The sequence below is a fragment of the Typopeltis vanoorti genome, chromosome 9 (assembly GCF_054136105.1).
Source record: "Typopeltis vanoorti isolate ZY-2024b chromosome 9, IOZ_Tvanoo_1.0, whole genome shotgun sequence".
Taxonomy (NCBI): domain Eukaryota; kingdom Metazoa; phylum Arthropoda; class Arachnida; order Uropygi; family Thelyphonidae; genus Typopeltis; species Typopeltis vanoorti.
The window spans coordinates 26,791,666-26,863,754 of NC_143557.1; positions in this window are offsets into that span (position 1 = coordinate 26,791,666).

The following is a 72,089-nucleotide window of genomic DNA, read 5'->3' on the forward strand; positions in this document are numbered from 1 at the left end:
AACCGACTTGTAACCCACTGAATGTATTTTAATAATGCAATATTTTCGATTTTTATTTTGCAATTTGATATTATCATCAAAAGAAAGATTATTTTAATTAAATATAATCTCTGCTTATAGGGAAGTTAGCAGTTACAAACATTTTGAGAAATTTTTCATAAAGTATATAAGAATTACAAAACTTATTGTGTAACGATGAAACTAACCGCGAATAATTTTCGCAGTGTGAAGAGATAAGTTGTGAATACCAAAGAACATCCTCTTATTGTATATTGTAAACGGGAGTTAGCATCTATTCACATTTCAAAGAACAATGATTAAAGTGAATCCTTTCTAGTCTTATCGGGATCTCCCAGCAGCACGCAAGGCTCTTTTACAAGAGACTTTTCCGCGACTGAATTAATGGTCCGGTACCGCAATGAATAAGTCATTTACAGCCTAACTATTTGGTATTGCTATGTAATTAATAATTGCTTCATTAACCTCGTATCGCGGAAAGCATTTCTGAGATAAATGCATCACTCTTTTCATTAATTTTGATTGAGCTCATTGAAAGTAGATATCTGGAACTAAACGAAGATGAAAATATATAATGAGGTGTTATTTTAATTCCAGAGAGAGAGAGAGAGAGAGAGAGAGAGATTAGTTAATTTTAATATAGTTTGCATAAGACAGTTTCAAAAATGTATTTGAAAGAGTTTCAAATTTTTTCCAGTAATGAACTATCTTCAAGCTAAGAGCAATTTATTCTTGGGAAAATGCGTTTTTATTTTACAACTTTTGAAAGTTAAGCCAGGAAGAGCAGGAATTAATGTGTCTTAAATGTTTTGGTTATTAAGGAATCGCCAAGTGTCTTTCATTCACGTGTAATTTTTTCTATCTTTCTATTTTTTCTATCTTTATTGAATAGTAACATAGACCATAAAGTTAAAATCTTAGATATTTAAATTGTGCGTAACCGAGAAGCCACCATGACCGCTGCGTACTGCGAGGAAAGTTCGAGAAAACAGTAGCAGTGCAAACAAGTGTTTGCTTCCGGCTTTTGTGGTGAGTACTGAAACTCAGGGTTATTGTCCCCTTGCATATCATTACGTGTGAATACAGATATTTGTAAAACTCTTTCAAGAGCTCTGAAAACATTATATGATAGGAGAAGTTCATTTATTGTCCGCTGTAACATCACTAACATACTGGTGAGAGAGCTGAAGTAGAATAAAACCATGTCTGTTACCTGAAGCAGACCAGACTGTTATGTAAAAAAACTGCCTTCGAATTTTATCTAATAGATAACATTTAAAATCGATTAGACCATAAAGAAAAGAATCACATGGTTATCAATAATAATATTATTATTAATATTATTATTACTATTAATGAATGAAATGAATGAATAAAAATGAAACACAATATATTCGTTCAGTCTTCCAGTTCAGCGACGAATCAAGACATTCCAAGCTATCGTATGTGTGTGTGAGAGTGTGCTTGCGTGCGCGGATTTCTCAATCAACGGCTGCAGCGGAAATCAAACCTAGGTTTAATCAAACCTAGGTTTGATTAAACCTAGGTTTGATTAAACATAGGTTTGATTAAACATAGGTTTGATTTCGTAACTTCTCAACGCAGCAAACAAACAGTAAATAATAACTAACTGGTGCCATTCTCAGACAAGCTTACAAATAAGCTTCGAGGATGAAAGCTGAGAAATTACATCTCATCCAAGATTAAAAAAAAAAAAAAAAAATCCAAACCCATATATCACATTTCAATGCTATAGTTACAGCGCTTAAATATAATTTTGAAAAAATCAATATGGTAATTATATATAACTCATTGTTAAACGAATAAATGCTGTATTATTATTATTATTATTATTATTATTATTATTATTATTATTATTATTATTATTATTATTATTATTAATACATTATACAGGGAAAAAAAAGAAAAGAAATAAAAAAATCTGCATGAATTTAATTGTTAAAAAAAACATAATTAAACCTGTTATAAATAGGTAATCTTATGTGATGTAAATAAGCAATAATAATATTAATCATAATTTTAATAATAAAAGAGAATTGAATTTTTTTCAAAGAAAAATATTTAATCAAGTATGTATCATATGTAATCAAATACATGTAATGTTGTATCATAGGTAATCAAATGTATGTAATGTATTTATCATATGTAATAATAAAAAATATATTATTATTATTATGCGACACCTCCAGGGAGTACAAAGGCTTATCGAGGGAGGACACCTACTCTGCATGTCTCTATTCCCACCAACTACAACTAACCCCCACAAACACCAAATACGACTAAAATACAACTACTTCTGTTATCTGTATTATGTTAAAATGTCCTTAACAACAATAATAATAGTATTAAAGACATCATCATCATCATCATGATGCGTATCAAGCATTTAGGCATAGCATGGCCTGTTCCGGCCTTAGAAGTCATCGTTGAATCGTTTAAGAGGACGTCCTGGTTTTCTTTTTCCTAATGGCTTGTACTTTAAGGCTTGTTTTGGTAATCTTTTTTTTTTTCATTCTTTGAACGTGTTCCATCCATTTATGTTTATATTTTTTAATTTTTTCTATTACTGGTTCTTGGTTTAATTCTTTCATAATATCTTCGTTTCTTTTGTGATGAAATAGGGTATACTTTGCAGTTTTTCTCATGAGCTTCATTTCTGCTGTTGTTAATCTTTGTTTGTCTTTTTGTTTTATTGTCCAGATTTCGGTTCCATACATTAAGACCGGTAGGGCTAATGTATTGTATACTTTTAGCCTGGCTTGTTTTTGAACTAGGTTTGGTTTAAATATATAGTTAATTACCTGTTATTTTTAAATATTTTGCAATTTTTACGTTTATATCTTTTTCATTTTCATATGTGATCATACATCCAAGTTAGTTAAATGAATTCACCTGTTCTAAGATCTTGTTATTCATTACTATTTTAATTCTTGCTGGATCTTTTCCTTTAAAAGCCATAGTTTTTGATTTTTCTGTTGATATTATCATTATTAAAGACATTTTAAAATAATGCAGATAAGAGCAGTGTTATATTTTAGTTGTATTTGTGATAAATAAAAATATGCAAAGATTTTATAGAATTAAATTTCCTTTACCACAAAACAGTCTCTTCGAATTCCAGTAAAGCATTTAAAGTCACTCACTGGCCCAATAGAGGATCAATGTGAACTAAAAAGTAACTAAGACAAAGGTTTAACTTACATGTGCTTCAGTTTTTTCGTCCAGCGTTTGGAGAAGGTGACCATTCTGCTCCTACATTACTTGTTCATAAAAAGCAGTTAGCTAGTTAAAATATTTTATGCTGCCATATAATCTTAATGCAATTAAGATGAAATAAAATAAATAAAAATTGAAAAATACAGTCATTATTTTTTAAAGAAAATCGGAGGAGGAAAATTGCACAGAAAAATCTTGTCGTACTTTTGGCATTCTGATGAAATCTACGGATAAAACATTTAAAGACATATTATTAATATGTTTCGAATCTCCAGAAAAAAAATATATAAACTGATTTTTCAGAATTTCTCGTAATAATTACACAATAATCATTCTGAATAATCTTACCCTTCAAAGACTAGAAATAGTATTTTCGTACCTATAGCGATTGCTAAGCTATATTTTAGCTATATTCGGGATACTTGTTCTAGAAATCGAACGCCATACAATCACCAGTGTAATACAAATTACTCTAAAAGAGATGTTTCGAGACTAAAAGGTTTCCCAAATCACGAATCACATGTTAGATTATTTGTTAAGTTTTATGGCCTCTAATATTAAGTTTAATATTAAGATACAGTAAACAATCGCGAGATAATTTCTTAGACTATATTCATGGGCTCTGATCGTTCTAAACGAACTCAACAAGAAAGATTATAGATTATTCAAATAGGTTCTACCGTGAAGATGATTTCCGCTGTTCCCTTAGAAAGACTTTTCTGTCATTCTTCGATGACAGGAGATGGTTTCGCTGTAAACATCCTTAATACGTGGCAAACAATTCAAAGCCGAAGTTTTGGAACAGAGACGACATGCAAGTCGCTCAACTGAACTTTCATCAACAGCCTAATTAAAATATAATTACGAAGAATATCATTAAAGGTAGATGCAAATGAACGAAAGTAAAAGCCAACGGAGAACTCTCCCCCTAATGCAGCTACGGAATTTCTGAACTCTGCCTTTTCTAATTAGCATCGTGCACGGAGTCAGTTTCGAGATTGGGTTAATTATCTGCAAACGTAGTCCTTAACCAAGGTATTTAAATGAAATACATCCGGGATACAGTAAATTATTGTCCCTCACATCATTTTCATGTCAAAGAAAATTGCTTACCAAAATCAATAACAAGTTAACGAGTTCACAAGAATAAGCGCAACATAATATTTTTCCCTAAAAAACAATGGAAATTTAAAACAAATGGCGCAATTTATCTTCCCTTTCTCGCCAATCTTCAATATCGGATGCTATCTTGTTATGAAGATCAGTTTGTGTGCTCAAGAAGTAGTCTTCATGTTACTGATGGTATCGATTTTCACCTAGCCGGTGATTTCACAGTTCATTATTCAATTATCAGATGCTGCATTATAGTGCTGAGAAACCACTCATAGAAAAAGGGGCCAAATCTATTGGGGAAAAAATAAGAAGAAATTAAGATAAAATAATCGTACAAAGGAAATCGTACGCTTATGGGCCAATTAAATATTTAGCTGTTTAGCAAATAGAAGTTAACACTAAATATAAAATTTCCTTATTTCTTTATTCCTATCAATCAGGTAGGAATTTTATATGAATTAAATATAACTTCGAAAACTGAAACACTTGAAATAATTTCAATTTATCGAACTACAACCTAAAATCATGATAAAGTGTCTGCGGCAATAATCAGTATTGGTAATTTCTAAAAAAATAAAAACTGAATAAGCAAAATTTATTTCGCTTGTTTTATCATTTACAGCGTTGGTGCATACAAATCGTAAAATAATCAGTTATTTTTCAATCGATTATTATTATTATTATTATTGCATAAGTTCGCTCCGATATAAACAGATTTATGAGTTTTGTGCTCATTATTAATTTGTATTTCTAACATGGATAATGGTTATAAAATTTGTCAAAATTTGTTTATAGTAATAATTTTGGATATTGTTATATCCAAGTTAAGTTAAGCCGCGTCAGCTTTTTACAAAAACAAACAAACAAACAAACAAAAACTGACTAAGACGCAACTGACTTCAGGTACCATTTTCTTTCTATTACGGCACTTTCTATTAGGTTTCTTTTTCTCTAATATTACAAACTATCACTTTCAAAGTATAAGTATTCCTCTCAAATTTAAGGAAGTATTATACAGCAGCTGTGATAAGAACCTTCCTATTCGAGGCAATTATTCATGGGGCCATATCTCCTCCAGAGAACAAACAATAACAGTAAAGCAGAAGGTTCAAACTCCTGCCAATAAACAACAATAAAAGCTACTCCGCCGAAACACCTGATATAAGAGAAATATTTCATAAAGATTTAAGCATAATCACATCCCTCCTCTTAAAAACCATGCAATCAACAGCTAAAGAAACTGAAGTACTAAATGAAATGCTGAACACAGAAATAAGAAATAAAATAAAACTTATTCATGTACGATGATTAAATTATATTCAATAACAAATGCGTTCAAGAAGTAATAATCTCGATTTAAGAAATTACAGAAAACATAAGCAAGAAATAAATTTTGAAATAAGAAAATAACGAACTAAAAGCTGAAGTAGGCAAATTGACAAAAGTTGAAGAATATTGCCAAAATGAATTGCAACCAAAATTAGCAAATTGAAGGCATTCCGGAAGATACCACAGAGAACTTAACCACTATGGGACATAATTTAGCAAAATGTATGAACAGAACTTAGCAGTAAGGATATAAAAGCTAGTCCTCGAATAGAAATAGCAGAAAAGTTCGTCCCGCACATATAATTCTTCTCGCCTTCCAACAAGCTAAAAGAAAACTTAATCAAAGGTAGAAAAAATGAGACCAATGACATTAAATATAAATTATTCTGCGAAAGAAATTTCTTCAAATTTCACAAGCCGACAGCATCTACCTGAAGCTACAGAACTGTATCAGGAACAGAGATTAATTATAAACTCCATTTACAGCCACGAGATGCAAATCCTAAACTATTTCAAGAGGAAGTAGAAATCTGGCTAATAAAAATAAACGACAACCTTTTTATGAATGTATAATTAAAGCTGAAGCAATATTATTATTTCCGCTCTTTAATACTATCGAACTTTAGCTCAATATCAACCATTTTATCTTATGCAAGAACAGAGGAAATGATAAATGAAAATATTTGATAATCCTGTATTGACCACTTTAGTGTTAGTGTCAGATATTAGATTTTTATCAGCAACTATTTAAGCAAAATTAACAGACCACTACTTTAACATCTTATTCCTTGAGAAAAAACTCCAGTTCCTTACTTATATCAAACCATTTTAAAAAATAGAATATATGATAGAATTGTTGACGAAAAATTATAAAAACCTAAAGCCATTTTAGAATGAAATCCGATAATCAGCGAGAACTGTATGACTCTTTCTCGACATCCGTGCGTGGTTTATACAAGAAAGCTACCCGCAAAATAAAACTTACAACCAACAAGGGTACATGTCCACGGCTGAACGAAGAAATATCACTTGAAATTAACAAAACAAACCATTTATGGCATCAGCTCAAAAGAAGTTCATGTAATCAAAGCTTAGAAACCGAATATATACAGAATACAGAACAAACGCCAATCAGAAATACGCCGAATTAAAAGTAATTATTACAATACTAATGTGAAATTACACTAAGGGAAAATTAAAGGAATATGGACAATGATAAACGAAGCACTCAATGAAAGGAATACTATCTCCTCCTGCTACAACAACAACAACTATTATCCAGAATTTGACCACACAAGGTCTGAAAAACAAGCAAGAAGTTTAATGATCCTTTCAAAGACAATTAAACAAATTACAAAATTAAGCGAAATAAACTCGAGCATGGAACGACAATCGCCAACTTTATCCATACAAACTATGAATATTTAGTTTCAAATTATACATTTTTGGTCGTTTTATAATAGAAATACAATTTTATTAATACAAACCAGAATTTTACAATAAAAACATTTATTCAAACCTACCAGTTTCGCCAGCAAACTGTCTGACTTTTTAAAGGCATTACGGAGATATGAAAGTTAGTAAATGCAAATTAAAAGGAACATAAAAAACGTTGTAAACCAAACTAGTATCTATGGTTACACGTTTCGTGTGACAGAGATGACTTATTGTTCTTATTCATTATCACGCATGCGTGTTTGTTGTAGACTTGTAATGTGATTACTGGCTAGCTGTAGTTCAGATTGATTGAGAGAGAGGATCAAGTTTTTCCACGAACTGTTTAGAATTACACCCTGAGTTCTGTTGAGTTTTCCGCAGGTTATTAGTACTATTGTGGCTTCCTTAAATACACGATGTCTGTAGTCGTCATCGAGATATGGCATGGAGCTGTTTTTCCAATCTATCGTGTGGTTAGACATGCAGAAATGATGTTCTAAGCCGGAAGAGATGCTTTTGTTGTGGTTTACATCACCAACATGTTCTTTTTGTCTAATTTCTAAACTTCGTGAAGTTTGTCCGATGTAGGCAAGACCACAGGAGCAGGGAATGTAATATACTCCTGGATATTTGTAGAACGGAACTTTATATTTTGGAGATCCTAAAACTTGTCTGATGTTGGTGGTTGGTTTGAAGACCACTCTGATGTTGTGGGCTCTTAGTTTTCTTGCTATTTGATAAGAAATTGACTTGATGAAAGGTATCACTACAGTAGAAATGTGCTGACGATGGGATTCTTCTTGTCTGGGGTTGTCATTGTATAGATATTTTTGATGATGTTTTGAGGTTATCCATTTTGTGATAATGTGTTGGCTATTAGTGAGAGTTCATTCTGTGTATCCTCCTCTTCTGATATAAACTTTTTGGCTCTATGTTTCAACATGTGGATAATACTCAGTTTGTGTGACTCAGTTAGGATCTCCAAAAGATAAATTTCCGTTCTACAAATATCCAGGAGTATATTACATTCCCTGCTCCTGTGGTCTTGCCTACATCGGACAAACTTCACGAAGTTTAGAAATTAGACAAAAAGAACATGTTGGTGATGTAAACCACAACAAAAGCATCTCTTCTGGCTTAGCACATCATTTCTGCACGTCTAACCACACGATAGATTGGCAAAACAGCTCCATGCCATATCTCGATGATGACATCGTGTATTTAAGGAAGCCACAATAGTACTAATAACCGGCTGAAACCTCAACAGAAATCAGGGTGTAATTCTAAACAGTTCGTGGAAAAACTTGATCCTCTCTCTCTAAGTCAATCTGAACTACAGCTAGCCAGTAATCACATTACAAGTCTACAACAAACACGCATGCGTGATAATGAATAAGAACAATAAGTCATCTCTGTCACACGAAACGTGTAACCATAGATACTAGTTTGGTTTACAACGTTTTTTATGTTCCTTTTAATTTGCATTTACTAACTTTCATATCTCCGTAATGCCTTTAAAAAGTCAGACAGTTTGCTGGCGAAACTGGTAGGTTTGAATAAATGTTTTTATTGTAAAATTCTGGTCTGTATTAATAAAATTGTATTTCTAATATTTAGTTTCTTCATTTAGTAACGCAAAAAGATATGGATAGGGCTATCTCAAATATAAACATCAAAACATCACATAAGACACATAAAAATATGTCTGTTGTTTGACAAAGTTTAAAATTTTCAAACAGTACGAAAGTATGGAACTCGCGTAACTTTCATCACAAGTTGCCTTGTATTGAACTATTAAAAAGATGATTTCCAATGGCTATGTTTATTTTCTTGGCTTTTATTAGTTATTTCAATTCGAATAAAACTGATGTGACAGCACTGGTTCAAAGTTAATGTTTTAATAGGAGAATATGCCGAAATATAAAATATTTGGAAGTTCATGTGCGAACGAATAATTTGAAACCAGCAGACTCGCTACAGTGTAGCGGCTACATTGTCTTCTCTACATTGTGGAGACTGCAAACCCCAATAAGAAACAGAGAAAGAATTTATATCAGTTATTGAATTTCTTTAAATAATTTGTTATCACTTTTCATAGGCGACACAATCCACAAATATTAATGTTTTCTTAAAATATCACTTTCTTACTTGAATGTCATCAAGTCATTGTACCCTTCGATATACAAAAGGAGGAAAAAATTATAATATAACCTGAAAATAGAACATGTAACTTCAATTTCCTTCTTGGTATTATATGTATCTTATTCGACTACATACTAGACTTGTTAGCGAAAGGAAAGAAAGCCACTATGACAAGTGAAAAAAACCTTATTACACGGAAGAAGAGGAACGATGTCACTTTTATCTCCAGGAAAACATCAGGAAATATTTCCGACGAACAAAGATTCTTTTCCCGTGGTGACTCGAATGAAATTCATCCGGGGTGGAGGAGTGCAAAAGTACGGCGACATGAATAGCAACAGATGTGTCATCATTTTTCCAGTTGGAGGATTACACAAAACATTTCCAACTTTGTACGTTTTCGAAATGAAAAGTTCCCTCTGTGAATATTTCGGCGGATTTAAAAGTCATTCAAGAAATGTAGGATTCTCGAGGAAGAATTTCAAATCTGTGGCTGTTTGCGGACAATATCAACAAGTTGTGCAATAATTTTATTCAGCATCAGTGCATTTCAGAGATGTTGTAATAGCACAAGTGGTTTCTGATTCTATTCCTCAGAATGATTAGAATGTAAGTCGTCTTATCAGATTCCCGTTTTAGTCGCTGCTTTTCGGTTTTCTTATTCATGAAGGATTTCTCGTTCAATTTCTAAGGAATGAATAACGATTCTTTCGCTGCTGAATGAACTCCAGATATTTAAAACTATCTTATCTCAAAGTGAACCGTTTCCAAGTGTAATCCCAGTTAAGAACTTGCACATACAGAATTAAAAAAAAAGAAGTAATTAAACATCCCCCTTTAAGTCGACTATTCAATTAAAAGAAAATACTTGAAGGGACGATATCAAGCGTAGTCTGTTTTGATGAATAGTTTTCTAATGTTTACTTTTTTTTGGATACAAAGATTAAATGTTTTCGTCCTCCATTATATTTTTTCTCTTATAAATGAAATACCAAACTCTTCAGGCAGTTAATTAAACATCGACTTTTTTCTCTCCTAGCACTTCATTTCAGTCTTTCAGTATTTGAATGGATAGGTTTAAATGTGCAACATTACTAATTATCCTTTGGCAATGGTTTGTTTAAGAATCAACATGCTGTCGTTCATACTTAATGGTTCCTTGATAGAAAACAATATTTACAAAAACGATGAAGCAGAAAAAAGGGCAGATAAGATGGAAATTTTTTATAGCATGCAAGTTTCGTTATCCTTTCAGAGCCTTAAAAATATTAAAAAATAAATTGCGACTTATGTTTATTCTAAACTAATGAAATATTGAAACCTAGCTGATTCTAACTTATACTTAAAACAATTCAAATTATACGTTTGGTAGTACGAGAATTCTAAAATTTTAAAGCTAAACACATTACACATGCTGGAACATATCCCGTACTTTACACTAAAAATATTTCCTGCTTTTGGTTTCTGAGAACATTTATAATGCATTCATATGATACTGACAACATTTTAAAGCCCTGTTATCAAACGTGAGCTGCTAACGTAGTCTTAAAACAAATAATCACAAATAAGATGCAATTTACAATCGCAGTATCTTCGGTGCTAATATACAGCAGATATCCTGCCTTTCCAAAGAGATCGGAAGGCACTCTGATAAGAGAAATATAATTCTAGCCGTCGTCCGGTAGCATCCTTTAAAAAGAGGGTTGCAGCAGATGAGCAGCTCTTCTCCATTTCGCTCGGTCTGTTGCTTCCGTTATTCTTAAACCTGTCCATTCCACGATGTCATTAAACTACTCTTTGGTTGGCCTTCCACGTCTTCTCTTCCCTTCAGCTTTCCTTTGTAATATATAGTTCTTGTCAGATGTCCTAAGGAACCTCTCAGAAGATATCCTGCGAATCTGGTCTTTCTTTGCATAATGTTCTTAAGCAGTGTTCTTTCTAGTCCAACTCTTCTTAAAACTTTTTTAATATTCTCTTTGTATAAATAATCTTTTCCATCCTTCTATAACACCACATTTCCAATGCATTAATTCTTTCCATATCTCTCTTTCTGAGTGTTCATGACTCACTTCCATAACTTGCAATACTCCAAACTGTTGCTTTAACTGTTTCAATTCTCACACCTATTTTAATATTCTTATTTATTAAAATTTTCTTCATTTCCATAAATGCCGATTTAGCTTTCCCTATTCTATTTCTAATGTCCAGCTCTGAAGTTCCTTTCTCTGAGATCCAGCTACCTAAATATTGAAATCTTTCCACTTCTAAAATCTTTCCACTTCTAAAATCTTTTCTCCACATCTTATCTTTGCATTATCTCCTATTTTTCTGCCCATTATCATTATCTTACTCTTCTTTGTGTTAATACTTAGTTCATACTCTTTAGAAGGGTTTTCATTTCTTTGAACAATTTGTTGTAATCCATTTTTGTCTTTCTGCCATCATCGCTACATCATCCGCATAACTTAATTTACTGATGATTATTCCATTTATTTTTATTCTTTCTTCTACATCTGCAAGTGCTTCTCTAAGCATCTCTTCACTATAAAGGTTAAATAATAATGGTGATAACTTACATCCTTGTCTAATTCCTCTCTCCACGGGGAATTCCCCTATTTACTCTCCACTTACACATACTGAAGCTGTTTGTGTCCGATATATTCTCTTTAAGATTTCCAAATCATACGAGTCAATATCAACATTTTATAGAATATTAAAAATACTTTCATGTTTCACTGCATGAAATGCCTTTTCAAAATCTAGAAATCCCCAAAACACCTTTCCAACATGGTTTAGTGCTTTCCCTCCAATATTTCTTAGACAAGTTATAGCCTCCCTAGTTCCTCTGTTAGTTCGGAATCCAAACTGTTCTTCATTCATTTTTTTCTATTTTAAAATTATTTGTGCTAGAATTTTTGCTGCGTGAGTTATAAGGCTTATCATCTAAAATTATTATCTAAAACTCCCGTTTCTTATGAAATGGGGATAAACATTGATCGTCTCAACTCCTCTGGTAATTCTTGTCCCTCATCAGTTCCGTTAATAATTTTCCATAACTTTTCCATACCTTTTTCACTTATCTTTCTTATAAGTTCTATCTGTATACCATATATTTTCCTTCTTTCATCTTTTGAATTGCTAGATTCAATTCCTCCCTCATTATGTATAACCTCTGTCCACAGTACCCTTTCATTTGGTTTTCTCATCTTTCTCTGGCTTCATACAGTTTACCTACATATTCTTCCCATCTTTGCTATATCTTCTCTTTTTCTATCAAAATTTTCCCTCTTTCATTCTAGACTGCTTCAGTCTTTTGTATCTTTCTCCTTCCTGTCATCATATTAATGCTTTTATAAATGACATAAAACACCTTTAATGTCATTTCTTTCTTCCTTTGCTGTTGTGTCTTTACTCATTTCATCTAACCACTCTTCCTTTTTCTTTCTTATTTCTCTTTGTAACTCCTTATTCAAGTCTTTATATTACTTTTTTTCCTCCTCTGTTTTACTATTAACTTGCTTTCTTATTTTTTGTTATTTTTCTCAAAATATTTTCCGTCATCATTCTAGTATTAAGTATTATTTCAGAGTATAAGTATTAGTTATAATTTACAGTATAAGTATTAGATCAGATTTCTATCTTTGTGTTTCTTATTCGGCTTTGAAATAATGTGGGATTTAATATCCCTTAATTAAAATAAGTATTATTTCTTTATGAATATTCCACCAAATATGGTCAGGGCTAAACAGGTATTTGATGTTGCTTATTTCTGGACAGGAAGAGTGGGAAGAAGAGAAGAAACAATAAATCGCAGAGAGCAGAACACCGAGAAAGAAGTAGAAAAGTGGAAAGACGTTTTCACTTTTCAGGTTATTGATCACTTCGCTGAAAGACAGTCGGATTAGCGTGTTGAAATCGAAGTCAAAATGCTATGGAAGAATGGCGATATATGATTTTAAGGCTATTACGACAGAACCAGATGATAATTAGTTCATAGAGTAGTTAACTAGAAATTTGTTTTGTTTTTAGATGTGAGATCACAGCCATCGTATCGCTGATTCCAAAATTTAAGTTGACGTATAAAATGCAGAAAAAATTAAGAAAATCAGCAGTTCTCTAGGGTTTACGAGCACAAGATAAATGATCTATTAGTGACATTCTCCAAGTATATCAGAAGAATTATCTTAGATAAGAAATTTGTGTTCATTCGAAATGATAAAACGCATCATTCATAGAGAGAGAGAGAGAGAGAGAGAGAGAGAGAGGGGGTAGAGAAGAGGACGAAGAGTTTTTGAATGGCTTAAGTGATAAAAAGGCTTTGTGTGATTGAATCATTTTACGTAGGTAGTTCACCCAATAATTGCATGTTTATTTTTTTCGATTTTTTTATTATTACGCACGTTCTTCATTTCGAACATTCTCTAATATGTGAATTTAGGGATAGTAACATTTTTTTTTCCCGATGTGTCATATTCATTCTACCCACTTTAGTATCCACAAAATAGTAAGTAAGTCTTATAAACTAAGTAACACAAACATACTCGTTTGCATGTTCATATTTCTAGTTTTTCGGTTCAGTGATTTTCGTGTCCGAACATTACTTGTGGAATTTATTGTACTCTACGCTATTGTTGCTGTACACTAACAGTGTACAGCAACAATAGCGTAGAGTACAATAAATTCCACACTCATTTAACAGCAATGCTAAACGGCCATTGCTGTTAAATGAGTGTTTTCTTCGTTCGCTATATGTGATTGCCTATAAATATTGTTTTTGATTTTTTCTCGTATTTATATCTTCAATTGCTAATACATACTTCAAGCAGTGGTACTAATTCTGGATATTTTCATTTAACTTCAGAATGTGATGTAGAGTATATGTTATTTAAATGTCATCGTTGTATATTTTTAATAATATACTATCAACTTCAATTTCACAAGTAGTATGGCAGCAAAATCCATTTCTCATTATAGAGCGAGGATGTTTTATTGTAACAGCGCTAGAAAGATAAAGGAATACTCTTCTCTTTCTTCAGCAATAAATTCTTCGGGCTTTGGTCTCATGCACGCTGTAATATTCTTCAGTGTTATCAGAAACATTCTGCTATTAGCTATCAAACTTATTAATAACTGCTTAAAAATATATTCACGATTGGTATATCGCTTTAGTATTATTATTAGTTGCAATAACGGCCTTTTCAGAATATGAAATCGGTCTTTGAATTAAATAGAAATGCAAAAATCGACATTTTTATGCAGTTATGAAAAAAAATTTATGAAAATTCGTGCTACTAAATTTATCGACTGCTATAAATATACAGCAGCGTATAACATTACCATTCCTTTTGAATAATGAAACTGTATGTTTTTCTTCTTAATTGGAAACAATAATCGAAAACTTCTTTGGAGAGAAATAATAAGTTCAATTATTAGTTCAATAACAGCCGCATCTGAAATGGATTCTTATATTCATTCAGACCGTTTTCCCGCCTTTCCAGATCCACGCCCTTCAGCATCAGATCACGTTTCTTTGTTTTCCTAATGATTTTTCCTCCCTGCTCACGTTCATCCAAGTCTTAGCTGTCTTCCCAAAGCGGAACATGCCTCCTGATGGCTGTTCTATGTGCAGTCTGCTCACATTCGACTGTCACGAATGCGAACTGCAGCCCCAGTAGAAGTGATAGATTAGCCTGCATCGAAGTGCTCGCACAAACATAAAAAAGCTTCCCTATGAACTCATGAACTTCAATATGAAGAAGTGTTGGATGGTTTCGATTTGCAGTTACATAACTGATCAACTTTACAGGAAGAATTTCTGGTATTTTGTAATGCAATGGGGGTTACTCAATGCTTATGTTTATGTTGATGGATGGATTAATTATTATTTTTTAATAATCTCTCATCTCATATGAAATTGAAGGGAAGAGGAGGAAAGCGGGAGAAAGTAAAATGTTCATCCCTAAAACTCAGAATTTTCATCCCACAAGTTAGCAAAACCATCCAAAGAATATTGTCAATTCACGGACTCAAAAAACATTATGTACACAGGATTAGCTTCGTCCTGTGATAGCTTTAATTTAAATCCCTGTGGAGTCAGTTTTCTTGAAAATAATAAAATAAAAATTGCATTATAAGGAAATTCATTGTAAAGAAAATATCCATTGTGAAGAAAGAAGAAATAATAAAAAATATTAATTTATTCCCACCTAAAAAGTTATTTGAAAACATATAGTACATTTTATACTGTGGATGGATTAAGGTTTTCTCTATTGTTATCAATTTCAAGTCTCTTCATGCCTCTTATAACACGGTTGGTGGTTTCACATCGGGTGATGAAATTCATCTCACACTAAAGACAATCACAAGCATCCACGCCTACGGTTGGATTCGAACACGCAGCCTTTTGGGTGGAGTGCAGTTATGCTAACTACTTTGCCAACCGTTTACATACTACGGGAAAAACAGCATAAAAATAATAAAAGAGAAAAACTACGCTTAAAGAAAAAGGTTAACGTCTGATAAAACTGAAAGCAAAGTAAATTGGAAGAGAAAGAATGTCATAGCTTAAAGTGAAGTTAGAACCTGACATTGAGAAGATAAGCTAAGTAAAAAGAACTAAAACAGAGGTAAATAGAAGGCAATCATTATAAAATTCTGAAGTAGCTTGATACATATTTTAAAGAAAAAAAGTAAAATAGATATCGTGAGTTAAATATGATTGTAATGGAAATATGAATAAGAAAAACTTAAGGAAAGATAATGACTTTAGCCCTCAAAAAATAAAACCCTCTAACATAATACAGGGCGTTTAAAGAGTATAGATATATGAGTCTGTCAAGTTGAATTACCTAGCATCTCCTCCCTAATCCAACTCCCACATCTGCGTGATGAACCCTGAAACCTCAATACCCAAGTGAAAGATTTGGTACTAACCCCAGTGGAAATCTGGGGTTAGTAAAGGAGATTTAGGGTAAGTTTGGAGACCTAAGGTGGATGTCGCCACAACCAAATTAGGCTGCGGATGGCCATTAACAAACCAAGAGAATCTTTTTACTCCAAAGTCCCATGAAAACTGTAACTCGACTGTCACTCTGGAAAACGACTTGGAAAAGCTATCGGGTATGAGCAGGACACGGAAAGGAAAAAGAATTAAAATAAACAAGAATATGTGGATGGTTGTTACCTGTAATGCTAGGGGTATTGATCCTACGACATCTGGATAAAACTCTAATAGAAAGAAATATCAAATTAGCAGTAATAATAGAAACAGGAAAAAAAACAGAAAGTCAGATGAAACAGCTAATTAAATCTGTATCCAGAGTGGAGTCAAAAAGAAGAAAGAGAAAAAACAGGATAATGATTTTTATTCACAAATCAATTTTAAAAAATAGCACATATTACAAATATTGGAGCGAGAGAATTCTAGAACTAAGATTACAAATAAGGCGCGGCTTCCTGACTATTGTTGGTGTCTATGGCTCCAGAGGAAAGAGGAGAGGAAGATAGTAATGCCTTTTATTCATATTTACAAAAAGTAAAAGATAAAAAGAACAAAATGTTATCTATTAATAATGGAAGCTTTCAATGCCAGAGTAGGGAAAAAACATCTCATTAGGTAGAAATATAGGAACAAATGTTGAAACAACATGCAATAGAAATGGATTCAGACTTAGGGATTTTCCCACATATAATAACATAAAAATGACTAATACTTTCTTCAAGCATAAAGATTACTATAAATACACAAAATCGATGCGACGAGAAATCCCGGGGAATCTTTTAGAGTTCAACTGTTGGTTGAACTCTAAAAGATTCTCTCTTCTGATAGAAGTGTTAACTATCTTTATTTTCAAATAATAAATGAAAATTAGAGCAAATGAAAGAAAATTATGAGATAGTTATAGAATAGAATAATGAAACGAGAACGCCGTTATCTGAAAATGCTTGTACGGACAAACCGAATTTTCTCTGTGCAGCAATTGACTGAAGCATTTAATGAAAGCTGTTTCCCATATCTCACCGAACTATGCGCAGGGAACTAAAGAGGATCGGTATTGGCCGTCGCGTGCCTCTTTGTAAGCTACTGATTTCTGCGAAGTTCAGAGGACTGTGTGTGTGTGTGTGTGTATGTGTGTGTGTGTGTGTGTGTGTGTGTGTGTGTGTGTGTGTGTGTGTGTGTGTGTGTGTGTGTGTGTGTGTGTGTACAGAATATATAATGAGATATTAAAAGATAAAAGAATGAAAGTGCGTAAATCACACTGGAATACGGTTAGAACCAAATTACCGAGCTAAATGCATTAATTTGTGCAGATCATCAAACCCTAATTGCTGAATTATAAGGCGAATTGCAGTTACCTCGATACCAAATATGGCAGAATAATACTTTCTGTTAAAACAAATCTTACGCTATTGGGAAGGAAGGAGAATGATAAGAAACAAAATAATTCTAAATAACAAACCAATTGAACAGGTTAATAATTTTAATTATCTTGGATGCAAGATAAGCTACATTGAGGAAAAAAAATTCAAAACATACATTCGATAAATTTGCCAAAGTCAAGGCATGATTATTGATATCTTCAAACCAAAATTATTACAAAGAAATACAAGATTACGACTATTCAATGTTTCAGCTAATCCTATTATATTATATGGAAATGAAACATAAACAATAAAAAACCCTCACAAAATGACTCAAAAAGTTTACCTCAACAGAAACGATTTTTTTTTAGAAAAACAACTGGTCACATTATACTGGATATAAAAAAAATAATAAAATAAATTTTAAACCTATATCTAGCACTAACTTTACAACCAGTAGATAATTATAGAAACAAATCGATTCAACATTTGAATATAATGTAATCTGATAGCAAAGATAATAAATAAAAAATAATAAATGATAAATAAAGAAACCCTTAAACAGAAGATTGTTTACCACTAGAAAAGACCATCGGGCCTAATAAGGTGAATCGCAGACTATGTAAGCAGTGAATCAGAAGGAAAGTATGCACATGAAATCACCTCTGTGAAAAAGTAGGGAAATCAGGGGTCATTACTAAAATAAATTATGGATTCTATCTTTTTTCTCCCTTCTTCTGCACTACTGTTTACCAGTTTGAGTAATATTTAACAGGCGATGGATAAAAGTGCGCATTTCTCAGATGCAGTTCATAATGCGATTTTGATGATTTTCATACTGTAAAGAAAAATGTATAATCACACACACACACACTATTTTTTGCTTTGAAAATATGTTTTTAATCAAAATCTGCTGTTTCTGTTGGATTCAAAAATTATTTTAGTGTTTCTAAAGCAAATTTTCCAAAAGCGTCCCCCCTTCCCTCATCAACTATATTTGTTTCAGTCAGAACTATGCATTATTTGTGAATCACGAGCAATTATCAGAATCAGTGAGTGTAATCTGTCTCTAATTTCGTTTCGCTTATAAGAAAGTTAATGTTTGTTCTTTTAATGACTCTTAAAAAAAAGCGAAAGTTCAATTTTTCGTTTTTTAGCTGCCAGACACCGAATGCGATTTGTCTCTAATGTCACAGTCAGAATGCACAGTTTAACTCAAAGATGAAGCGATGATTCATAATTTGGAAGAATTCAATGATGCATCCAAATATCCAAATGGACCGTTTTGCAAGTAATCACTTCAAATGAAAAATGGGATTGGGCATTTATATTTTGTCGATATTGCACACCAAATCACTCCATTGACACTTTAGACGTTTCTTTTAATTGTAAAAAATAAGGAATATATTTTCTAACATATTCTTTTAAGAAACAGAATTTAGATATATTGCAGAAAAAGAAATATGTTTTATATTTAAATGTTTTTTTTTTCAGACGAATCAGATGCTGTTCTTTTCTTTTAAAATAGCAGAAGATTCTCCAGCAATATTCGAGGCTGTGAAACACAACAGAATTTTGACGAGAGAATCGTGTTGATTTGTCTTAAGAAACCATCACATATATTTTACACATTGGTGGAAAAATATCATCATGTTTAAAATAATTCATAATACTAAATACAGCAATCCCTCGATTAATGAGCCTAATGCGTGCTTTAAAACAGGCGCATTAATCGAAAACGCACAAATCGAATATAATAACCTATGGGAGGAAAATTATAATTCGTTCCTCAAATTTCCTTTTTTTTGACCCTTAATTATTTTATAAAAGAATTAAGATATATCACAGGGCATAGTTAAAGGAAAACCATGAAGCTGAAAGACAGTAAAACAATAAGACAGTAAATTCAGAATATAAATTTATAATTCTATTTCTTAACAAAGAATTGAGCTACCGTAGTTTGGCGGGCATTCTGTTTCTTATTTTCATACAATTGACGGTAGGGCCTATTGCCTTTTATACTACCTCTGCAAATTTTACTGTTTCTCTCTTCATCAGGGTCGGGCTCTAAGCATTGTTGTTTAAAAACTTCGATTGTACAAACATTTTCAAATTGTTTCTGTGAAATATCTTTGGGCTTGTCAGCGATTAAATTTTCTTCATATTCTTGAGGATCTTCCCTCAGTGCATCTAAATTTAGTAGGTTGGAATCACTCAATTTCTCAAAATGAGATTTAATTAATTTAGATTCATTTGAAAAGCCTCTAAAACCATTTGCACAATGTGGAAGAATGTGCTTCCAATCGCTCACATATTGCTAGCAGTTATTTTATTCGACTTTGCGACTTTATAACCAGGCTGAGACTTCTCTGATTTGGCCAGAAAAGTTTTGGAAGGCATTCATTTTCAAAAAAGGTCGGTTTCGACATTAAATATTTGTTGGTCACAATAACTCCCTTCTTCCACAATTTCCTTCAAAATATCTGGATAATTTGTGGCCACCTCCTTATCCTCACTGGCAGCTTCACATGTGATTATGTAGGCTATTTTTCTTTTTGAAACGTTCAAACCACCCAGCACTGGCGTGGAATTCTTCTTCTTCTCCATCACTGCTATCTCTTTCTTTCAAGGTTTTTGGTTACGATCTTCGATCCATGTAGAAAGAAGTCTCTCTAATTCATTCATTATAACAATTTGATTTCGAGTGCATGCAAACAGCCTTACCTTTCTCTTTGTATTCAGCAGCTTTGCTTAAAATTGCTCTTATAGTTCACCCATTTTTGTGTTCTTGTCCTATCTTTGCTCTGGATTCGCCTTGTTCATTTTTTTCCCTTGTTTTTTCTTCCCTTGTTTTTCTTCCAATGAGATTACTTTTCGAATAATTTTCACACTTTCACTTTTTTTTGCTCATTAATTCTTTTACTCACGATGAAAGGTTGGGAAAAAACTTTAAAGTGAAAAAAGTAAGGAAAACAATTGCAAAGGAGACACGAGATATGAACAGCAAAATGCTATGTAATTAGTAGACGACAAATTTTGGCGGTAAATTTGAAACATAGTGTACATGGAAATAGTATAGTATGCCATTAAAAATAACTTTGTAAAATGTTTTAAATCTGCAACTAAATTATTTCATTCTGGTGAGTGATTTTTTAAAATAGTTAGCCTTAAAAATGTATATAGAGAAATTTTTTTAAATCTGTGACATTTATTTTTAAAATGTATATAGGCGCACTAATCGAATTTGGTTATAGAAAAAAATGACGCACTAATCGAAAACTCCCTAATCTGAGGCGCATTAATCGAGGGATTGCTGTACTCGACGAGTTAATATAACTCGATTAGAGTTCCAGCGGCATATGATATTAGCGGAGTTATGCTACAAGAAACTGAAGAGGCAAGGGATCTTCGTGTATTGGCGGATAAGAATTTAAAGTTCAAAGGACACATAGCAACAGTTGCAAATACAACTCAGAGAATAATTGCTATGTTGAAGCGAACCTTGACATGTAAGGATAAGGAAGTAATTTTGTCTCTTTATAAGGCTTTGATAAGACCACATCTGGATTACTATGCGCAGATTTGGTCTCCCGGGTTACAAGGCGATAAAGAAGCTGTGGAAAGGGTGCAAAGAAGAGTTGCAAAGATTATATCCGGATTATGGGATTTAGGTTATGAGGACAGATTGCGAGTATGTGGATGGCAGACTCTGGTTATCAGGAGAAAGAAGGGTGATATGATAGAGGTCTATAAACTTTAGAATGGGTGTTATAGCATTTCAAATGATGAAATTTTTCGTTATATGGAAGGCGGGGAGAGAATACGGGGGCATCCACGGAAGATAAGGTTGTTCTCAGTCAAGAAAGGGGTAACAGCTAGGTTTTTCTCACAGAGAGCAGTGAGTGAATGGAATAATTTGCTCTTAGGAGTAACGAGTGGATCTAGTATAAATGAATTTAAGGAAAGGTATGATAGCTGGGTTAGGTAATTTACAACCTCCCTCGATGAGTTCTTTGCTCCCAGGAGGTCTCAGATAATAATAATAATAATAATAATAATAATAATAATAATAATAATAATAATAATAATAATAATAATAATAATAATAAATCCAAATGAGCAGGATTTAAAAAAATCAATGCAGCTTCGAACAGCATATGAATAAGATATGATAAAATACGATATCGTGTTTCTAAATTAAGTGGATTAACCTCCTTTAATAAATAAATGTTAGCACAGAAACGAGTGTCAATCTATAGTAACGAATTAGTAACGGGGAACATTCCCTGTTATCATTTTCCAGATAGAACGCATCCTCTACTTTTAAAGGGAGCGGTAAATTCTTGAGTGAAGCATTTAACCAATTCACTTGAGCTCTTCATTGTGTGCAAGTATCAGCAAATTGAGAACAAGCTCAGCGGGTGTTTCTTCGAAACGAGGTAAGCGACATTATATTTCCCGTAAATGAATTAAACCGGTTAATTATTATTCCTGCAAATTAAATTGGGGGAATTCGTGAAAGCTCCATGAATTCTTGGCGAAATAAAACTGCAAATAATATTTAGTTAATTATACTCGTTGAAAACAGTATTTTATTGAAACGAATGATGCACATCTACTGTGTGAGCATTTCAAAAGTGCATCTACCTAAATTTATTTCAGAACATCTTGCAAAATAAATAAATAAATAAATAAATATTAAAAGATTAGTCTTTTTTTGCGCTAATAGTATTTCTCAGCAACAACTCCTTGACTACTTGAATAAAATAAATTATATTCTGGTTGATTAATACAAGATCCGGCAATAAAATCACGGGACTCATTGTATTATGGAGCACTTGCAATACAGTAACGTAGGTAAGGTACATTTCGACATGTATCAGTTTTGTTCGGCAATAAAGTTGTTTTGATAAGAGTAGGTATGTCGAGATCTGACACATTTATTCTCTAATAAGGGACTCTGAACGATTTCTTCTATTCAGGTAGTATCTGTATCTTTCGCAGTAAAAATATGCTAAATTTCTGGAAAAAAAGAATGTATATCTACCAATTTCTAGTGAAATTCATGGTGACCTTTCCTGAATAATTAATTGCAAACTATCATTCGTCTCCCCCTCACACACACACACACACACACACACACACACACACACACACACACACACACACACACACACACACACACACACACACACACACACACACACACACACACACACACACACACACACACACACACACACACACACACACACACACACACACACACACACACACACACACGCACGCACACACACACACACACACACACACACACACACACACGCACGCACACACACACACACACACACACGCGTTTCTTGTCAACAGATAAGTATGGAAATTTTTAGTTTAGAGTGAATATTGAGATGGTGGCAGCATTTGACATTTCTGAATAATTAATTACAAACTATTGGTGCCCCCTCCTCAAACACACACACACACACACACACACAAACACGCATGCACATACGTTTTTCTTTTCAATAGAGGAGTATGGGAATTCTTAGTTAGTCAAGAATGGCGGCAGCCTTTAGAAAAAAAAAATGATTTTTTTTTAATGAAAACCAAACGGTATTTAAAAATAATAATAATAAATAGAGAATTTAATGGATTACAAGAACTTTTTTTTAGTACTCTAGAAAATTCTAATAATAATTTAGATTAACTTACATTCTCGTCATAATGGCTCTTTTGAATGCAAATAGATATTCCACAATACTTGAATTATAACCTTATATCCACAGCACAACACACACAAAAAACGCAAGAGTCGAAAGAACGAAAGTTTTGTAAATAACCTGAAAATCAAAATCTAGTTGACTACTTCTTCCTTTAGATTTCAGTCCATTTGTTACTCTTCGTTATTTTCTTTCGCACTAGGATCATGCTACATTTTCAAGTTATTTACAGAACTTTCATTCTTTCAACTCTTGTGTTTTGTGTGTGTTGTGCTGTGGATATATGGTTAAAATTTAAAATTTAACTATTTTGTAATATCTATTGGCATTCAGAAGAGCCATTGTGGAGAAATGTAAGTTAATCTGTTAATGTAAGTTAATGTAAGAGTTTCACCCCAAAATTGTTGGTATAAGTGAGACGTGGTTAGATGACGATGACATCTTGACAGGAATAGAGATGAACGGATATGATATTTTTCGTGAGAATAGAGAGGGAAGAAAGGGAAGAGGAGTACTGTTAATGGGAGCAGATGAGTTGTGCCCATCTAAGGTGGGATTGCAAGGTGCAAATAAGTGGTCACGGTTTTGAGGCGATATGGTGTGAGGTAGAAGTAAACAGGATGAAATATTTAGTTGGGTGTTGTTATAGACCTGGTAATATGGAGGGTAATGAGAAGGAAATGTATAGGTAAATTGGCCTAGCTACCAAGAAACGAGTTATGATTATGGGCGACTTTAATTATGATACTATAGACTGGAAGCAAGAGACTGCATCTCGGGGTAAAGAAAATGAATTTTTGGAGTTTTTGAAAGATAATTACTTTAGGCAGCATTTAACGAAGGGTACACGAGGATCAAGAGTATTGAATTTGATCATCTCATCAGATGATGTTATTATAAATGAGGTGTCAAATATTCCACCAGTTGGTGAGAGTGACCACGAGGTGATCACGTGCAGGGTGACCAGTCATTCAAGGACGTCTGTTAGAAAGGGATATATGTGGAATTATAAGACTGGTGATTACGAAACGCTCAGGAAACAGCTTGCGATAATAAATTGTAAAGAGGAACTGGATGGAAAGGATATTAGTGCTGCTTGGGCCATACTCAAGAACTATTTGGTGGAAGCAATATCAGAGGGTATTCCAAGGGTCAAGATGGTAAATAGTGTGGGTGTAAAATGGATGAATCAAGAGATAAGGTATGCAATCTGGAAGAAGAGGGTATTATGGAAGAAACACAAAATGAGTATTTGTAACAACCAGTTGCATGAGAAGTACGAAGAACAGGCTAGGAGGGTGACTAGCTTGATAAGGTTAGCAAAAATGCAGTATGTGCAGTAGTTAGCTAAAGCGGCCAAAAATAATCCTAAGGAGTTTTTTCGATATGTGGCCAGTAGAAGAAAGAGTGATTATGGAAGGATGGGATTGATTGGTGAAAACGGAGGAATGATAACCGCTGCGGAGGATATAGTTGAGATATTTAATGAGAAATTTCTAAAGGTATTTCATTCTTGTGAATGTGACATCATGCAGAACTTGAAAGCAGTGGGAAACGAGGAGGAGGAATAACTACTAGTAAGTGAACAGGAGGTATATGAGGAATTGAATAGACTTGATGTAAATAAGGCTGTGGGACTTGATGCTATTTCACCACGTGTCTTGAGGGAATGTGCCAGTGAGTTAACAACAGTTTTTGTATATCTTTTCAACATGAGTCTCTCACTAGGTCAAGTTCCAAAAGAGTGGAAAGAGGGTAGAATTGTTCCAATTCATAAGGGAGGTGATAAGAGTAAGGCTTTGAATTATAGACCAGTGTATGTGTCTGGAGTTGTGGTCAAGGGATTAGAGAAGTTAGCTAGGAATAAGATTCAGAATTGGGTTGACAACAGGAAAATACTCTTTGGCGGCCAGTATGGATTTACTAAAGGAAGATCGTGCTTTAGCAATCCGCTTACGTTTTATAATAAAGTGACAAATGCGTTGGATAAGGGTGTTGCATATACAGGGGTATATTTATATTTTGCAAACGTGTTTGATAAATTGCCACATGACAAACTGGTAATTAAATTGGAACGGATGGGGCTGAATAGTAGATTGGTTCGCTGGATTGGAGATCGGCTGTCTGATAGGTATCAGAGAGTTGTCTATGGAGGAGCGATATCCCAGAAGAGGAAAGTTACTAGTGGTGTACCCCAAGGGTCTGTTTTGGGTCCATTGCTATTTACTTTGTATGTAAATGACATCTGGAGAGGTCTGAATGGTGAGGTGCAGTTGTTTGCAGATGATGCAAACTTAGGGAGAGCTATCAGGAATAGTGTGGATGCTGTAGCTTTGCAAGAGGACTTGAATAAACTGGCTGAATGGGTAAAAAAAGGGGATGTCAATTCAATGTTTCAAAGTGTAAGATTTTGAAATTTGGGAAGTAGAGATGGGTTGTAAAATACACAATCAGCGCAAATATCTTGGAAGAGGTAGAGGAAATGAGAGATCTGGGAGTGATTGTAGACAAGGACCTAAAATTTCGGGGATATGTTATTAAAATAGTGAATACAACACAGCGGATAATGGGAATGATGCGGAGGACATTGACTTGTAGAAGTAAGAATGTTATGGTTCCTTTGTATAAGGCATTGATCAGGACACATATGGATTACTGTACACAGATCTGGTCACCTGGTTTTCAAAAAGATGAAATTGCGTTGGAAAAAGTTCAGAGGCGATTGACTAAGGTGGTTTCTGGTCTCTGGAATGTAGAGTATGAAGACAGATTGACAAAATGCAATTTGCAGAAATTGGCGGATAGAAGGAGGAGGGGGGGATATGATTGAGACATATAAGCTGTTAAGAGGTTATTACCAGATTAATGTCGGGGAGGTTTTGCACAGAATGGGTGAGGATAGCAGGAGAACAAGAGGTCATTCCTGAAAGCTGTATAAGGAGGGTGTGAGCAAGGGAGTGAGGAGCAGGTTTCTTGCATGTGTGTGTGTGTGTGTGTGCACGTGCTTGTGTGTGTTTGAGGGGGACACCAATGATAGTTTGCAATTAATTATTCAGAAAAGGTCTAAAATCTGCCGCCATCTCGATTAACTAAAAATAAACTAAAAATTCGAATAGCCAAACACTTTTGTAATAAAGATAACATTAATTAGAAAAAGTAACGCAGTTTAAGATCGTAAATTTTGGACATATCAAAATATTCGATGAATTATGTATATTATATAAAAAATGTGTATTTGAGAGGATAGCCAATAATTAATTATTCAGAAATGTCTAAATGCTGCCGCCATCGCTTCACTCTAAACTAAAATTCCCATATTCAGATATGAAATACTCCAAACCTATATTAGAAAATTCATGGTACCAGCTATAGACAAGCCAAAACATAATGTGACGTCAATGGCGGATGTGTGTTACCCTGAGAAATTCCCAAGATATCTTATCTCTAACCATCACCCACAAGTCCATTCGAGAACAAAAACACACTACGTGATGTCACTGAGACATATGTTTCACAGAAATTTCCACTCATAATGTCACGATTCCTTATCTCTAACCATCACACACAAGGCCTTTCGCGAACCAAACACACCACGTGATGTCCCTGACAGATGAGGGACCCCAGCGAAATTTCAAACATTCCCTACTCTGTCTTATCTCTACCATCACCCACAATGCCATACGCAAACCACTTACTTATCTACATCTCATAACCACACATTCATGACACTGACGTCGCTTCCCCATTAACCCTATCCCTGTTTTGTTCATAGTGTCCCACCAATCACAACACGAATCCTTATCCACTAATATATCTTGCTTTTCCATTCAAAACAATAACGTCACTTATTTACAACTAACAAATTACATCACTTATCTTCATCTGATAGCAACAGACATCCGGGACACTGAGATCGCTTTCCCATACACCCTACCCCAATTTGTTTTAAATTCCCCACCAATCACGCCACGATTCCTTATCTCTAATTATCACAATTCCATGCGTAAACAAAACAATGTCACGTCACTGACACATACTAGGTGGTATCAAAAAGTTTCAACAAGACTAGCTCTGTTTAAGAGAAATTAATTTATTTATCTACGTTGACACACAATCACCTTCAAAATAGTCCCCTTGCATATCTATACAGCACTCCCAGCGTTCTTGCCACTTCTGGAATGTGTCTTGGAAGTCTTCTTTTCGAAGCATGTCAAGCACCTTCTGTGATACACACTGGATCTCCACAATGATGTCAAAATGGTGACCTTTGAGCTGGATCTTCATCTTCAGGAAGAGGGCGAAGTCTGCAGGAGCCAAATCTGGTGAGTAGGGTGGGTGCAGTGTGAGATCATGTTGTTTCTGGTGATATACTCATATGTGAGCAGAGCTCGGTAACAGGGGTGCATTGTCACCATGGAGCATCCTGTTTTTCGCGTGGCACTTTTGCCGAATGTCCTCCCTCGGATGCAGTAGAACCTGGCAGTAGAACTCTCTATTGATGGTCTGTCCCCTGAGGACGAATTCTCCGTGCACAATGATGCGAATGTCGAAAAAGACAAAGAGTATGCACTTGGTTTATTGCAGACCTGTCTCACCATTTTCGGTGGGCTGTTCCACTGTGAAGACTGTTGCTTCGTCTCAGGGTTGTACACCCAACTTTCTTCACCAGTAATAATCCTTGACATGAAGTATGAGTCATCCACGGTAAGCTGACGGAGTTCTTGGCAGACTTCGAGTGGAGTTCCTTCTGCTCCTGGGTCAGCAGCCTGGGGATGAACTTGGCAGCAACACGGCACATGTTTAAATCACAAGGGAGGATTGCCTGGCCTGTTCTGTATGACACACCGACAATGGCAGCAATGTTGTGGAGTGTTCTCTGACAATCCTCATGCACAAGTTGCTGAATGGTTTCGACTTTTTTTAGGGTTGTCCAGTTTCATGAAAATGTCACGTTTGCTTTTGTTCTAACATGCTGCCCATTATGAAATCACAGATGTGGTAACGGAGGTGGTCAGTAGAGCATCAGTTGCACAGCTCCCGATGTACAGAGGATGATCTCTTTTGGCACACTTAAGAAGGTAGGTGCTCCCTCTGGCTGTGCATGCAACATTGTGCTGTCATCTGTTGGCGTGTGTTATAAACCTGGTCTCGAAAGTTTCGGATGTCACCTCGCATGTTCAGCAGAAAATTCCACACTCATGACATCACACACAATCATCTTATCAACCAATGACGTAACCATTCCTTATCTCTAACCATCACCCACAATTCCATACGTGAACAGAACAAACAACGTGACATCACTGACACATCTTCCCCCAGGTAAATTCCTAACATTTCAAACGGATGACGTCACACACACATACAATGACGTCACCATATTAACAACCAACACATCACGATTCCTTATCTCATCTTGTCAGAAGTGACCACACTACTACTGAGATCCTTTGCCTTAGGCATATTACTGGAACGTATAAGAATTTCGAGTCTCTATTGTGTTGTGTTTCATAGGCTCCATGGCTTTTGACTGCGTTCAGAATATCAAATTGTGGGAAGTAATGATATTAATGGAATTTAGTTTTTTTTTTAGTTTTTAAATTTTTAGGTTTTTAGATTTAGATTTTTAGATTTAAAGGGAGTGCGTTTTTGATCTGCTGTGAGCAAGTGCGGAATCCATCTTGCGCAAAGCTTTTTCATTTGCAAAGCTTCGTGCAAAATATATCCTACACGTTCTTTTGAAATGCCTATGGTCTCAGCAATTTCAGGCACTTTGACTCGCCGGTCATCCAATACCATATCGTGCACTTGATCAATGATTTCTGGTGTTGTTACACTTTTTGGACGTCCTTCATGTGGATCATCTTCATGGCTGGTGCGGCCACGTTTAAACTCGACAGCCCATTTCTTAAATGTCGAAAACAAAGGAGAAGGGTGCCCATAAACTTGTATGAACTTCGAATGAATTTCTTTTGGCGTTAAACCTTCTTTCACAAAGAATTGTATAACAGCACGATACTCAATTTTATCCATTTCAAGGGATATAGACAACACTTTTGCTTCAGACAGCTGTATAAAACAAACTACTTGATAGGATGACTTGCAATTTGATATTGTTTGCTTATGACAGATGTACCAACCTAGAAAAATAAAATCTTGCCAATAGTGTTGCCATCTATGGTCGACGCCGAGAAATTTTCAGACCACCCTCGTACATTGTTGCATCACTGTTAATTACGTAACCAAGATTGTAAAGTTCACGTGAACGCTCAAAATGAAACCAAATAGTCTCGTGATATTATTAAGAAAAATAATGGAAAAAATGGCTAATTTTTACATAACCACCTGGAATATTCTCTTGTCTCTCTCCATGTTTATAATGAATCTGACTGTTACATGAAGTAATTACGTAATTAAGCTGGTAAAAATTTGAGTCATTCCAAATGAAATTCATCAAGGAGGTGAAGCTGCATAATTCTGGATTTTGAGGAAAGCTGATAACTTTGTCACCCTTTAGAGATTTTTTTCCGGACATCATGTTAATTATGGCCATTTTTATTTGGTGATCCAAGATTTTCAAAATTTCGATGGTTTCCTAAAATTAATCAATTTATTTTCCGGGCGTCTTTTTTCTGACATTTACTGCTATTTTACCACTCACAATGCGCACTCTCATTTGTAGTTTCAGGCAAACTAATATATCATAGGATGGCTTTGACCTGATTTAAGGGTTCTGGGAGAGAGAGCTCATTATCCCCAATTTTGTGCTCTACGTTAATGTAGATCTTGTAAATGTTTAATTTTCAAGATTGTTTTTTGTGTATTTCATTCATACATGCGGTGGAATGCGTGTTTCTTCTGCTAAAAAAAATTGTCATAATTTCTGTAATTTTCATCTCTTCAGCACTAGACAAAATTTTTGTAGTGTCTTTCAGTGTACTTAGTACATATACCTATCAAGACATATGCAACCAACATTAATGTAAAAGTATAATAGAACATTTTTAAAAGTACATTTTTTTAAATTTAATATAATTAACTTAGCTATTTCATATCGTGTAATTTCATAACAGTGTAATTTCATATCGCTACAGTTTGCAAAGCGCTGGTGAACAGCAGTTTGAAGGGCTAATAAAATATTGTTCTAATTAACCAATTTTAAAAATTAACAAAAATAACTGATACCCTCACATAATAACAGTTCTGCAGGAAGTCAGTTTCAACTTTCATAGCATCACAGAAGATCTGTTGATATCCTACTCTTCCTATCATTAAATTATTGCCATATTTCATTTTAAAACCAGACAGAAGGCAAACAGCGAACAATGCGTACATTGGTTTATCACTTTAGTTATTAAAATGCAATTTTTTTTCCTTTAAAATGGAAATAAGAAGTAAGAAATAAGAAGTAAGTTGTAAAAAAATTGAAATTAGAAATTGAATTAGACAATTTATTATTAAGCATTCGACCCTTGATGTACCTGTATATACGAGTAATTGTACAGTATCAAAACTTTCTTTTTAAGCATTCATTCATTATTTTTCTCTTCAGTTTTTCATAAACATTTCAAAATTTTATTTGTCTTACATTAGTTTTCTGGAACTCAGAGTGAACTGTTTTTATTTATATTAACTTTTTTTTGAAATTTTGAGGCAGCTCATTTAACAGACGAAAGACTTGAATCAAGGTGATCTGGGGACACATACAGGGTGTTCGGGATAAATTTGACATATTTATAATTAATTATATTTTTCCGTAAGTTACATGTATTAACACACACTTCTCTTCATTTAAAAGTTTGGACCCTTCTTCATTCATATACAAGATGTCAGAAAGGATGGATAGCTGGAACCCACCTGAATCATGGAAGAGAATAACTTGTATCATGATGATTCGTGCCCGCCATCAAAATAAGGATATTACGACTGCTGCCCAATGCTCCCTGAATACAGTAAAAACAATCAGGCATGAACTAGAGACTTGCAATGGTGACTACGAGGATGTAGCAAGAAGAAAGATCCCTAGCAGACGATCTGATTGCGTTCGTACAGCAGAATTCCTCGCAAATCTGCAGGAACAGGTGTTGAAGAACCCTGGCATTGGAATTCGGGCTTTGTTCGTGGAGTTGCTAACTGTAGTCAAGCCCTGGATAACAAGGGTAGCCAATGGTAGGCCGTATGTATGGCAGCAGGATTCGGCCCCTTGCCACACCTCTGGGAAAAGTCAAAAATGGTTGTCTGAAAATTTCTACGACTTCACCAGTCCAAATGTTTGGCCTCCAAACTCCCCAGACCTTAACCCCATGGATTATTTTGTATGGGGCGCAGTTGAAAAAGACACCAATCGCACTTCCAGTAATACAAAAGCCCAGTTAATGGATAAAATTAAAACAGTTTTTGCGGCCCTTCCCAGAGAGACTGTAGCATCAGCTTGTTCGAGGTTCCGAAGCAGAATTGAAGCTGTGATCGATGCTAATGGTGGTTATTTTGAGTAAATCTTGTTGATAGTATTGTAATTAACTCTGCCTGTAATGTTTTTTTGTCAATTCATTAAATTTAATAGATACAAAGAAGATTTCCTTTTTCCTTACGAAACTGTCAAATTTATCCCGAACACCCTGTATTTCAATACATGAATAAAAAAAAAATACGCTTAAAAACAGAGAGCTGGATTATTTAACCTAGGTCCACCAGATAGTGTACAAATTGTGGAATATAGCACTCGGAGTACCATAAAGTAATTCGCATGTCTGAAAATGTAAATAAGAAATCAAAAATTACACACGTGGAGCACCGAAAAGTTCATAAATTGCGCAATCTGGAAACAAGCTGTGATTAATTTTAAAATTTTCCCGAAATTGTAAAACTTATGTGGTTCCGCAGAATAGATAGTATAAGGGAAAAATCTAAAAATAATCTTCCATCTAAACGATAACGTAACTAAATAACTCAATGTTCTAAATATACAGTAATTATGCAGCTTCAGTTCAATGTTTAATTTGATGATTTTCAATGGCCCATAGACCCATATGCAAAATAACTCTCGTGGTCATGAGTTCATTAACAAACCGATTATATTTTGATGAATGTGGTCCTCGTATTCATTTCATATCGCTCAACATACAGCTATGATTTTATGTAAAATTCAATACATAAAAATTATGACGTGAAAGCAGACAAACGGATATTGCATACTTCTTACTTAACGGAAATTTGACTTACACTTCGAGGTTAAGCGATATAAAGAAAAAAGAAAACAAAGAAAGATTTAGGTCACGTAATCAACTGGAACATGTGAAACTGAAAAGTTCATCGGATCAGCTAAAAAAATAACATGGATAGTGAAATCAAACACATCCTGAAAACAATCACGAAGCAATTACACGAAAATTGAATGGAAGGATTAGAACGAAATGTTAGCGAAGATGAAGACCTTCAGTGTGAAAGAAGTTAGAGCAAATTGCAACAAAAGTCAGCGGTCAAATTATCTTTTGGAAACAAAATGATTAGGCTCGTAAACAGATGTTAATAATAAAAGGGCGCAATGGGGAATTTGGTAGGATGCAGCAGGAATAAGGAGATATTCAGTGCGCACACATTTCAAACTTTGTTTTGTAGTTATATTAGGTTGCATTGCATCACGTGAAGTGCACAGCGTTGCAAAATCGAAATGATAATTTATATGATCTGAAAAACTTATTTTCAAAATATAAATGATGGAATTCGCGTGAGACAGTTCTAAGTGCAGCTTGGTTTTTCAACACATAATTAAATAAAACGCAGTAGAATAACTAATTCTTCAACATGTCATTCTCCGAATTGGTAAATATATGGTAAAAATTTGGAAAAAAGATTCGGAGAGTGACAAATTTTAAGCATCACGTGCTTAAAATTTGAGAGTGACAACAATTAAAATGTTTTGTTTATGTGAACCATTTTGAAAAAAAAATTATAAAAACTACTAATAAATAGTAATAAAATAGTTTAATGTGAAATAGAATTGAACTCGGGATTTCCTTTCAGTTATGAGATTAACGCTACAAAATTTACCTAAAGTGTATACGTCTTTTTCTATTAGAATGCTTGTCGCACAACAATTTTGCATAGCAGCTTCAGTTATCAGCACCAGTAGGCGGTTTGCTGCTTTCTTAGAGAAAGATGCGATTCAAATCCTACTTCAGATATTTATAAATGTCGAAAGGTAAAATTTCATTGTCCTTTTATGACAACCATTTGCTTAGTGAATGTTGAAAATTGCATGAAAAGGCAATGCAAGTATATATAGATCAAGGTTATTCAGGCGTTAGTCACTCACAGCCTTACTTTTCTAGTTTACAATCATTCTTTAGACACACACACACACACACACACACACACACACACACACACACACACACACACACACACACACACACACACACACACACACACACACACACACACACACACACACACACACACACACACACACACACACACACACACACACACACACACACACACACACACACACACACACACACACACACACACACACACACACACACACACACACAAAGTGTGTGTGTATATACAGCAGTTCAGAGGGTGCATCGCAGTAATATCCGCCGTAGAAAGGGATAAATGTCGATGAAGGTATTGATGTTTTCTTAAATATCCTGAAGGTCTATTGTTTGGGAAACAATTACAACTTAGTTATTTTGAGGAAGGCTTTTCAGAGAATAGAAAAAGCTTTCCAGAGAATAGAATGAAAGAGAAGTAGATTCCTGGGATTTGCACGCTAAAATGTATAAGGATATTGAGCAGACATTTATGCAAATTTTAGTAACCATACTGGAAAGTGAAGTAACGTCGGATGTCAGTTCTAGAACCGACTTTGAGAAGCTTCCAGAAGCTCCCTTAGAAAAAAAAAAATAAATTTTAATTAAAAACAGACCATCTGTGACACGAAGGGTGAAGTGTATGTGTCTATGAGAAAGGATCCTTTTCTGGACAGCAATGATATTATCCAGGAAGGAGTTTGATCACAACAACAAAAATAAGCACAGTAATATAAATTTCAGCTAACTGGGGATTTGTACGGAGGGCAAAGCTGGACAAGTGAAAAACTGCGTCTCGAGCGAAAAGGAGATCATGTTTCTCATAGAATGATGAAAATGTTAATGGAGCCTCTTTATATTACGAAAGACTAGATGCGAATGTTAGTAAAATAGAGACGGAGAGAGAGTTATATATCATCTGATCTGGGATTTCGAAACTTAGCGGAAAGGAAATGAGATTTTCTTACGAGTAAAAAACAGAACTTTATTTTTCATCTTTAAAAGTGACCAGCAAATCCTAATCTACTTAACACGTGAAAATCTGTGTTTATGGTGATGTTGAAGCAATCTGTTACCTTACATGAGCAGTTCTGGAAAGCCTTCCTCAAAATAACTAACTTGTATTTGTTTCCCAAACAATAGACCTTCAGGTTGTATTCATATAACAAACTATAAAGTTTGTTATATGAATAGAAGAAATGGAGGAAATCTACGAATATGAAAAAGTGTGAACCTGTCTGGATGAGAGAGAGAGAAAAAAATCAAAATAAGCGAGAAAATTGAGATCTGGGACACTTTTCCATTGATGGCAATGTCTGAAAAGAGGAAACCATCCACTATTGCTCTTATGGAATAATACAACAAAAACTTCCACTCAATCAGTTACCTAGGTGACCGTTAAGATGGCGCATCTGTTCTTCAGCCAACTGCTTGTTCGAATCAAGCTGTGGACATGATTATTTGTGAATGCCTCCAGCTGACGCATGAATTTTAATCGTAGTATGAAACAGACTATAAATATCGAAGACCTGAAGTGGTTTAAAATTTTCATATCTTCATCCAGGGCAGAGTCAGCATTATAGCCTTTTAGCTTATCCAAGGTACGGATGTATATGATACTATGTAATTGATGTAGTGATCTGTTCAGGAGATGGAGAGAAGAATGATTCTAAGATTTGTGTCATGATGAGCAACACTTTTTTAAGTGAGTAGGAATGTAGAATGGCGTGAGGTATGAAGGTCTAATTCCAGCGGTAAAAAAATAAGATAAAATTAACTCGTTCGGGGAAGATGTGTGGATCGTGAGATTGAAGACAGGAGTCTGACCATGGAAAGCAGCAGTGGAATTGCTGAAGGAAATCCCTCTTAAAATGCATCACTTGGGTGCTTGAACAGGTAACAAAATTCAATGTTTTCATTTACCTATTACTTGATAAGGGTAATAGGCTTTATTTACTTTTACCCGGAATTCTTCTTTATCTATTATCGTTATCTGTTAAACCAGGAACACTTTAACGGGTAAAGGCTGTCCTTACCTTTCCAATCGTATTATTTCCAAGTGAATGTTATGATACGATTATAATGACCTTGTTCAACAGGCGAAAAGCACGTTTTAGTTAAAAAAAATAGAAGAAAAAGAGAAAAGAAAGAAGAACGCTTACTTCTAAAATAATTATATAAAATTTGGCTACGTTATATTCGACTATTCAGAGGTATATTTTTCATCATTTCCTAGTTCTTTCTAATCGGAATACCAGTGCTTCTGGAAATGTCACATTAATAGCAGAACCTTTCAGTGCCTTTCGGTGTCTTCTTTTTCTTTAATTTGATTTTCTTTCGCAAGTCAGCATCGCTTAGATTTGATTTTTATTCGTGTATCAGGAAGGGGGATATAGAACGTGATAGTCTCTATCCCCTTTCAGTGCTTATAACAAGGCTACTTTTGAAGCGATTTGGTATTTCGGATCATTAATAAAAGACCAAGGCAAATTGTTTTGGCTTACTATTTTGAACCAAAATTTAAACTTGAGAAGAGATTGATTAATTGATGGTTCATTTCGTATGCAGCTTATGGTATGAAATAGCTGATTTCATAAGTAATTGAGGAATGTCACTATATTAGCCTAACATCGAATTATTCATTAAGTGCTATGCGTCTATTAAAAAAATGACTTTTTTCTCCTGAAACAATTTCTGCATGAATAAATGAATTTTACGTAAAGTTTTATATCCGAAGTCCATAAAGAATGTGAACAGAAAATATTATTATTAATATCTTAAACTTTGGAATACTGATTACGACGAGAAGCGTTAATTCATTTTTGATAAGGATTTTTTAAGTCTCTTCTATATCTTCTTTCATTACGCAGACTAGTAGGCAGTATGTTTTTTGCTCTAACATATTCTGAGTGGGTTTCGGTTTAACAGCATTTTCTATTTTGCAGCTCATAACTGCGGGGTTGATTATATTATCGCAAAATTCTATATGATAGGAGATGTTTCTTAATTCTGATTACTATTATGGGAGTGTGCATTCTATGCGATTTCGATCACTTCCTGATTAAAAGCTTGGACTGTTTTCTGGAGAGAAAACCTCACTTCCTGCTTCGAAGATCTACTAATTGTTAAATAGGCTGGAAAAAGCACTAGAAAGTAATTCTTAGTTAGTGACTACAATAGAACTAATATAGTCTTTTTTCTGTTAGGCTTAGTATCAGGGAAATTAACATGATGTTGAGCAAGCATCGTGTTCATCATCATCATCATCATCATCATCGTCATCATCACGCTTTTCAAGGATTTAGGCCTAGATTGGCCTATTCAGGCTTTAGAAGTCATCGTTGAATCTCTTTAGAGGACGTCTTGGTTTTCTTTTTCCTAATGGTTTATAATTTAAAACTTGTTTCGGCAATCTGTTTTCATTTTTTCAATGTGTTCTATCCATGTTCCATCGATACATGGATGGAACACTGAGTTCCATCACTGAGTTGTCTTTTAGTCTTCAGTGAATATGGCTCACATATACAGAATTTTAATTTGAAGTTTTGGTTTCATAACATTGAAAATAATAATAATAATAATTTTTTTATATGATAATAATTTTATTGATCTGCTAAAATATTTATACATATAATAAACATCTTGAGTGACATTTCAACTTATAGTTTTACAGAATTCAGCACAAAGTGCTACATTTTCTACATTGGATTTCAATTAAAATTTTAAAAATACTTTTTTTTCCTCTGTATTATGTATTAACGACACATATTCTTCTAATATTTGCAATAAAGATTATCCAGAATTTTTGAATATAGAATATACATAAAACTGATAATAATAATAATAATAATTTTTTATTTAATTTTATTTTTTATTTTTATTTTTTTATAGTTTATTATCTCTCAAATAATTACATGAATATACTAATATTTAGGCAACAATGCATCTTTTTCTTGCAAAATGGTTCAGTAAGAATTATAATTACTCTTAATATCATTATCGTTTGCAGAATTTTTCATTGACACAAGAGTAAAAAGTGTGTATTATTACCATTAATAATAATAATAGTAATCGTGTTTATTATTAATGACTCACAAGTTACACAATATTACTTATGTTGCAGTTTACATAATGCTTTTTTAAATTTAGAGTTAAATTTTTTTAACTCTAAATTGTAAATTAAATATATAATTTTAAACTTAAATATATAACTGAAGTATTACTATCACATTTTCTGTTTACTACTAGAATTCATTACAGAATGTTAAGTGAATAATGTTAGATAAATACTACTACTGGGATGTAACTCAAATGCACCCTCGAAGCTTTGTAATTAGCTTATCTGAGGGTGATACTGGTTATATATACATATATTTGTTATTGATTTGGTTGATGTGTTGGAAGTAGGCAGATCTTTGGGAGGTCAAATGACTGATCTGAAAGTTCGGATCAAAGTGAAATTGCCGATATATCCTGTGTTATTGCATCTGTCTTGATGGTTCACGTTCTTTTTTATTGTGGCTTCTTTTTTTAACTATTTAGGAGGCTTTTTTTCACAGTGGCAGCCTTTCTATGTCTTCTGTGCTTTTAATTTGTATCGGCTTTAAAGTTTGTGACTTCCTTATGAATATCTTGGCATCTCTGGTCCACAAAAATTGGTAATTTTTTTCCATTTTTGCTTTTCTTGTTTGGTACAACAGATTCTGATTGAATAGTGTTAAATATTCGGATAGGAAGATTGGTGTATTGTCTTGCTGTGGGTTCAATTCCTTGGCAACTGGTTTTTCTTCCTGCAGGCTTTTATGAGATTGTCTCTTGTGGACTTGCTCTTAAGACGAATTATGACTGGTGCAGGTCGTGGGAAGCCTTGGTTTTTGCTCTTCCTAGGAATCCGATTTACGGTCTGAATGTCGTTAAGCTGCAGGGGGATATCAATTACATGGCCTAATTTTAAAACCACGTCTCTGAGGTTTTCTGTAGGTGCAGTTTCAGGAAGACCGTTTATGACAAGATCTTTTTATGTTGTTGCTGATTTAAACGTTCGTATTGTAGTTTTAGAGAATGAAGTTCTTGACGGAGTTCGGATGTCTCTTTCATCAAATTGTGTTGCCTGTCTTTTAGTGCGTTAATGCTCATTTTAATGTCTTTTACCGTTTGCAATACTTTTATAACTGCTAAATTATTAGGTTTTACCAAATATTCATATTTGCTAGATTTTTTTGTTATTTGTTCGTTCTGTTTCTTAAAGAGTTCTTGCACAAGATCTACTAAGCTAGTTTTTATAATAGTCACTATTATAAAGTTTTTATAATAGTCACTAGACCGTTTTCTATTAGTATACTTAAAGAGTTTAAATTATAGGAATCACCTGCGTTTTTTTGTCTGTTCAGTTCGTCATCTGATTTTGCTTCCGGTATAATCGGCTGCATCTAGGTGGCTACCTTACGTGCGTTTCTTTGTTCCTCATGCAGATTACACACTTCCATTCCTCACGTGTTACATCGGGTTCATATTTATGTTGCCCGGTTGTTTCTGAAAAGCTGGCACATTTTAAGTGTAGAATCATACTGCATTTCGTACAAGTTATATTATTTTCGTTGGACGATAATTCCTCCAGGCATTTGATACACTTCATGACTCACCTTTCTTCCCTTAGGCAGTGAGGCATGATTATAAAGATGGCGACGTCCTTTGTTCTTCGCTGGTTGTTGACCACGGTCCTCTCTGTTCCCTTTTCAACACTTCAAAATTTGGTTTCATCTTAGCCGATCTCGTTGAATTTTATATCACTGTCTTCAGCGTGATAAGTAGGGTTACTTGGGAGCACTTTCAACTTAAAACAGGAGTTGGAACCACTTTAAAACTATAAAAAACTGGAGCAGCGATATCACCGTGCGACCGTTGGTATGCCTACATGTACCTCTTTGCTGTATGCTGATCCAATACATGTGATGTGCTTTCTGTTTTTCGTGTATGCTTTAAACCACTGGAGTAGACGACCTCCAATTCCGATATGCCTTAGTTTCGTTAAGAAGGTTTTGTGTGTTAGTGTGTCAAATGCTTTTAATAATAATAATAATAATAATAATAATAATAATAATAATTTTTTTTTAAAACATTTTATTATGTCTCAGAATAAATTACATACAATAATAATATTTACAATATTTACAATAAGGTTTATACAGAATTTTTGAATTTAGAATAAAATAACAATAACAATAATAATAATTATTACTATTATTATATTTTTTATTAATAATAAAATTAATAATAATTTACATAACAAAATAATAATATAATATTATATTATTATTATTATTATTATTATTATTATTATATATTTTTTTAAACATTTTATTATGTCTCAGTATAAATTACATACAATAATAATATTTACAATAAGGTTTATACAGAATTTTTGAATTTAGAATATAATAATAATAATAATAATAATAATAATTTTTTTTTTTTTATAAACGACTTGTTTGTTTTTGTTTTTACTATCACACAGAGTATCTGCACACACACAATGAAAAACATATTATCTTTTCTGTACAGTGCAAAAATTCGATATACAAAATGCAGAGTACATTTTATAAATATGAATATACATTTTTTTAAACTAGCTAAATATGGATTGGCACCAATGTGCACACAATTCACGATACAATGCAGTAATGCAGCATACACACACAATTCAATAATAATAATAATAATTTTTTTTTTTTACATTTTATTATGTCTCATTATAAGTTACATACAATAATAATATTTACAGTATTTACAATAAGGATTATACAGAATTTTTTTTAATGTCTCAGATGGATTGCATACATAGGTGCTGTAGTAATTATATGTATATAATATTTATAACGCATTACAAGTGTGTATAACAGATACTTGCATGTTAGTAATTTTCTTCCTCGAAGCTTAGCAGAGCTTATCTGAGGAAGATGATAGATGACAGAGGGTGGTGGTTTCATGGTTGTGTTCCTATAGTGGTCACAAGCCAGGTGTTGATTTTACTGTTTGTTGGTACGTGCTTGAAAGACTTCGACTGCTATTACAGTTTAACTTTTTTTTTTTTGTGCAAATAGGGTTGGATTTAGACATGGTGTGTTTGTTTCTTTGTGTTCTTGTATTGGTAGTTTTTTGAGAGGGGGGGTTGTCGTAGGTTTGTGTGCGTGTATGTGTGGTGGGGGAGAGAGATACAGGAATTGCTCTAATTTTCATTCTCGCTATAATATTTATATAGTGCCTGTTTCAGCTCTCTGTATGTTCCTAGGTTTCTGTGGTCGAATGGCAGTTTGTTTATCATGTCAGGTACGTAGAAGTTTCGGCTGGCTTTGCCGTTGTGATTGTTGTACTTATATGTTATGTAGTTTGTTGACTGTGGTCTTGTAATTTGATATCTTGTTCTGGTTACTCTATATGCTGGGCTGTAGTAGTGTTTTAACATGACTGTGTAGTGGCGTAAGTGTTTCACCTTAAATATTTTGTGTTTTGTCCATGCTTCCTGCAAAAGAGTGGGTTGTTCCCAGAATATCAGTTTTATCATTTTATCTTGCAACCATTGTAGCCTGTTAAGTCTGTAGTCTGCACAGAATGCGTATGATGTGATTGCATATCTTAAAATGTTTTCACATAATGCTTTATAGATTAGTATTTTTATGTGGGTTGGGGCAATGTCTTTTAATCTGTATAGTTTGCTTGCTATTATCCTAAGCTTGGTATGTAGGTAGTTTGTATGGATATTCCAACTTTGATCTGCATCGAAGTGAAGTCCAAGGCAGCGTGTTGTTTTCACCTGTGTGATGGTTGTGATTTTAGGTTCTGCACTTTGTGTTTAGGAGGATGAATGTTTGATAGTGAGATATTTAGTTTCTATGGGCAGGGTTTGGGGGTTTTTGAATATCATTAGCTTTGTTTTTCCAGGGTTTATATATATGCCGTTTTCGGTTAACCAGTTAGAGATTTGATTGATGTCGTGTTGCATATTTTTGTAAGCGATTTTTGCAGTGTTGTGAATGGATACTATGGCAGTGTCGTCTGCATACTGGAAGATTTTACTTTTTAGGGGGAGTTGGCTTATGTCGTGTGTGTATATGTTAAATAGAATGGGAGATAGGACAGCTCCTTGTGGTACTCCACAGGTTACATGTACCTCTTTGCTGTGTGCTGACCCTATACGTGTGATGTGCTTTCTGTTTTTCATGTATGCTTTAAACCACTGGAGTAGATGACCTCCAATTCCGATATGGGTTAGTTTCGTTAACAAGGTTTTATGTGTTAGTGTGTCAAATGCTTTTGTTAGGTCAATGAGTACCACTAATGTTATTCTGTTTTTATCCAATGCAGCGTTTATTAGATCTGTGAAGTCTTCCAGGAGTGTTGCTGTTCCTTTATTTTTTTGAATAATAATAATAATAATAATAATTAATAATAATAATAATAATATCTGGGAACACCCCACTCTTATGCTTCCTGTATAAGAGTGGGTTGTTCCCAGAATATCAGTTTTACCATTTTATCTTGCAACCCTTGTAGACTGTTAAGTCTGTAGTCTGCGCAGAATGAGTATGATGTGATTGCATATCTTAAAATATTTTCACATAATGCTTTATAGATTAGTATTTTTATGTGGGTCTGGGCATGTCTTTTAATCTGTATAGTTTGCTTGCTATTATCCTAAGCTTTGTATGTAGGTAATTTGTATGGCTAATTCAACTTTGATCAGCATCGAAGTGAAGTCCGAGATAGCGTGTTGTTTTCACCTGTGTGATGGTTGTGATTTTAGGTTCTGCGTTTTGTGTATAGGAAGATGAATGTTGGATAGTGAGATATTTAGTTTCCATGGGCAGGGTTTGGGGGTTTTTGAATACCATTAGCTTTGTTTTTCCAGGGTTTATATATATGCCGTTTTCGGTTAACCAGTTAGTGATTTGATTGATGTCGTATTGCATATTTGTGTAAGCGATATTTGCATTGTTGTGAATGGATACTACGGCCGTGTGTCGGCTGCGTACTGGAAGATTTTACTTTTTAGAGGGAGTTGGCTTATGTCGTGTGTGTATATGTTAAATAGAATAGGAGATAGGACAGCTCCTTCCGGTACTCCGCAGGTTACATGTACCTCTTTGCTTTATGCTGATCCAATACATGTGATGTGCTTTCTGTTTTTCGTGTATGCTTTAAACCACTGGAGTAGACGACCTCCAATTCCGATATGCGTTAGTTTCGTTAACAAGGTTTTGTGTGTTAGTGTGTCAAATGCTTTTGTTAGGTTAATGAAAATACTAATGTTATTCTGCTTTTATCCAATGGAGCGTTTATTAGATCTGTGAAATCTTCAAGAAGTGTTGTTGTTACTTTATTTTTTTGAAAGCTAAATTGTGTGTTGAGTACAATTTGAAAATTTTCAACGTATGTGGAGAGTTTCTGATGCACGATGCGCTCCATGATTTGGTTGATTGATGATAGCGTGGCGATGGGTCTGTAATTATTTATAATGTTTCTTTTTCCGTTTGTATATGGGCTTGATTAATGCAGTCTTCAGTGTTTCAAGTATGTGTCCCGTTTCGAAGATTTTATTTAACAGTTTTTGTATAACTGGAAGAAGGTTGGTTGAGTGTTTCTTGATGTCTTTTGGTCTGATTCCGTCTATCCCATCCTTTGTTAGGGTTAATTTGTTGAATTGCCAGTAATAGTTCTTCTTTTGTTACTGTGGGGAACCTCATCGACTGGGTTGCTCGTGGACCTAGTGGAGAATGTTCCTTTGTGTGAGGAAAGTTGTTTCTTATATCTTTTGGACAGAGTTCACGAAGTGCTGATTAAAGTTGTTTGCCAACTGTTTGAGGGATTTGTGGTCGTAGGGAAAGCTGAGTTTTATTGTTTTTGAGGCAGTGGTTCTGTATATATTGTCCAGCATTTCATTAATCAGGTGCCAGGTTTCCTTTATGTCATTCTGAGCTGTTGTTAATTTCTTGCTGTAATAGTTTCTTTTTGCCGTTCTAATCTGTATTGTTAGGAGATTCCTTTTTCTTTTGTATTCCGCTTTGAACGCGATATTCTTCGGCGATTTCTTAAGTTGTTTCCATAGGGCATCTTTTCTTTGTATGTCTGTTAGTATGTAGTCTGTTATCCATGTGTTTTGTTTCGTTTGAGGTCGTATTTTTATTTTTGTTAATGCTTTGTTACATATTTTGTTAAACACAAGTTTAATATTATTATATACAGCTTCAGCAGAGTCTAAAGATGCTATCTGCATCCAGTCTGTTTTTTCTGAATTCATCGTTTACTATTGTTTCGTTTAGAATGCTATAATACTATTTTGTAGTCTCAGTGATTTTTATGGGTTCTGGTTCAGTGTGTAACTGTAATGATGTGCAATAATGGTCTGCTAGTCTGCATGTTATGACGGCTGTTTGGAGGTGCCCTTATATTTATATGATCAATGTAGGATGAGGTTGTTGTGTTTCCGACTATCACTTCTCGTGTATACGACTGTATGGATGGAGTTATGCTATATGCCGATAATAGGTTGTTCTGTGTTGTTATTTATGTCCGTAATGTTTATATTAATGTCTCCTATTATTATCAAGTATTCTGAGATACCTACTTCCGTGGCTGAAAGCCATCTCTTTAGTTCTTCTAGGAATTTTGTGGTGCTTAAGTTGGGTGGTCTGTATATTGCGTTTAATATCAAGGAGTATTTTTTGTTTGATGTTTTTAATTTCGATGCATATGTTTTCTGCGTATTCTAATTTATAGTTTATTTCTGTTACTTCTAGTTTATGTTTGGTAAATATTATTGTTCCACCGCCTCGTTTTGTTTGTCTGCAGTGTTTGTGTTGTTGGAAGTGTGGCATTTGGTAGGTGGATGCCTCTTTGTTTGTCGTTGACACTTCAGTCAGTATTAAAATGTCTATTTCGTCTATGTCTTCCTTCAGATTAGCCTGCAGGGTCAGCCAGTATTTTTGAATGCTTCTGATGTTGATGTGGAGAATAGATAGTCCTTTTTGGGGGTTGTCACTTGTTTCCATTCTGTTATTGGTTTCGGAATGTGGCAGTTATCATGTTCCGGGGTGATTACGTCTGTTTGATGGTCTGCATTCATGTTGGTTGGTGTGCTGTTCCTTCTTTACGAGTTGTCAATAATCCTTTCAATGTGACAGCCTGTTGAGGTCGTCAACGGATTTTATTTCGATTGGTTTTGCGTCTTGTGTCTTTCTAAGGAATATTTTGCTGTCTCTTATCCATATAAACTGGTAATTGTTTTCTGTTTTTACATTTACTGTTCTGTTATATTAGGGTATTGTCGTGGTCTCCTTTCAGATCCTTGACTACTGGTTTTTTACTCCTGCTAGCTTTTATAAGTGTAGTTTTTGTTGGGCTGTTGGTGAGTCGCACTACAACAGGAGAAGGACTGGTAATAATAATAATAATAATAATAATAATAGTATTTTCTTCATATACGAATTATATTCAGATGGGGTGAAAATAAACTGCTTATAATCAGCTTTAATTCTTAATTTTAATTAGCCGTTCACCTTTAATTAAACTAATTTACGCTCTCTGTTAGCTTTATAATTTTGTAATTTTATCCAAAATAATCGCTGAACAAATCGTTTGAGTAAATCTTTAGCTTTACTGTTTTTGTAGTTTTATTATAAAATAATCTGTGGAAAAATTTTTCCATGTTTATGAGTTTCCCCCTTCCCTTTGCTATTTTCGTTTTATTTCTTAACTTCTTAATCAGATAGATGTACATTTGTTATTTCATGCAAACAAAATTTGATTGCCGTCAGCGGAAAAATATTACTGCTTATAAATTTTCAGATTTTTTCTTTGGTAGAAATGAAAAAATTCAAAGGAATCATGATGTCTTCCCGGATTAGGCAGAAATATTCTTACATTTAATGGAACAATTAGTTATTATTCTCTAATAGCATTAGTGATCCCAAAATATCTATTGGTAATTTTTTCATCAGAAATATATGAATTCACAGAGAGAGAGAGAGAGAGAGAGAGAGAGAGGAGAGAGAGAGAGAGAGAGAGAGAGAATTCTTTCGACGTTAATTCTTATCATAATTAATGATAAAAATAAAATTCGTCCTTTCTAATCACAAAGTATTCTGAGAAAGAATATATTCTGAAGTATTCTGTGAAGTATTTGTGAACTATTCTGTGCTCAGAATACTTCATAAAGTATTATGTTCTGAGAATACTTTTGAAGAATCAATCTCAATTACACGGCTGTCTGAAGACCATCTGATATGAATAAGCTAATCGCCATTGTGAATTCTCTCATTGTGAATTCTATACATAATCAGTCTGATATATAGCACAGAAAGATAAAAGAGAAAGAAGCTGCGCTCGACATTCATGTTTTGCCTCAATGTGGACATAGTCAAGGAAATTACGGAGACACCTTCGGTCCTTTTTTTTATTAAGCGTTGGAAAGTATATGTATAGTTTTAATTTTTTAGGTAGTTCGCTCATTAAACCAGTCTGTTTTTCTGTCTCAAGACCGCAGTTTGTCCTTGAAACTTACAGTAAAGCAACTATTACATTTAAAATGATCATCAGCTTTAGAATAATTTTTGAGGCATGCTGATTCTAGCTGTGCTATTCTACAAAATAAGCTAAACGGTTATGTTTATCTGGCCAAGTGAATAATGCTTCCTCTATCCATCCGACAAGCTGTGGGTTAGAATTCCACTGCGGGCATGGTGTCTATAAAATGCTTTTAGTTGGAGATTTGAAAAGTTCAATGTTTGTTCTTTAGAGTAGCGTATATAACTTGGCCTATCGGCAGTATTAATTCATTCAAGATTTTTCTGCTTTCTTAGATGAAATAATGTTACCTTATCTTAGTTGTAAATGAAAGAAACAATGTAGGAAAAATTGTTATTATTATTATATAAAATTCTGTACTGAACCGAAAGTATAATATGTGAATAGTCTATATGTAGATCGCCTAGATGATAATGATAACACTTTCTCAAACTTAAAAAAAGGAGGGGATATATATATAAATAATAAAATGCAAAATGCAGCATGTAATCATATTATCTACCTTATGTAACAGTGAACTATATTTGCAAACGATTACTGTCATTGTTATTTATTCTGTTATATGAATTTCACATTATTCAAATTATAAAGATATTAAGAATGAAACGTATAACGTAAGAAATTAATTACGGTTGCCTGAATATTATAAAATATACGTCTCATTTCTCTGAGAGGTGACACAAAGTGAAAGTAAAGTGATACAAAATTATTTCACCGAATTGTACAGATGTTAAGTACAGAATTGTAAAGTTTCATGTTCTTAAGATTACAATATCGATGCGTATAACTAATGTGAAAGTACTTGTATGCTGATATGTATACACATGTATATGATATTAATAAGTAGGTATGAATAATAAAATTAATATTGACTTAAAAATTATTAAGTATTGCAGGACGCGTGTATGAATACTTACTTTTCAGAAACTATCTTCTTATTTATTTAAAGAAATATCACAAAATATATGAATATGCAATGAACTTAATATTTTGTAAGAACTTCTTTCTTTTCCCCGAAATCCCAGGAGCGTATTCAGGCAACACAAGCTAATAATTGCACAAGAATTACACATGTAAAAAACAGAAAAGTGTAACAGCATGCAACCACGTAATAAATAACAATACTCTGAAACCTATATTACACAGAGTGGTCCATAAGTCACGAAGGGTTTTAAAACGTGACGAACTTTTTAGGTTATTAATTTTTTCATCTCATTTTTTTTTTCATGTATTCTGATTGAAACTGAAATGTTTACAAGCCAACTACGATTCAAAATTGTCTAATTTTATTTTGAAATTCAGCGGATTTTTGGCGAGCGAATAATTTTGCCATCTGCAGTTAATTGGCCGTCATGTTTTCCAGATCTGATGGCTCTCGAATTCTTCTTATGGCGTCACCTGAAGAAAAACGTGTATGAGAACACAAGCCCCAGAAGCTGAAGGAGAACATTTGAGCAGAAATTAGGGCGCCGCATCCGGAAACATTAACTGCTGTGATGGAACATGCCCCTTCACAAAGACGTGCTCTTTCTATGGGCACGTCTTTGTGAAGCCGAAAGTGGAAGTCATTTACGTTAGGTGATTTTTCACAATTAATAAAAATTTCCAGGTTCTGTATTTTGTTATAAAAACCATAAAAATAATTAATAAATAAATAAGTTCTTAAAGTGTTAAACGACTCCCGAAGCCCATGTCTGTCACCCTCTATAATTTGTGTCATTGGGCACTCGTGCTAGCTTCAAAAAATGCCAGTGAAAAATATTACAAGAACTTACATAACAATGTAGGTTCTTGTAATAAGCGTCTGCCTATCATTTCAGTTCAAATATTGTATCAGCTGGTGCATATTCGCTTTCTCCTAAAAGGGAGGCAACTAAAAAAACTTGTTAAATTTTACGGTGTAGTCCTATTCTACCTGATATCACACGAACATGTAATCCAAAATCAAAATAAAATCCGATACATCGCCGAATAGGTGGGTCACGTCCTGCTACTGCAGAACAAATGATGTTTACTCGGATCACTGAAATAAGAAAGTAATCCGACTCGGTGTTAACACTGGTGTCACGGAGTGCGGCGGAACGAATTCCTCAGATCAAAGTCCGTGACTTGCTCTTCATTAATATTTCAGAAGAGGTCTGTAATCTCCTTAAGGCACTGATCGTGAGATATTTACCTTCACTCCAAAGAGCCAGGACGCTTTGTTTTCGCTGTACGACTCCCGACGCCTTGGTGCAATCTGGAGATGTTTGTGACAAAGGGCAAATGGGGTTTCTAGGAAGTTTAGAAGAAATGATGCGATTTAATAATTCTGTGTTGTAAATATCCTACAGTGATGGAAGTTTTTTAGTTTTTTGTTTTTCTTTTGTAGTGTTTTTTTCAACAAAGCACTGACAAACTAGTGTATACTTTCTGTCTTTCTCTTCAGCACAATACAATGCACACCTGGTTGTACAGAGTGGAATTCTGTCCCTTACGGATGAAATGTTATACGGATTAGTACCTACATCAATCTCGCGATATACTATAGGTATAAATAGGTTTGGTTAAGATGAAATTACTGCCAAAGAAATTAAGGCTGAACAGTGTGTTGTATAATCTGTTCGTTGCGTGCGTTTTTTTTTTTTTTTTTTTTTTTTCTGTTTAGATGATCTGTGTCTTTTGTGAAAAAGACACAGATCAGCCAACACAGATATAGTACGTTAGTACCGTATATGGGTGGGTTGGGAAAGGAGAAACTGGTTTACATTTGATTTAAAAGCCTGTATGTTGTATTCAGGGGGAAGACTATTCCACAGTAACGCAGTAGCAGGAATGAAGGAGGAGGAAAAGAAACTTGTTATGTGGGTTTCAAGGTACACCGTGAAAGGATGTTGGGCGGCATCTGTACGTGTTCCAATGGGCTTAGTACAGAGTGGGGGAATTATTGATGCTGTTTCGGATGAACATTTTCCATGGAAATATTTATTGAATATAAAAATAGCAGAGACCAAGCGTCTATGTGAAAGTGAGGGCGCTATGCACCTTTTGATGCTCTGGTCCTCTACGCCCCTACAGATGGAAAAAGAAAAAGAGGCAGACCCCGAATTGAATATTGGAAATACATCAGCAATATTCTCTCCGTTTCTTCCCAACTCTCCGCATTGGAGATCCGTCAATTAGCATATCACAGAGAAGCCGGTTTTTTTTTTCACGTCATAAGAACATCCAAGTCCAATCTTGTGTAAACAGACTACTTATTTGTTTTGATTCCCTATTTATAATTGTAAAATTATAAATAAACGATGATGATGATGAACAAACAGATACAAGTGCTGACTCTTTCAACGCTCAATTAGCCGTGTGTCACTGCAGAGAAGTTGACCAGGTATTGTTATACTTGGAACTAAAAAAGTCAAAGTACCTCAGTACTGAAAATAAAATAATAATCAGACAATATTACCGATTTATCTGACATAAAAATATATAAAATAACATCTTTAGATGTTATATATAGTATATTCCTTTCTCACGAGACCTTCAAGTAATAGTAAGTGAAAGATAGCCTTGCGGTAACTAGTTCTGCAAGTAATATTCCTCGCTTTTGATAGTCAGCCCAGTTATTTCTTAATCAATACACACTAGTTACACGTAAGCGCTCTAACTCTCGAAAATATCATATTCTTTAAGCATCTGCCTCGCAAAAAATGTCCAATTAGGTCATATCTGAACGTCCATACCCCAGATAACTGGTTGTCATCTTCACCTAAATGGATAAGAATCTGACCGTGTAAGACGTTTTCGAACAGCAGCGCGAAAAAAAAAGTAGCTTAACGATGCTAAAAATTAACAAGCATTCCATTTGAAAAGTTTCTCGATGGCATCAATTTTTGATCTGATATACCAGAATGAGTTTCCTCATTAATGTTTTTGTCAATAATGCAGTAACGACCAAGAGTTGTAAGACATTACATTATGGATGTCTCTTAGATAAACAATTATTCAGCAATCACTCTCATCTTTTTAGCCACTATGATGGACGTGACAAGCAACTTATAGCATTTCCCAATCGAGTCGACACCTAGCTCTCTCAAGGCTTGGCATGTTTCTAATAAAGTGGCTGTGACAACAGCAGTGAGAAATTCTTGGATATATCCGAGATAAAAAAAATATAAAATAACATCTTCAAAATGGTATATACAGTATATTTTTTTTTCTCACAGGACCGTAAAGTTCTCATAAACGTTATCCAAAGTGTTCGCATAACTTCTGGAAACGTCGAAAATTTTCGAATTATAGCCAGCTAATGTTTAACCAGTTGAGTGCATTATACGCATTAAATTATATTGCGTGCGTTCAAAAATGCAGCGATCAACGAATCAAAGAGCGAATTCTAAGTATCAAAAAACAGGTAACGGCATACCTGAAGGTGGATGTTTTTCCAACATCCCTTATCAGTTTGTGTCTTGTTTGGAGCTCCAGTAGAGATTTACCAAAGAAGGAAATCGCCTAGAAATGGGTTTTCGTTTTTCTTCCCTCTCCATGATAGCTAAATGAGTACGTGATAGACAGCGTATAATGCGCATTGATTCACGGATGCTTAATAACTCGCACTAAGCGATGTAATATATTCTATCATTACACTCCAGTTTGCTTTTTAAACTTTCGCTTGGCTTGGCTTAGTCAGAAAACATCGAATTTTCTTCAGTTTCTGTCATTGTTTCGTTTTGTTTCCTAACGCTCTTTCCTGAAAGTCGTGATGCGATATATATACTTTTATAATCACAATTTTGAGAAGAATTCCGCGAAATGAAATCACTTGAACATAACAACATTTCCCCCTGAATTTCTAATTGTACATTCAAACCATAGCGCCAAATTTTTCGGTCCTAATACACAAATTTGTGGAATAAAATCGATGTGAGTTACCCTCATAGACCAGAAGAGTGTCTCCCTCTATAATAAAACAGATTAATTTCTTGTTAAAGTTACCTTCCGTGCGGTGTCGTGAAGTAATTAGACAAAAGAAATAGAAAAGAAAATCGTGGTTGTTTTAAAAGTTGTACTTATATTTTTAATATGGTTTCCTGCCATCTGGATAACCATTTCGCAACATCCCGATAATAACAGAGGAATTATCTGCAAAAGATATCCTTAATCCTCAGTGATATAGCTTTTCTTTGAGTTAAAACATCCTTGAACCAACGAATGAATTTCATTTTAATAGTGATCATTTAATCGAATTTAAATCCATTAAGACTGATATGCTGAAATACATTAAATAGGATTCTAATGCATGGTCAATGTTTCCATCTCTTGTTTCCATCGTTTTTGAAGTTGTTTAAGGGGATGCCATATGCTTAATGCATTGTCACGAAATAAAACACAATAGACTAGGGTTTAAAATTTTCTAAAAACTACTGGTTTCAATATGACCTCAGGCGATGCTAAAAGAAAACAAAAGCACTAGTACAGTGCATTTTCCGTTAAATCTATCGAAACAGGATTCAGAAGAAAATACCAATAGGCACATATAAGATTATCACCGTATTCATATTGTTTAATATCTTGGCGGTTTCCTTTGCACGCGGGTTGATATATGACAGAGAACAGTCATTTCTTCACTGTTTCTGTGGACGACCATATATCAACTGAAACCGCATTGTTCTTGTTTAAGCGAACAATCCGAACTCTAACTTCGTCTAAACGCTGAACATATTACTTTTCGATTATCACGTCAGTTTTCAAACACGGAACTAAAGCAATTATCAATAGATTCGGGATGTTTGGTTCACGCTAACTTTCTACACCAGTAGTTCTTAACTATTGCTCAAAGTAAATCTAAACGTGATGGGTCTTCGCTGTAAGTACGATGAAAAAATTGAAATTTATTCCGCCATACACATCATGCATAACGACATCATAAACAAAGAATTTTAAAGATTTCAAATTACGCGCACATGTGTTTGAGTCTCGTAAAATTATAATAATATTACAATCATTGGAAAACACGAATTTGCAATATTCTTAACTAGCCCGAAAGTAAATATGCGCTACTTGACACATTTAATGTGTTTGTGTGAGGAAAGATACATGAGGATACCAGGAATAGTTTGTTTTCAAATTAATTGACATTTTGGCATTCTCTATTCAGCTGAATACCGTAGTTTGGGTTTATTGTACATTCTACTATGCGTACGATGCATACAACATGCGCAGATTGTATTTTTATCGTGGATTGAGTGAAATTATTACAGGAAAATTCTAATTTTAATTTCGAATATATGAATTAGATAAGCTAATTTGTTTTTCTCGTTTTCACCATTTTCGGGCATATCTGACATGGAAAAACTAGTAGATCGACGACTATTCACGAAAATGCAAAATACTTAGGTAATACAAAATCAATTTGTGTTACTAAATTGTTCCATACTTTAGTATTAGGAAAATCAACCTTGCGTATCCTGAATAGACTAGATACAAACAAGTACATAATACAGCTAGATCGTAGCTGAGACAAATACATGATGTTCCAGTTGCTTATGTTCATCCAGCCGTTACATATGATGGATTAGGAATTTCATCTCAATCAGATATATGATTTCTTGCTTAAAATATCTAAGGCTAAATAAACTCCAACATTCACTTCACCTTTTACCATAACTGCCTTTAGAACTATTTTGATTCAACGAGAATTAACTAAAACACTACGTTGAGCCTTTGATAATGAAATGCATATTGCTTTTTTCTCGTTTGAAAGGAAGAGACAGGAAAGACTTCGACTGCGAAGGGCTTCCCTACGCAGTCGAAGGGAAGCCCTTTAGTTGCTCGGAGAGGGTTTCATCTCAACACCTTTGGGTCCTGGAAGGTAAACAATGTTGCCTTGATGGGAGTGTATAGATCTAGTTACAGCTATGATAAATGCTCTTCTTACCAAGGCCCGTATAGCCCGCGGTAGGTATAATATGGATACTACATGTAGGGCTGGATGTGGGTTCAGAACAATGACACATATATCTCAATATTGTTTTAGAACCTACAACATTAGAGTTAAAAGACATGATGCAATATATGCCATCATAAAGAACCGACTATAAGAGAAAAGGGTTACATGTTAAAATTACACGGGACAAAATTGCACAGGATAAAAATACACTAAGAAAAAAAAATTACACAAATTTGAATATTCACACCGAAGTTTTTTACTTTAGAGTTTTTAAATTTTTATGATGAATTTTATATTTATTTTCAGATAAGAGTTCCGTTAATTTTGTAATACTTTATAAGGCCTACCTGTTGACTTTAATTCGATTAAAATATTATTGGTATTTTGTTGTCAAATTAAACACATAAGCTTTCTTAATATTGCAAAAATTACTTTTATTTCAAAAAATAATAAAAAAACAAACATTAATGCGAATGACGAACAGGATACCTAGGGATGCTGTTGGTTAGGCTTCGACATATGTTTGAAAACCATGCATGAGAATGGCACGCAGTTGATGTGTGCTAGTTATTGTCCTGTCGTTAGGAAAACGCAAAGAATTAAAAATTAAAAAGGAAAAGAAATCGCGCGGAATGTAGCTAGTGAGATATTCGATATCTTTCTCTTGTAGTTATATGAGAAATAGAAGATTAGATTTTTGTGCATTTAGCACATCACTTGTGCTAAATGCACAAATAGTAGGTGTCCTTTCTTGATGAGTCTTTAGACTCCTTGGAGGTGTCATGTAATAATAATTTTTTGAACATTTTTTAAGCCTGAAACAAATTACATACAAGCATATTTTAATATTACTTTTTTATTAAAATTATGATTACATATTGTGATTACATATTTAAATTACATATGATACATATATTACTTACATACATTACATTACGTACATTTGATTACATACGATACTTACATTGCGTACCTATTTTTTTTACATTCAATCCGTTTTTATTATTAAAATTATGATTACATAGTGTGATTATATATATATATATATATATATATATATATATATACAGTGCATATGATTTACATATTATTACATATTTACAACAGATATTGTTTTGTTCTGTTTTTTTTTTGTAACAATAAAATGCATACAAATTTTCCTTTTTGTATAATGTATCAATAATAGTCACTGTAGATGGTAATTTATAGTTGAGGTTGAATAACATTGCATTTTTACAGCATTTATACGATAACAATGAGTTATATATATTTATTGTTTATTATTTAATGTATTTAAGCGCTGTAACTACTACATTTAAATGTAATATATGGATATATATATATATGTTTTTTTTTTGTTGATCTTGGTTGAGATGTAATTTCTCAGCTTTCATCTTCGAACATTATTTATAAAGCTTATCTGAGGAATCATAATAATAATAATAATAATAATAATAATAATAATAATAATAATAATAATAATAATAATAATAATAATAATAATAATAATAATAATAACCCCCGGAAGGAACACGGCCTTTTCGTGCGGTGGGGCTTGCGTGCTTCAGTGATGTTGAGAGCTATTCTGGCGGTTGCATAGCTGCCAGCAGGGCCACCATTGTCAGGCAGGTCTCAACTGAGGAGTCAGACTAACAGTGTTCCATCCTCCATCTTAATGGTGAAAAGGAAGAACAGATCCATACCGTATCAGTCGACGCCCGGGTCATCAAGAACTGCGTCAGATATTAGGGATCCTGGGCATCAGGCGACAAGTGGACTACAGGTCCCAGCTCTCATTGCTGGGAAATCAGGGCAGGAAGCTGAAAAGCAACTGGAAGAAACCAAACGTAAAAAATGGACTGTAGAAGAAAACAGAGAAATTACGAAATGTTTTTACAGATCAACACCAGAAAAACGAGGTTTCAGAAAGCGTATGCATTTAATTTGGAAACAAAAATTCCCAGAATCTGCAATAACAGAACAAAGACTTATGGACCAAAAGAATTTCATTTTCCGTAACAAAATATTTACTGAACTTGAGCTGCAAGAGTTACGTAATAAACCAATAACTCCAGTAACAGAAAATCATCAAGAGCCAACTATATAAAACTTTGGAATTCAACTCAGTAAACATCAAGCTGACGACATACCTCAGAATGTTTTGACAGAAGGGCAGCGTAAAATGAAGTCAGGGATATTGGAACAAATAAACTCCATAAACGCGACCGTATAAGACTACCACCATTAAAAGCTTTACAACAATCTAAGCTAAAACAGCTCCTCTTAGACGTAAATGCTGTAATTGAAACCATCACAACCAACATTATAAAGGAAACAAATCAGCTCCTATACAGCGCAGCCTATACCATTTCAGTGAAGCTTGGTTGGAAACCGAAAGAGCAAAGGCCGAGGATGAAACAATCTGCACCATGGAAAATCAGGTTAGAATGAAAGGTCAACAGGCTTCGAGTTTATCTAAGCAAGAGTTTTAAAGGACGGTTGAAAAATAATAACATCAAAAACAAACTGATTAACACATAATTTGGCCAACAAAACAATTGCTGAAGTTACCGAAGAGCTAAAGCAAAGAATTACAGCAACTGCACAGAAAATTAAAAGATATGAAGCAAGAATAAACCAGTATATACAAAATATGCAATTTCTACAGAACCAACGTCAGTTCTTCCAGTCTCTCCAGAGAAATACAAATGCAGACCATCATTCACCCGGAAAACAAGAAACACTCAAATTTCGGAAGTCAATCTGGGATAATCCTATTGAACACAATAAATATGCTTTATGGATTAATGAAATAGAATCAGAAATGAAACAAAAACAAATGCAAAATGCCATTATCACACAAGAAATGGTCAGTTCTCAAGGTAGAAAATTAAGAAACTGGAGTGCACCTGTCAAAGAAACTGCATGGATTTTGGTTAAAACATCTAACCAGTCTACATGATCGAATGGCAGAACAATTTAATTATTTGTTGCAGTCTGGCTCAGTGGAAGACTGGATGATATCTGGGCGCACTTTTCTCTTCATGACAGATAAGGATAAGGATGCAGACCCAAGTGACTATCGTTCAATAACATGCCTACCAACTATGCTTAAGCTGTTCACTGCAATCATAGCAAATTCCATATACCACAACTTATCAGATAAACAGATTTATCCGATTGAACAAAAAGGCAATTTTCAAAAATCTAGAGGAACGAAAGACCAGATCCTTATTAATAAAATGATTCTCAGAAACTCAAAGAGACGAAAAACTAATTTAAACATGACATGGATAGATTACAAGAAAGCATTCGATTCCGTCCCACATTCCTGGATCCTAAAATCACTAAAACTATTTGGAATTAGCAAAAACATATGTTTGTTTCTGGATACTACTAGGAAATCATGGAAAACAACATTAAAATGAATAATGAAGGATTTGGAGATATTAGCATTAAACGTGGAATTTTCCAAGCTGATTCCTTGTCACATTGCTCTTAAACTTTTCTTTGATACCTTTGTCTATGATGATGAAGAAAACAATACTTGGATATGAAATTCCTAAATGTAATATTAAAATTTCCCATCTATTGTATATGGATGACTTGAAGCTATATGAAAATCGGCCCAGCAAATAGATTTTTTATAGAACATAGTTCGTATTTTCAGTCAGGACATCAAAATGGAATTTGGTTTAGATAAATGCGCAATTTTATCTATTAAAAGAGGAAAAATTAATGACACTAGCAATTTTAATTTTGATCAATAGAAATGTATAAAAGCAATTTCAGATGACGAACACTATAAGTACCTAGGAATATTAGAAGCCAACGATATCCTCCACTCGAAAGTTAAACAACAGGCAGCCTCAGAATACATCAAAAGAGTTAGAAATAATCTGAAAACAAAATTAAATGGATTAAACACTATTACAGCAATGAATTCTTGCGCTCTACCAGTGATCCGATACACAGCTGGCATAATAAATTGGACAAAAGAAGACCTGGACAAACTAGACCGCAAAAACTAGAAAACTAATAACTATGCATCATGCATTACATCCACCAAGTGATGTAATGTTGAAGAAAACAAAACTTGGATATGAAATTCCTAAAGGTAATATTAAAATGTTGACCGGTTGTACCTACCGAGGAGAATAGGTGGACGGGTCTGCTGCCAGTGAGACAGACTTTGGAAGAAGAAGAAATTGGTTTAAGAAATTACATCGACAATAGCTCTGAGCTAATGCTTCAAGCATTTACACAAGAGGGCCTTCTAATAGCAACAGGAAACAAATCCAATTACAAAATGGAACAACAAAATATCCGATATGTGCGCTGGAAAAATATACCCTTGCATGGCCAATTTCGTCGAGATACTGAGGACAAAATTGATGTGAACAAGACATGACAATGGCTACAACGGATACATTAAAGAAGAAACAGAAGGATTTATTCTAGCAGCTCAAGAACAGGCATTACAAACTAATGCAATCAAAGCAAAACTTTTCAACATCAATAATAACAACAAATGCAGATTATGCGATCAGAAAGATGAGACTGTAGAACATCTAATCAGTGCCTGCATCAAAATAGATCAAACTGACTATAAATACCGCCATGATCAAGTGGCCAAAATAGTTCATTGGCATGTATGCAAAAAATGTGGCTTTCCTACTTCTGATAACTGGTGGTAGCATAAAATGGAGACTGTATTGGAAAACGAAACAGCAAAAATTCCCTGGGACTTTAGAATACAAACTGATCCGCATTTGGAACACAATAGACCTGACATCACAATTATCGAACATCGACAGGTTTGGATTATCGATATTGCAGTACCCAATGATAACAACATCAACAACAAAGAACTGGAAAAAATTACTAAATATCGAGATCTGGCAATCGAAGTTGGCCAACTGTGGCTTAAACACACCAAAGTCATTCCAATAATTATCAGTGCACTTGGTGAAATTCAAAGAAGCTATCCAACTATTTACAGCAATTAAAAATCAATGAAATGATCTCATATGACCTACAAAAAACAGCATTACTTGGAACAGTCCATATTTTACGACGCTACCTGACGGACTATTCTTAAATCCTTGGGCAGAATCTACATTGTTTTGAATCACCAGTCATATTTTTATTCATATGATATCTTGCTTTGACTGTGTATCAATTATGTGAATAAAATGATTATTTAAATCTGAAAAAATCTTCTTCTTTCACTACGCGTTATTCCCGCTTCCTATGCAGGGTCCGCGTGTTACTTAGATGCGACTACTTGTTAGTACCACTCCCAATGACCTGTCGCCTAGTCGGGCGTAGGGGGGGGATATATTTTTAGCTATAGAAGCGTATGTTCACGGGGCCGGAATGCCTGCTTGCAGGATGAAAAACGCCAGATAAACTGGAGGAAAAAATCCTACTGCCCGCGCCCAAGATCAGCTAACTTGGCTATGCCTGAGGAAGATCCTCAAGTTCCACACGTCTACGACGGTAATCGAACCTGTGATACTCCTTCCTCAGGCATATGGTTGCGAAGCGCAAAGCCACTAGGCTAACCACGCGGACAATTTAAAACTGAAATGAGGCTAGCAACAAAAAAAAAAAAAAAAAAAAAATCAAATATACTCATACACTCTATTTTCCGATTTGTAAAAAATGTAAACTTACAAAAGTGAATAACAGTTGTGAAATGAGAGTAGCAAATACTTCGAATGCAAAATCCCTTCAGAAAATTTTGGTAGCACTACAAATTTTTGAAAATAATATCCAGGTGACCATATTGTGAAATCTTAAGGTCAGTCGGTAGCTGGATTCTGTTCCTTTTCAGTAGTTTATGCACCATACTTATGAAGATATTTATTATTCGAAAGTGTTAAATTATTATTCACAAGTTAAGTTTAACTTCTTCATTTTTAATCTACAAAACTCTAAAATGTTTTGACTCTTTTGCTTATGTGGTACCGTGTTCAGATATCAGCCTCCTATTCGAAAGAAAAGTTTTCCGTTTCTGTAAAGAGTATCCAGTTATAAATTTCCGTTTCAGAAGGAAAACGCTCATTGAAAGTTCCCCGGAATCCACGCATATGGAGCGCCATATCGCCTTTCATTGCCACATTATTCTCGAGATTACACTCTGAGAAAAAGTCTCCCAGGGTCGGAAAGTGAAACATGACTTTCTCTATATTTGTGTTGCTAAGATTTTCTAGTGAGCATATAAAGTAGTAGCGGTTTGTCTTTGTTTATTCATTTAGTTATTCAGTTATTTCATTTATTTAAATTAATAAACATAGCATCTCATGAGAACCAACACATCGTTTGTAAAAACGAGTCAAAAAGAAATATTATTGTAAATTATCTTTATACTCTCAAGCATTGATATTATTTAACGTGATTTATCCTTTACAAAGAAATTATGATGTTACAAAGTTTATTATTAAGATATAATTCGTTGAATGATCCAATGGCTTATCCAAGGTTTAAAGGAAAATCATAGAGAGAAAAATAATATGCGATTATCTCGTGTATCACTTGAGTTTAAGTCGCAAAACGACCAAGCTATCTTCCGCTTTATGAATGGAATGTACTTGCCGAGATGTATAGTCAAATAACGATATGAAGTTATATACACGCAATATGAGGAATGAAATGTTCTACGCATTTCCTTTGTATAAAAAAATAAATATATTTAAATTCTGAACCTGAAAATTATGATCAGCCCTATTTTGCGATTAATCGCCATTCGTCCATTTAAGAAGTAATGAAACGGAGAAGGGTCCATACTTTATAAATTGTTAAAAAAATTGCATATTTTTCCTCTCATCTCTCAGAACAGTCATCTTGTGCAGCATTCCCGTAAAATTTATCATGGTATTTAATAACAGTATATAATCCAGTACATTGCATTGCTGTTTCTTCATCGGAGCGAAGACGATCTTGCCGGATCATACTTTTCGGTTCCATCCATGCACACGTTGATAAATGTCTGACAAGAGATTTCATTTTCATTAAAAAATATCAAAAGTATAATTTTTTTTAGAAAAAATAAATAAATTTGTCTAATTTTACTGGAAGTAAAACTGAGGTAAGTAAGGCAATGAGAGGAGTATACTATATCCGCTGATTCAGTATGTTCGATGGTCAGCTTGCATGTTTCAAAAGAACGAATAGCGTCCGATTTATCAGGTTTACAATCAAGAGACTAATTTCGAATACCAGCAAATGTTAGTGATAATATATATGTATGTTATTGTGAAAGACCGAACATTAAGCTTTAGAAAATGGAATCCAGTTCTTTTCACACAACACACACACACACACACACACACACACACACACACACACACACACACACACACACACACACACACACACACACACACACACACACACACACACACACACACACACACACACACACACACACACACACACACACACACACACACACACACACACACACACACACACACACACACACACACACACACATGATGTGGTCTTTATGACCACATCATATTATATTATCTGTCTGAAAAGGTTTCCAAGTTTTTCTTAATCACTATACATTTTTTCAAGCACTAGCTGACGTGACCTTATTGTTATCGTATTTTAAACTTCGTTTCTTTCAGGTGTTAGAACATTTCAGAAGTATGAGATTAATTAATAAATGCTCCGTTTATTATTATCATACAATGGAAATATAGAATAAGCAAGATATGTTTACCATAACTTGCATAGATGTCAGTTTTTAATTTGAAATAAAGAAAAAGATAAGGAAAAAAGGGCTTCTTAAGGTCGAATAAATATTATTTCGACTTTTTATCCTAGAGGCTAATGGTTAGAATTACTTTGTGGCGTGGATGTTTATGAAAGTTTTATGCCAGTGATGATTTCTGGGACATTTTTGAGACCCCTAAGTAAGATCTACAGAAATCCGGTAGTCTTTTGCCTCTAGAGACTAAACAAAGCCCTTTGATAAGCCACTTTAGATTTTTCCAAAACATAACTTATAGTTGAAGAAACGTAAAACACTATTACCTTTATAGTTCTCGTCATTTGGCATAGCTTAAGAAATTCTAAAGTTATGAGATCTTCCAAATCATAGAAATCGCAGTAAATAAGTAATCCTACTGTTTCTATAGAGGCGTTGGTAAGACCACGAGAGTTACAATTGTAAAAGCAACTGCATTTCTGGTATTTCTAGTATTGATGTAACATATGGATCATTAAGAATAAAAACAGAGTGGGAATTGATTAATTAGAATTACAGACGTGGAGGAGACTATTAAGAATAGCATATCTTAAAGAATAACTAATAAGAAGGTTTTAGATAGTCCTTGCAGGCAATGATTACTAAACAGGTGTTAATGTATATTAAAGGATTCTGTAGCTTCTGTTCGCTAGAACTGCTGTTCAGAACAGATGTTTATATTTCGGGTCTTTGAAGAGGAAGGATATGATGGTTCCGTCCCAACCTAATTCATAAAAGGTGAGCCAAAGGGTGTGATATATGAACAGATGAATCATTGAAAAAAATAGTTATATTGGGGATGATTGAGGACACGAGAGGAGAGGAACACTGCAAAAGAACTGGATCGATAAAATTGAGGAACTTACTGACTTGAAGTTACAACTGCTGAAAGAAAAGGCAAAACGCCGAGTGAAATGAATTTGCTGATTTTTATGAAAATCAGCAAAATGAAACTTGTTAAAAGCACAGTTATTATTAACATTATCTTGTCACGACCATAAACAATTTATGTTGAAAGAGTATCTCACGAATTTTTATTTTATTTATTAAAAGAAAAATCCTAATTTCATGGTCGAAATAAATTAGTAATAAAGAAACAATAATAAAGTTCGAATGAATAATAATAAATAGCTATCATTTTCTGAAACATGATGCATTACAACATGTAACACATCAATATTTTATTACACACAAAAACAAAAACAAAAACAAAAATGGTTATGCTGTAGCGGTTGGGTACCTGTCGATGCTTCATTCTGGGGTTACAAGGGATAAGGGTTACATGATTTGGAATATTACTCTAGAGAATCAATAATCTTTTTGTGCTACTTCAGACATCCGATATGAAAGGTGATCTTATACGTGATGAAAATCACCTACCACAGAGAAATTCAAATACATATCTTCTTAGTTGCGAAGTGAAGATACTCTCCATTGAATCGTACAGGAAGTAAATTGAATGCACCTATCTGATTTTTTTCGAATAAAAATGATTGACATGCACACAATAATCATCAAAAACTTCTAATTTGTCCATATACAGGTTTGGAAAATAATAACTGCTGCCGCTATAGTCAGTTCAAGAAGCAGTGATCTTCGCTGCCATTCAAGTACGTTGCTACTGCGTATTTTAAATGATTATAATCACCTCGCTTTTTTAATAAGTTTCGGTAACACGCCAACGAAAAGTGCACCAATGTAATATGCTGTTGATAAATTACAGCGCATGCAAAGCAGGTCTTCTTTGGATGTTTACACTACAACATAAATACGAACTTTCACAGAGTAACGTGATGATCGATTTTAGATCCATTTTTGAGGGGAAAAAATCTTGAGTGTGTCTGAGCGATTGCATATGACTGGAAAACCAAATTTATGGCTCTCATTTTAATCAAATAATTTGAAAATAACAGGTGTTTATATATTCATATACAAGCTTTTGTAAATAGACATCATTATCATGCTTCTTTATTTATATTTTTGAATGGAATTTATACTCATTTCAAGTACGATTTAAAGCAGGGATCGACAATGTTTTTCTGGGATAGACCAGATAGTAAATATGGTATTCTTCATGGGCTAAGAGGTAAAACAGAGGATATTACGTACTTGTATACAAGATAGAAAATGAAACTTATACAATTTTATTAATACAATAAAGGATATAATTATTAGTAGATACTTGGGAAGATAATGAGAAGTATGGAATTATTTTTATGAGACACAACTGAGCTTAATTGGGATTCAAATTTATTTTTCCCAATCATCAAAGTCGATTGCAAATAATCATTAGATAAGGCTGCCCTGTGATGAGATTTTACATATTTCATCTTTGAAAATGTCTTTTCACATATATGGGTAGTGAAGAATGTTGTAATTAATCTACCAGCAAAATATTTCAGTCGAACATATCGGTCACTTATAGGCATTTATAGAATTCTTTCAGACACTCTTCTTAGACATTTGTCTTTTAACATACTATTAAATTGCTGATTAGTCATTTCTAATTGAAGGTTAGGTGGAAGCAACTCAATAACATAGTTTTTGAACACTAGGCTTTCGAAAAATACTTATTTCTTTTGCACTTACATAAAGACTGCATTTTAGGTTAGAAAGAACTTTTACAGCATGTAAGCGTCAGCTCAAGCATTAGTTTTGACTCAAAAAAAGTTACTTGTTGTCGAAGTGCTTTACCGCAATTAGTTTATTTTTTTTAATTTTGTCTTGCAGCTTAAGATTAAATTCATAGAGATACGTTATTTGCTGAAAAAGCTAATTTCTATATTTATTCAGGGTTTAAGAGTGTTTGGTTGAGGACGGTTCTCCTTCATTAACAAAATTTTCGATCCTACTCCGGAGCGAAAAAATCGCAACAAACTTTAATCTCTGCGAAATAATCGGACAGCTGTCTGGTAGGACAAGTCTGGATATTCGGCTTCCATTTCGGCCAAAAATTCAGGAAATGACAATGGCTAAGCGTACAATAGTGAATAAAGTTCACCTGTGACACTACTGGCTCCATGACAGACTCAAATATTTTACGCACAGAAAATCACCTACCACAAAAAATATTTCCAAACATCAATGCTACAGGGAGATTCAAGTTCCTATCTTCTTAGTTGGGAAGAAAAGATACTTGGAGTCGTACAGGAAAAAAAAAATCTAAATTTATCCGCATCTATCTGACTTATTTAGGACTTATTTATTATTATTACATAACACCTCCAGGGAGCCCAAAGACTTATCGAGGGAGGGCACCTGCTCTACAACTCGCCGTCTCCACCACTCCACTAACCGCAACTACCTTCATATACACCAGCGCCATTCTACTGTCGACCATCATCAGTATTTTTCACAAATCACAAATATCCATGCCCATGGCGGGATTCGAACCGCAGCCTTTTGGCTGGCGAGCGGATACGCTAACCAATCGGCCAACCAGGTTAGCATATGTCAAGAAATATACAGTTCGACACTTACCATCTACTCAACGAAGCCTAGTAGGGAATGTGCTTCTTCCAATATAGGGAAACATCGATTCTGGTTGATTGTCACCGACTTGCTTGTAAAGATTATAAGAAACTCGATTTATTGTCGTTCGTAGCATTTCCATTGCACTTTAACAATGTAGCTCTTCCAAGTAACTAGTTTTTTAATTCACCTATTAAAATATGTCTGTACTTTTCCAATCACACTGTAATATGGAATTCAGTGAAAATCTTTATCTTACAGATGACCTTCATTATATACCACTGTCATCATCATCATCATCTTAGAAGATGAGGTCAAACCTTCAGAACTGTCTTGCCTATCAGAAGCATAAACCTTGAAAAGGATATTTGCCCTGTTCAGCAGGGTTTATGAAAATGCCTGTTTCTTAGCCCACTGAAAGTGATAATGTGCTATACGTGTCTAGTTTTACTTCGTTAGACCTGCTATTAACTTTGCACATCCAATTACTCTGCTTTCTTGGCATGATAATTGTTTTACACCATAAACAGTCAAGCGTTTCCTTTCGCTTCCTTCTCTTCTCTTCATAAATATTATCTTTTCACAGATACACAGTACGCTGCATTCATGTTTTCATTATATACACTGGCTAACCTTCAATGCATTGAAGATTAGCTAGTTATCCTATCTATCCAATGCATTGGATAGATAGGATAAACATTAACATCAACCGCAGTCCTGTATTGTTTCGTATGAAATATCCATCATCAGTTATCAGATCTTTAGACAAGAGTAGATATATTTTCTCAGATTAATATTAATATCCTTTTTTTTCGCAGAAATCCGTTGTTGTGTCAATACTTCCCCAGTCTTCAAGAAGACTGAAGTTTTCAGACCTCAGTAAATTATGATCATGCCACTGTTATATCGCGCAAATCAATCTCTCTGAATGATTTGTTGCAAAAGTACCTGAGTGTGCAACCGTATTTCTTTTGATCCGAATATTTTTCCAGTAAAATGGAATTCTCTAATGGAACTCATTTCTTAGCCATTTTCGTCCTTAAATAACGTGTAATAAAAGTTTCTAATAAAAATATGAATTATAATTTTACTTAAGTACAATAAACTCTCAATCCGTACCACATTCTAATGGAAACGTTGTTATCCACGTCTTTTTATAAACGTTCGTGAATATTTTTCTACAAATGTGATTGTTATTAATGTTCTTATGAGTTCAATCAGTTCGCGAGTAGCAGTCATTATATGGGACACTCTTAAAATTTTTTCCTGATTATTTATTAAAATTTTGTATCAATGACAGGAAATGGATCGTGTTAACTACGAATCCTTCATTGAAGCAAGGCGTAATAATTTGATTATTTTCGCTCAAATAGCGAGACTTCTGATGTTTATCATTTCTAACGTATCAGACTCCATGCCGTTTCCGACACAAATGAACATTAGCGTTGTAATTTAGTGTGAATAAAGAGGGCGTAATTTAGCATTGTCACTCATTTATTTAGCGTGCAGTCTGAGGACTAACCAGAAGCTACTATTCCTCTAGTAAGTATTTGTTATCTTCCAATTTTCGAGCAAGCAGTAAATCTTAAAAATGTACAAATGAAGTTTTCAGTGGTATATTACTCACTGTTCACCATTCGCATTCGAACGACCTTCCGTGTTACGAGCTGAGCAATGCTTATTGTATGCAGAACACATTTACGCGGTGTTTATACGTAAAGTATTACCGGAGTCTATTTCTTAACGAAATAAAGCGTTAAGACTGTTAACGTTTATTGCGAAATGAGCAGGTCAGTGGTTCTTTTACATCGATGATGGCATTATTTCTCCTAATCAAGAAAAACGCACGGTGAACTATTGCAGTTACAGTGGTGTAATAACATCTTGCTCCTATAAGCCAGTTAAAAACTGAAAGGCTGTAAGGTGCAAAACTGCTGATTGGGCCATTATTACTAATGCTTGTGAATGTTCTTAGAATATTTCCGTAGGATGCTCTGATACTTAAGAAATAATGAGTGATTTGTTATATGTATATATATATATATATATATATATATATATATATATATATATATATATATATATATATATATATATATATATATATATAAGGGCTTCTTTTATAGTGACTGAGTTATGGAGGCTCCTATTCATATAAAAGTGGAGATATGTTTTTACAATTAGTTGGGAATCCACTCAAATGTCAACTTCACCTTCCCGTGGTCCATCCTGTTTTAAAAGTATACAAACGAGGTACTGGCGACCGAGTATGGGCGGTATAACCTTAACACCCTAGCAGAGTAAATGTTGTTAGATCTGCCTGACCAGAGGCGTTAGATAACAGCCCTACCACTGGACTTACCCAGCGACAGGTTACTAACCTGCCCTAGGGAAATTCAGAATACTTTCAAGTTTCATGCAAAGAATCCATTAATTAAAAACACAAAAGCAAATATCATATATAACATAAGGCATACGAAAACTCTGTCAGACTTTGTTATTCCTAGTTCATTTTTCTGCTTGACAAATCCTCGCTTTACAGAACCACATTTCCGAACGATATTCTATGTTGTATACTGCATCCGAATTTCCGCCGATAAACTCCTGGTATTGTCGCTTTTCCATGAATAGCGTAGCATTGCGGTGTAAGTAACATCTGTCCGGCCACAAACAGAACTCTGTTAATGCATGTCGCTGGTGTACAATCGAACAATATGATGAGAATGCCATTCACGAATCTCATTGGTAGTTGGTTGTGGATAACGTATTTAGAGAGCGTCGACTGAACAAGAAAGTGCACTACAGGAAAACGCATTGTTTGGAACATTAATTCCGTTTAGTTTGGTTATATCAGAGAGAGCAGAGAAGAGAATGAGCTGACAAATAAAGAGTGTTAATAATTGGAGCTACTTAAAATGAACTAATGATTTGCATATCTATGGAATATGAATTTGGTGAAAGGGAAGTAATTTTCATTAAAATAAAATATTAACAACTCAATTAGACTATCCTGAATTTAAAGTACTTTATATTGAAATCATAAATCAAGATAAATTGTTTCCAAGTACTAGTGCTGAGTACTGATATGTAGATGAAATTATTGCTTAACCAAAATCCATTGTCTGGCAATTGTCACTTTTATCACTGAAAACAGATGTGTTATACGTCAAGAAAAGCCTTGCTATGTTTAATTTTCGGATTCGAGTTTTGTCGTCTAGTGTAGCATTTAGTCCTTTTTCATCAAGGTAATTTCACAATGAATATTTTTCATGCTTAACTTCCCTCGGATTTTTACGGAAAGTAGCTTCTTTTGTGCACTGCAACTATGAAAATAAAAAATCTAAATTTATTGTTATTTTATTATCTAAAAAGAGAAATAAAACAAAGTTATAGAGAATAATTTTGAACTCGGTTCTACACACGATAATTCTACAAACAAATTTTGGGCTAAACGTTTGTGCTTTCATTGTCCTGAAGTAGGTACAAACAACAGAAACACAAAGAAGATGAGATAATTTAGCCAGAAACAAATATTTTGCTTGATAAACGAGATATTATTTTTTCTAATATTCAAAAGGTAGTCTTTTGGGAATAGTACTCGTGGGTGTTTAAAAACAAAATATTTCCATGAAATTTAACATGTAATTAATTGGTGGAAATAAGGCTAAATGGAAAAAAGGATTTATTGTGTGATTACCAAAATGAAATAGCATTATAAAATACACAGTACCGAGAATTCCGCTTTACTGCATGCTATTAAAATGAATATGAATGAAAGCAGCAACTGGTAATTTGCGGCAGTTTGCTTTGCTACTCACTTTAATTTGAAGACAACAGGTATCAAAAATTAGCAACTTCCTTATACCAAGAACACCATCAACTACATCTTAGTAATGTATTTGTTTTATTCTATGATGTTTATTCATTTATTCTGAGTTCATTCGGTTCTACAAAATCGACAAATGATGATCATATGGTTTTTATATAATATACGTGTATTAAACGCCATGTGATATAATGAGGCGGTTTCGCTGAAAGAAAGCATTCCTCTCCCCCGTAAGAAAAAAATATCCGATTGATTGTTATTTTAGTATGCTCTCTTAACTACCGTTTTAATTTTTGCCGTCTTCATTTTATTCAGTATACTTTCCTTTTATCTTTAATTTGTATTTTCCCTTACACTTCGTCACATGTACCTTTTTTTTCAAATAAACATAAAACGAGAAATGGAAACGGTGTGTTTCAATAGAAAATGATGTGCACTTCTGTTATGGGCTTGTTAGTTGCTTATTGAAAAAGAATAATCAGAACATTGAACCAATTACTGAAGAAATTAAACAAAGTGAATGAGAATGATTTTGAACTTAAATATAAAGAGCTAATAAGCTTCATTTCGGCGATATAAACCTTATTTAAATTAAGGGGATATTAAATCCCACATTGTTTTAAAATCGAATAAGAAACTCAAAGATTGGAATCAGAGAGTTTCATGCCGAATATAGTAAACTATAGTATCGCGACCAGTAGCGTGAGCTAATGCAAGTGACCCTAGTAAATAGTACAATACCGGAGAACTCGCAGCAAAGTCGGTAATACCTAAGAATATATGAAATACCTAAGAATAGCGATCAGAACTTTACCGACTTTGCTGGGAGTTCTCCGGTATTGTACTACGTACTAGGGTCACTTGCATTAGCTCACGCTACTGGTCGCCGATACTTTATAGTTTACTATATTCGGCATGAAACTCTCTGATTCCAATCTTTGAGTTTCTTATTCGATTTTAAAACAATGTGGGATTTAATATCCCCTTAATTTAAATAATGATTTTGAACTCTTCTGTATACCAAAAATTTCTCTATTGCATTACAAAGCAATAGAGAAATAATAATAGTTGACTTTAGCACAATATTCCTTCCCACAAAATTAGCCGAAAAGACTTGTATACAAGAACTGACCTATAAAACTGCATTATGATGTCTGTTTTGTTCAAATATATCTGAAACTGATCACATCATTTGTGTTTCCTATATTTTTTTATCTGCACAGTTTATTTAAATTGATTTATGGCGAATGTGAAGGTCACATATTCTGAGCTTTTCTAGTTAACTGAATAAAATATAAGAGAAAGAAAGAGAGCGTTATAATTTATTGTACTGAATGATATTGATCAATTGTTTTTGCTTCAAGGATTTATTGGATGAATGCATTTTCAAGGGCACAAAAGAATTCTTATTGTCGAAGTATTTAGTAGCAATCTCTGACAACTTCATACATTCTCTAAAGGCAAGGAGTGAATCATATAAGCAAGGAGAATGTAGTTGATCAATGCACAACATCAGTGACGTGATTTCTGAATTTAGGCGATGTACGGAAGGTGAATTTCCTGCTGCCTGCCGACTTCTGAATGACAGATTTCGCCTTGGCGACTTCCACAAAAAGTTTCATTCGGAATAATCCATGAGAGAACTAAGAAAAAATCTCCGATGGGTTCATTGAGAGCTGATTTCGCCTAGGGAATCGATACGTAGCCACAGAAGAAATTTAATCATCGGAAAAGTGGTAACCACAGTAACAGCAGAGTTGTGAACTCGGTTGCTACTTCATAAAATAATCTTCTAATTCTTAAGCAGAGGAGATCTTAGTTAAACCTAATGACGTTCGAAAATTTAGAAAGTGAGATTTTTTATAGAAAATTCATGTGATATTTTGTTATTATTTTCAAAAACAAAATTAATTCAGAATAGAACCAGGAACGATTTAATAAATAAAAAAAATAAATAAATAAAAATAAAATGCATTCGTAAAAATCTCATGCATTTTACAAACCGTCTAAAATAGTTTTCCTTGACTTTAAAAAATAGGAAATGGGATAAGATATTAAAAGACTGCCTATTAATAAATTAAGAAATACACTAAAATACTATAGATACACATTTAAAAAAGTGTGTGAAATTATTAAAGAAAGCTTTGTGTCTTTGAAACAAAGATTTTTAAAATCTTGCAATGATGCGCTTTTCTTAACTCTTTCTACGTAAAGCTCTTAATGCTGTAACTTGAAAATAACAGAAATGTTTTTAACCGTCTCACAGATTTTATACATGATATAAATAGGTGGTTTTCTTAGAGAAATTCGATTGTTTTAAGCATTATTGGCATTTATAATAAAAAAATAAGATAAAAATCAACTACCGCCTTTTATTTCCTTATAAAGAGTAGACGAGACCTTATAACAAAATTTGAGTTTGGAGACTGAGCAGGTAGTTCAATCTCCAGTGGTAGCCAGTAAGAGAAAGCTGGCCCAAGGCTATCTCTAATTATAAGCGACACCCCGATAGAGACTGGCAAACGAGTGCTGCAATCTCTTGGCATCTAATCCAAACAGAAGATGTTATTGTCTGAAATACTATGGATTCTACCGTCGATTTTCTCGAGTTTACAGAACGAAAATCCGGAGTTGAGTTTCCGGAAGAGAAAAACTTGATCCCGCGCCAGAGATCGACTAACTCGAGAACTCGTCAAAGAAAGGCTTAGAAAAAGTTCCTCCAGTCGCGACCACACTTGCATTTAAGTCTATCTTCGAGCGGCCTAGCTCAGAGGATGCAAGTATCACTTCCACTGAGCTACACAGGCCTTTATAATTTATTAAAAATACTGAAATGATTAGAATTATATATTAAAATATAATATTTTATTTCTGTTTCCATATCATGAAGGTTGCAGAAAGTATAGTACGTTATTGTGTGTGGACTCCATGGTAATGATTATTGCTCTAAACCTACTCGATCATTTTAAGTTAAAGCTCAATCAACGATATAGCATCTTAAATTTTAAAACTCAAGAAATTTAAAATTTTTTGAAAGAAAACATTGTATTGAACCACTGGTATGAAGGTTTTCTCTACTCATCATATGTCATTATCAATATTGTGACATCACCAACAGAGAATGTCCTAGACCAGATGTCAGCTGATAAATTATTCAGAAATTGTATTGCCTAGCTCAATACTCCCTGTGGTCAAAAGTAAAAAAATAGGAAGGTGACACGCATTTATATACATTTAGCCATAAAAAGTACATACGTTTAGAAAGCGAATACTTCCAAGCTTGAATAGAAATCGAAAAGAAAAAAAAAAAAAACGTTCTTGTGTCTCAAATGTTTCGAACTGTGTATTTTTTTTTTTATTTTGTATTAGGGGGAGTAGTAGCACAATAATCAAGTCAGCCCATTTTTATCCACCAAATATATCATGCTTTTTGGAAGATGAATTAAATTAAAGCTGCAGCATGTTTTGAAAAATTCTTGTCTAACAAAAAGTACGAAGACGAATGTTTGTTGTAAGGGCAAAAACATTTTCTTCCAATATTTTTCACATAGATGATTACCCAACCACATTCTGCTAGTTCGCAACATTTAAGGACCTCTCCAGACACACTATGGGATCTATTGTGTCACATTAGAATGCTCCAAAACCATCACAGAGCCACCACCTCCTTGAAAAGAGCGAATCTGCACGACGGAGCTATGGGTTCATGTTTTCGACGCCACACACTCTCACCCTCCCGACATTAGGCAAGGCGCAATGCCCGTTGACAAGCTGTTAACAGTGGTACACGATTAGGACGTCGGCTACCGTAGCCCATGGTATGCAAAGTACTGCACTTGCTCGCTGACGC